At 36.5% G+C, this 72,089-nt stretch overlaps 2 protein-coding genes across 3 annotated transcripts; both read right to left on the reverse strand.

The window, feature by feature from the left end:
- Positions 1–21,012: 21,012 nt before the first annotated feature.
- Positions 21,013–44,428, reverse strand: LOC127871616 (interaptin-like). 2 transcript variants are annotated; one of them, XM_052414716.1, is made up of 5 exons: positions 44,308–44,428; positions 30,001–30,140; positions 24,344–24,449; positions 23,270–23,940; positions 21,013–22,681 (listed from the first exon to the last, which is right to left on the reverse strand). In XM_052414716.1, the coding sequence occupies exons 2-5, from the start codon at positions 30,126–30,128 to the stop codon at positions 21,376–21,378; spliced, it is 2,211 nt and encodes a 736-aa protein (XP_052270676.1). In that variant the 5' UTR covers positions 30,129–30,140; positions 44,308–44,428; the 3' UTR covers positions 21,013–21,375. The 2 variants fall into 2 exon arrangements, with proteins under 2 accessions (XP_052270676.1, XP_052270675.1); XM_052414715.1 differs by lacking the exon at positions 44,308–44,428 and adding an exon at positions 44,178–44,196.
- Positions 44,429–63,845: 19,417 nt separating this feature from the next.
- Positions 63,846–67,997, reverse strand: LOC127872624 (uncharacterized). Its single transcript, XM_052415954.1, has 5 exons — positions 67,980–67,997; positions 65,986–66,975; positions 64,900–65,209; positions 64,675–64,767; positions 63,846–63,862 (listed from the first exon to the last, which is right to left on the reverse strand). Exons 1-5 carry the CDS (start codon positions 67,995–67,997, stop codon positions 63,846–63,848), a joined length of 1,428 nt encoding a protein of 475 aa, XP_052271914.1.
- Positions 67,998–72,089: the final 4,092 nt, after the last annotated feature.

Genomic DNA, 72,089 nt, shown 5'->3' on the forward strand with positions numbered 1-72,089 from the left:
CTAAGAAATAAACGTTCACATGGCATTAGGAAAAATGGTAACTTAAGGCGTAAATTTAAACGTCTGCTTTCTTTAAATGATTGCTACACAGTATTACAAAATGGGGGTAAACATAAATTACTAAGTGCACTTTGCTCTCTTTCTGTTTCTTCGTTGGCGCATATTGATAAGGAATGTAAACTTATTTTACTTCAATCTGACCCTCTATATGAATGTGCTTGTATTATTGAATCTTTCACTGACTACTATCTTAAACCTTTTATTGAAAATGTACTTAACAAAACTAGAAATCGTATCAAAATTGAGTTTTGTAACAAAGGTCTTGATTTAATTGACCTTCCTAAAATATTCAATGATAAAAATGTACGTCGGTTGATTCCCCCTTATTTCCGCAATACTGAATCACCACTTATTTGCTACAAATATAGTAAACCTGTAAGAAGTATCGTTTTTAATTATAATTCTATTTCCACAGATTTAAATGTAATAAGAAATTGTCCTACATTATGTGACTGTACTAGTTCTAAATATATATATGGTCCAGTTGGACATGTTATTACTGGGGACCTTAATTTCATTCAAAATAAAAACCTTAGAAATTTGCTACGCAGAGGCCCTAAGTACAGACTGCCTATTCCTGTTGATTTTGATGACTGCATTAAAAATATCGTAACTTCCTTACATGATTATTGCACTAAATGGTGCAGGAAGGAAAATGCTGAAATTACTGCACTCAATGATTGGAAAACAAAAATATTTAGTATGGCCATGAATAAAATATGTTTTTATGATACACATCCTTTGGCCCTACCACATTCACCTAAATTTAATAAACAAAATCTCTGTAAATTGCTTGAAGACTTAAAATCTAAATTCGTCTTAGTTCCTGCTGATAAGGCTGCTAATAATGTTATCATAATATGACGAGTGTTTTATGTTCAAACTATTTCACAAGAACTTTCACAAACTACATCATATTGTGAGTACAATAAGCTACCTAATGAAATTATTACCGACCATATTGCCCAATGCATAAAGTTAAATGTAATAGTCAATATTACTGACAAGAAATTGCCATCACTTTACTGGATACCTAAATTACATAAGACGCCATATAAAAGTCGTTTTATCGCTAATTCAGTGTCTTGTACCACCAAACAATTATCAGTGTATCTTACATCTGCATTGAGTGCTATTAGATATCATATAGCTAAATTTTGTAATAAAGTTTATGAAAATAGTAATATTAACCTATTTTGGTCAATAAAAAACACCTTAGAAGTTATTGATAAAATTGAAAATAAAAAATATAAGGTGTCGCAGGTAAGTACTTATGATTTTTCGACACTATATACAACGCTTCCTCACGCTTTAATAAAATCCAAACTTGTTTCTTTGATTGAAAAAACTTTTGCTAGAGAGAAATGTTTGTATCTAGCTTTAAACACTAAAACAGCTTTTTTACTAATCAGATATTAGATAATTACATCATTTGGACTGGTCTTGACTTTTGTGCAGCACTTACTTTTCTTTTGGATAACTTGTTTGTTGAATTTAATGGTAAAATATTTAAACAAATTATTGGCGTTCCTATGGGTACTAATTGTGCGCCACTAATAGCTGACCTTTTTTTATATTGTTATGAAAGCGAATTTATGTTAGAATTATCTAAAACTAAGCAAGTAGATTTGATTAATTGTTTTAACCTTACTAGTAGGTACATTGATGACATACTTAATTTAGATAATCCATTATTTGAACAATATATTCACAAAATCTACCCAAAAGAACTAGTCTTAAATAGATCGTGTATATCCAATACAGACGCTGCGTATTTAGACTTACATTTAACTATTAATAATAATTTGATCAAAACTAGTTTATACGACAAACGGGACGATTTTAACTTTGAAATTGTGAATTTTCCGTTTCTAGATGGCAACATCCCTAAAGGACCTTCCTATGGTATTTACATTTCGCAGTTGGTACGTTATGCCAGAGCATGTTCGTGTATTAAAGATTTTAATGATCGTAATCTAATATTAACTAAAAAATTGCTAAAACAAGGCTTTTTGTATCATAACTTAAGAAATAAATTTGCTAGATTTTACTCTAAGTATGGTGATTTAATTTCAAAATATAATGTTTCTTTAAAATGGCATTTAAATAATGGAATCTCCCATCCATCATTTTACGGAGATGTTTTGAAGCGTGTCCGCAAATTAAAATATGTTAAACCAAATGTTCATATTAAACTTTTCAATTTAATTAACTTGTTTTTATCAAAAGGATACGATGCTTATGTACTTAAAAACACGTGTTTGATGGTTTTCGATTCACTATATCTTTCTTCCCTTAAAATTTGGAATCATTAGTGATATTATAGGCATTTTTCACTGTTGAATAAAATTGTGTCATTGTGTCGTATGAACAAATCTGCATAAATACTACATTATAGGCATTTGTCACTGTTGAATAAAATTGTGTCATTGTGTCGTATGAACAAATCTGCATGTAAACTACATTTGGACTCAAATCGTACATCAAATCATTTCTGTCTTCAGTTGTCAAAACACCAATATACTGTTTGATTCCAATAATGTCGCTTTAATGGAATTACCATTTGTATTCATTTGCTTCTTAATATTAAATCACGTAAACTTGTTTTATTAGTAGCACAGCCCGATTAATATTTTTATTTAGTACTGCCCTTGGAATTTGTTCACGTCATTATGTCATTATGGATTTTTGTGACGTCATACGACCGACTTTCCCAGTTGTAATCTACATGCATAGGTCATTGGGTTTATAACGTTCCATTTTATTTATATTTTCTCTCTGATAGGCGTTTCTTGTTTGATTTAATTATTTTTAATTTGTTTAGCAGTCACATAAACAACCAAGCTATGTAATATGGAATTTTTACACCCATTATTGCTGCTTCTTCCTGTATTTGCGCGATGATTATCTGAGATATTAACTCTATGATTCTACATTCTCAAATCTTTTCTATAAAGAAGGAATGTAGTTGACAATTGTTAATAGTTTTATTTGATCGTTCGTCAAAAAGTTGTAATTCTGTTACTCTTGTATCTTCAATGCAATTGAGTAATTAAATAGTAATTAAATTGAATGCGTTTTAATTCCCTTTTATTATTGTTTAATTTGAGTTACAATGCTATGACGTTAAATTTTATTTACACTTGAATGTATTATGAATATTGCTGGGCCAAGTGTGAGGTTGAGCGCTCTATAACCAGGTTTAAACCCCCAATGCTTTGCATTGACCGTTCCAAGGCGGTGACCCCAGCTTTATTCATATTTTGTGTTTATGTTGGTTTGTATTGTTCTGTATTGTGCTGTTTTGTACTGTTTGGGCAATCGGTCACTTGCCTTAAATAAAGGACCAACTAATTGTTTTTAATGAAAATTCAATACTGCTCCAGCAGCTGGAGTTTCACTTCTTTATAATGTATATAAAATTGTATGGTGTGGTATATGTACAGAGAATTTGAGATAAAACCTCCTGCGCTCAATATTAAATATGAATGTTATCGACGATGAGCTTCAGATGCTTAAGTAAAAAATAAACTTTTATGTTCTGTTCTGTAAGTGACATTTTCAATGCGTGAATTGTGGTTAATGTTTAATGTAGAAATTTAAACATAAGGGCGATAGCCATGATTTTACCCTTTTTTTTTGGGGGGGTGGGGGGGTGGGGGGGGGAATATAGGACATTTACTCTGAAGAGCCATGTGCAAATTGGCAGGCTTTCGAACTTTGCCTCCATTGTATTTCACAATACTTTCCATAAAGTCTGATGAAGATTAAGGAAACTGTAAGAGAGTGGAAATATCGAATGTATTTAATTATGTTAAGGGAAATAAGGGAAATAATTCTGGGCGAATTGAGTGGCCATTTAGCTTGGCCTCCATTGGATGAAAACAAACAGTTTGGTGAGACTTCGTGAGCCGTAAGCTGCCCGCCAAACCACTGCCCATCCATCCGCCAAGGTTGCTTCCATAATATGTCCTGTCAAAACACAGGCGCATTAAACTGACAGTATCTCCATTTCGTCTCTGTTGTATACATTAATATTGTACAAACAAGATATAGAGAATACTAGGTTAGCGTTGAATACAGAGAAGTTTATGTTGCGAGGCTTAGAACGCCGGAAGCGCGAGCCTTGGCGAGCGCTTTCGGTGTTCGAGCCGAGCAACATAAACTTCTCTGTATTCAACGCTAATCCTAGTATTCTATTTATCCCATTTGATTTTGTCAACGTGACATTTAACATAAATAGATCTAATAACCTTAACAATAATTTTAATTCAGTCATAAAAGCGCTTAAAATCTAACAAATGTAACCATGCGTAGTGATATACATGTATTTGTTCTGGTACGCAAAATAGTCTTTAAAAAATTCACACACAAACTGTTAAACAAGTAAAAATATCACCATATGCCTACATTCAATTTTACGCAGTATGCGAATTTTAACACATTACGACCGCGAAAAGAAGATTTTACTTTACTATAATTCATTTTATTTTCGAAAGAAAATGATCAAAATCCAATATGGCGGCGATTGCTCCTGACAACATGCTTTCGATGTCAACATACATGTACACCATCGACGACCTAGTTCTGGCTACCATAACTTTAAATGTCGTTTTTTATGATTTTTGACTGGCGCGACTTTGTACAGGTCTGTCAATACTAGATAAACTGTACGCTGAAGTTTCTTTAGCTATCGAAGACCTTGACAATTTTGACGAGTAAACAGACAATTGCAGCGACTGACACTTTATTTGACAAAATATACAGGGCAATACGTTTTCCGACATCGGACGACGAATTTAAGTACGCGCAGAACGTGTTTATTATATAATGTTATGGGTATGCCGTGTGTGATCCGATGCATCAATGGCGCCCCTGTTAAAATCATTTCCCCGAGAACAGGGAACGACAAAAGTACAAACAAAAATCAAAACACGTAAGAACTAGTATCTTACCTTTAATTATCCTTTAAAATCCATCTAATAATCCATTTAACTCAATAACTGACGATTTTGCATCTAGGGTCTTTAATAATTATTTTAGCATAGTTAAATAAAGACCCTTAGGCCTATGCCATTCTATCACTTTATTCAAATGAGTTTATGAACGCGATAAACTTTCTTCTTCGTCACACGCTACGTCATGTACTCTACCGGGGCAGTTTATCTAATAATAGCCGTTGGTAAACTCGGTTGCATTTGCAGATTTCTGCATACAAACATAATTATGTTTAAACTTGCACAATGTTTTATTTATCTATGGTAAATGCCCTTATTGTACGAGAAAATAATTTAATATATAAATACACAAAGAATGGAAAACATTCCAGTACACAACAGATAAATGAGTAGAAAATACCCGTGTACAAAATGGGACGTTCCCAATTCCAGTGTGGTGCTATTTTTACCATCTTAATACTTTACACAGCTCTATGCCTAACGTGAATTAAATAGGAAAGCAAACATAGCAGATTATTCATGAACTGTGCGATATGTGTATGGCTTGTTGTACATTCTTAATATTTAAGTTAAATGTCAAAAGTATATGCTTTGGTTATAAACAATGCACATTACACGAAATAAGGAAAATGTGATCAGTTGACAATTCAGATATGTCGACATACAGTACATGTAGAAAACATGTGAAATAAGTCGCGTTTATAATAAATCGTCAACAAAAATGGGGAAAATGACGCAATAAGTATGTCATTTTATGACGCCATCAATCAGCTGATTCATTATACGGATGGCGAAAAATTATGTCATATGATTAGATTTAAAGGTTGAAGGTCGTATAATTTTGAAGCTTAAGTTTTGTCGACTTTGTTATAAATAAAAAAATAACAAAACAAAAATCGTGTAATTTCATATTTTATTTCAACATTTCTTTTGGTGAATATGTCATATATATGTTTTTCTGCAAAATATGCACATTTTCTTCTAATGGGTGACCTTAAAATTCGATCAATGAACCACACAATATCGACCTAATTTTAGCGCATATCGCATGACGTCATTTAAAAAGTAGTCCGTGCACGCGACAGATATATTCCACAGTGTTGAATACAAGCAAGTATATTCCACAACGTGTTATACCGTCAATGTCGCGGTGAAAATGGGATAAAATATATTTAAAACAATTTAAAACAAACTAGAACTTTGTCACAGACGTGACGTATACCCCCACGTGCCGCAATGACACAGACTATTATGCATGCTGTCTTCACAAAACAAGAGAATCTAATTTATGGCGATTTTTAAGAATTATTATGCCATTATTATTTATGGGCATTTTGACCTTTGAACCCTTGAATTCTTTCACATGACACGCCGTCCAATAACTGTGAAATACTTAATGTACACAGTCATTTTAAAATCTCACAATGAATGACATAGGTATGGCCCGGACAAGCTCATTTATGTCCATTTTTCACTTTTGAACTTCAAGTGTGACCTTGACCTTGGAGATATCGACGTATTCTTTTGCATGATACATTGTCCAATAATTGTGAACAAAATGTTCCGAGTAATTTTAAAATATCTCCATGAATGACATAGTTATGGCCCGGACAAGATCATTTATGACCATTTTTTTATCTTTGAACTCACAATGTGACCTTGACCTTGGAGATATCCATATAATTCTTTCGCGCGGCACACCGTCCAATGATGGTGAACAAATGTGCCAAATGATTTTTAAATCACACAATGAATGACATAGCTATGGCCCGGACAAGCTTATTTATGGCCATTTTTTACCTTTGAACTTAACGTGTGACCTTGACCTTGGATATATCGACGTAATTCTTTCGCGCGACACACCGGCCAATGATGGTGAACAAATGTGCCATATGATTTTAAAACCTCACAATCAACAATGTAGTTATGGCCCGGACAAGCTCATTTATGGCAAGTTTTGACCTTTGATCTTAAAGTGTGACCTTGACCTTGGAGATATCAACGTAATTCTTTCGTGTGACACACCGTCCTATGATGGTGAACAAATGTGCCAAATGATTTTAAAATCTCACAATGAACGACATAGTTATTGCATTGACATGCTCATTTATGGCCATATTTAATCTTTGAACTCAAAGTGTGACCTTGACCTTGGAGATATCAACATAATTCTTTCGCGCGGCACACCGTCCAATGATGGTGAACAAATTTGTAAAATGATTTTAAATCCCACAATATATGATAAAGTTATTGCCCGGACAAGCATTTTACCTTTGAACTTCAAGTAAGACCTTGACCTTGGATATATCGACGTACTTTTTAGCTCGACTAGTATATATAAAATATATATAGTGGAGCTATCCTACTCACCCCGGCGTCGGCGTCTGCGTTAGCGTGCAAATGTTAAAAGTTTTCGTACTACCCCAACTATTTTCAATGTCCTTTGACATATTGCTTTCATATTTTGCATACTTGTTAACCATCATGACCCCAACCTATAAACAAGAGCAGACAACTCTATCAAGCATTTTGTCATAATTATGGCCCCTTTTATACTTAAAATATGCATATTATTGATAAATCTATGTAAAAGTTTGCGTACTACCCCAAATATTTCCTATATCCTTTGACATATTGCTTTAATATTTTGCATACTTCTTTACAAACATGACCTTAACCTATAAACAAGAGCAGACCACTGTATCAAGAATTTTACATAATTATGGTCCCTTTTACACGTAGATAATTGAACATTTTGCTTAAATTGCCATAACTTCTTTATTTATGATCACATTTTATTATTACTTTGACAAAACAACACTTACTTGAATACCACAATGGATTCCACCCAAACAATACCCCACGCCCCTACCCAGAATCCCCTTAACCTCTACCTCCCCAATTTTTTTAACGTCTTCTAATAAATTACCCCACCCCACATTAAACCCCCCTTTCACCTCCCACCCCCCTACTCCCCCCCTATTTTTTTAAACATCATCTAATAAATTACCCCACCCCACATTATGCCCCCTCTCATCCCCCCTACCTCCCCCCCCCCAATTTTTTTAACATATAAATGACCAAACCCCACATTTTAACCCCTCCCACCCCCCCCCAACATTTTTTTTTCCTTTTTTATGCCCCCCTTCGAAGAAAAGGGGGTATATTGCTTTGCACATGTCGGTCGGTCTGTCGGTCCGTCCAACAGGTGGTTTGTGGATAACTCAAGAACGCTTGGGCCTAGGATCATGAAACTTCATAGGTACATTGATCATGACTCGCAAATGACCCCTATTGATTTTTAAGTCACTAGGTTAAAGGTCAAGGTCACGGTGACTCGAAATGGTAAAATGGTTTTTGGATGATAACTCAAGAACCAATACGCCGCCAACAGGGTGAACTCTGAACAATATAACTGAAGCAACTGGTCTGTAATCCTAAATCTATAATTATCAGTTCAATGAAACATCATCATTTGAGTAAAATAAAGTGGATCAGCAAAAAATATAATCAGAATAAGAGATTGTTGTGTATATTTTGTATATAAATATTGTGTTAATGTACATTATTTACAAATAAAACACACACACGCGAAAATAATCCATATTTAACAAAATTAAATGTTCATCATTGGCAAGTCGTTTCGCCTCACACAGACATTATGGCGGGAATTCATCCATCTTGCCTACCCACTCATGGTCAACAATGTGGCCTGACCATGGTGGACCCTCCGGGGGCAACTTACCCGCGACTGCCTCGTCTGGGGCGGCAGAGGCGGACCTGATAAACAGGCGAAATTGCTTCATTTTTTTTACAGTTTCCAGGGTGGTTTCTGCGATGTTAATAAGAAAGTTTTTTTAAGGTTTCGTCTTCTTTCTTTACGTTTAGATATGTGTTGAAAAGTTCTTGTTGATATTGTAGTGTTTTTGTCATGGCATCATCATTTTTGTCCTTATGCATTGCTTCTAATTTATCGGTAGTTTCCGTAATTGTCTTTTCTAATTTTTGGATTTTTGCACATTTGACTTTATCGCAAATAATAAGTCCCCAACTTTTCTAGTAATCACATTCCTTTCATATTATTGGCTCTAATTTTTTTCTAAGTTTTATCCAAATAGTGTTCCAGAGCTTCCACGTTATAAGAAATTAGTATTTCATCTTAATCACAATCTCAATTCCGTCTTTTTATTGATCGTAAATTGTCGTGTTAAATAATAGCTGCTTGCAAGGTAAGATGTTAAATTTCAACTGTCATTCTTTTACTCTCACGTCCCTACATGGGAGTTTATGGAACATAAATTAATACACCATTCCTTAAGTATATGTAATATGTCCCATTTTAGCCACAATACGAATTGCTGGTGATTTACCAGCAATCACAGTTCTAGTTGGTTTATAGGGCTTTTTCCCCAACCAGGTGATGTGACCCATGTACGGCTTAGTCATTCTTTTGGAACTTTGCTCATGATCCATGTACATCTGGATCATTCCATTGCAGTTGTTGCAATACTTCCTGTAGAAAAGTAAAACACAGAGCGAGGGCTTGAACGATACGTGGACAGTGAGGGTAGTGTCAAAGTCGCGAGATTCAATCCAAGTATTCCCTCTCCCACACTTTTCGGAGATACTCATCCAAGATATCATTGAGACCAATCTTCTGACCAAATTTCATGAAGATTGGGCAATTAATGTGGCCACTAGAGTGTTAACAAGGTTTTAGTATAGCCATACAGAGCCATATAAGGAAAAATGCCCCACCCCTGGTAGCCATGTTTTTAAAGCAACCAAAACCATTTTCAATCCATCGAATATATCATTGGCACAAATCATCTGACCAAGTTTCATATTGATCGAAAAATAAAAGTGACCTCTAAAGTATTAACAAGGTTTTACTATAGCCATATAAGGAAAATAGCCCCGCCCTTGTGGTGGCCATGTTTTTCAACCAACCGGCATCATTTTTGAACTCGTATTTTGAAGATATTATTGGGATGAATCTTCTGACCGAGTTTCATGAAGATCGGACTATAAATGTGGCCTCTAGAGTGTTAACAAGATTTTACTATAGCCTTAAATAGCCATATAAGGAAAAATGCTCCGCCCTTTGGCGGCCATGTTATTCAAGCAAACGTAACCATTTTCGAATTCATTTAAGATATCATTAAGACAAATCTTCTGACCATATTTCATCAAGATTGGACAATAAATGTGGCCTCTAGAGTGTTAACAAGGTTTTACTAAAGCCATATAAGGAAAAATGCCCCGACCCCTGGCTGCCATGTTTTTCAACCAACCGGCATCATTTTCGAACTCGTCCAATATATTATTGGGATAAATCTTCTGACCAAGTTCCATTAAGATTGGACAATAAATGTGGCCTCTAAAGTGTTAACAAGATTTAAAAATAGCCATATAAGGAAAAATTCCCCGCCCCTTGGCAGCCATGTTTTTCAAGCAAAGGTTACCATTTTTGAACTCATTAAAGATATCAGTGGGACAAATCTTCTGACCAAGTTTCACGAAGATCGAAAAATAAAAGTGGCCTTTAGAGTGTAGAGGTTTTACTATAGCCATATAAGGAAAATAGCCCCGCCCTTGTGGTGGCCATGTTTTTCAACCATCCGGCATCATTTTCGTACTCGTCCAAGATATTATTGGGATGAATCTTCTGACCAAGTTTCATGAAGATCAGACAATAAATGTGGCCTCTAGAGTGTTAACAAGATTTTACAATAGCCATATAAGGAAAATGCCCCGCCCCTTGGCAGCCATATTTTTCAAGCAAACGTAACCATTTTCGAAATCATCCAAGATATCATTGAAACCAATCTTCTGACCAAATTTCATGAAGATTGGACCGTTAATGTGGCCTCTAGAGAGTGAACAAGGCAAATGTTAACGTCGCATAACGGACAACGCACGACGGACAAAATGCGATCACAAAAGCTCACCATGAGCACGTTGTGCTCAGGTGAGCTAAAAATAAACGCAAACAAAAGTACATTAATAAATAGTACGCTAATAAAAAGAATTCCATCACATATACAATCTAGTATATACACAAACAACACGCAATGTTTCGAAGCGCTAATATCTAATTATACCAAACTCTTTTATGTATCAATTAACTGGCCTTTTAATCAATTGCTATTAAACTTTGATCTGGCCAACTGAGGAAAAATACATCACACATACTTGAATTGGCAACTCGATTTGTGTATATACTTTGCAAACTGATTGAACATCAATTAAATATGTTATCATATACTAGTGCCGAAGTGACTACCTGTTAATGCCGAACTGGTCAAACCCGGTAGCCGAAGTGGCACTTTTTTACGTTGCCGAAGTATCCAGATACCGAAGTTGCTAGATACCGTTACCATAACCCAAACCCGACCCCTAACTCTAACCCTCTAACCACCCATGCGCATTACAATACAATGCCTCGCTCGTTGTCGTTGTCCGCTTCCCTCTTTTTACAGATTTTGGCATGTATTAAAGTTTGCCATTAAATGCTTTATATTGATAAATGTAAATATTGGATATAAAAAGCTCTAGTAAAAACACTAAAATACAATTTAAGAAATAAAAAAAGTAAACCTCAACAGGGCTCGAACCACTGCACCCATGGAACCCTGGTGTTACAAGAACTGTCAGAAGACAGCGAACACGACTTTGCGAGTGCTTGACAGTATAACGTAAGCCATCATAGGGAAATTGTTCATGTTCAATAAGATCAAGGCAATATAGTCATATTCTAACTTTGTACTGGAAGAGGACCATAATTGACACATATTGATCGCTTTTGTTTTAAAGAAGTGGTACATTAGATCTATATACGATTCTGAGTTCAGGTATATTTTCCACAATCTATTGAACTTTTGTAAAGACATAAAACAAACTCATAAGATTATATTACAAGTTTGATAGCAATAGCTTGGGTGGGATGGTTGGACGGTCTTTCAAAAATAAAATAATAAAAATAAATATTTTTGTTTTATTACCATGTTTAAAAAACAACAAGAAATGTGTTTGTCAGAAACTAAATGCCTCCTATTGCGACGCTTTGAATCCATATATGTGACCTTGGACCTTTCACCACTCAAAATGTGCAGCTTCATGAGATACACGTGCATGCCAAATATCCATTAAAAGTTGCTATATTCAATATTGCAAAAGTTATGACCAAGGTTAAAATTTGGACGCCGCTTTGAAGCCATATATTTTACCTTTGACCTTGAAGGATGACCTTGACCTCGACATTTCACCATTCAAAATGTGCAGCTCAATAAGATACAAATGCATGCCAAATATCAAGATGCTATCTTCAATATTGCAAAAGTTATTTATTATTACAAAAGTTTAACCAAGGTTAAAGTTTTGAGACAGAATGACGGACAGACAGGCAAAAAACAATATTCCCCCGATCATTTGATCCGGGGGCATAAATTATTTTTGCGTGAGGGGTAGAGGGGTAATTATGTGGGCGTGTGGTCATTAGATGTGGTTTTTAGATATTTAAACAAGACTATTGCCAAGCAATATAGTCCCCTACCGGCTCCACCATTGTCAGAAATTCCACCATTGTCAGATTTTTTCTTTTATTTATTGCCATAGCAACCAGAATTTGCTATGACGTGCAAAATGTCCATATTGCCATCTATCCATGTTTCAAGTTTCATGAAAAAATATTAAGAACTTTAAAAGTTATTGCAGGATCCAGAAAACCACCATTTTCAGCAGTATTTCTAGTCTATTTGTTGCCATAGCAACCAGAATGTTTGATGTAGGAACAAAATGAAATGACGTGCATAATGTCCATATTGCCATCTATCCATGTTTCAAGTTTCATGAAAAATTATTAAGAACTTTTAAAGTGATCGCAGGATCCAGAAAAGTCTGACAGACAGACAGACAGACAGACAGACATGGTGCAAACCATAAGTTTCACCGGTAGGGGACAAACATAAGAAAAAAAGGAAGGGAGTTGTGGTATGTCCGGTAGGAGTTGTTTTGTCAAAGTATGAATTAAATCTGATCCTAATAAAGAAGTTATGGCAATTTAAGCAACATTTATTTAATTGACATTGAGATTCAAGGTCATTCAAAGGTCAAAGTCAAATTCAACTTGCCAGGTACAGTACCCTCATGAAAGTTAGAAAGTTTTTGAAGTTTTAAAACAATAGTCTTGATACTTCAGTAGTAAAGTGCACCTATAATCTATACATAATGCTGACATAGTTATGCACCTTGATCTACACAATTGTCTTTTTGCCATAAAGAAGTGTATCCAGGTTTGAGTTAATTATCTTTGAATGTGTTTAAGTTATTTGACTTTATAAAAAAACTTTAACCAACGCCGATGCCGGGGCGAGTAGAATAGCTCTAATGTTTTTTTCGAAAAGTCGAGCTAAAAATCTACCGTTTAGACCACTCGTCCATCTGTGCTCACGCCATAACGGATGTATTGTATATTTTATGTAAGCAATCCTCGTAATATCACAAAATATAAAGACAACAACATAACTCTCGAAATTATTCATTTGTTTCGCGTTGCAACGCTTTATAATTTTCAGGTTTTAAAATCGTCAAAAGATGCATATAATGGATATTTTAGAGCATGGCAAATGTTTAGTATTACTGTTTCCTCACAAATATCACAACTACAAGGAAAATTTGCGAATCTGAAACATGTTTTTTAATTTTGTCAATTTACCAAAACGTGAAAAGGCCCCTTTAACATCTACCTTGTGTGGAGAAAGGGGTGCTTGCGTGGGTGCGTTTGTGTGTGTGCCAGTGTTGAAAGCTGTGACGCCTCTTCACGACGTCATTCTAAGGAGACTTTCATCACTGGCTCTTCATACGAGTAATTTATATGACGAAAGATAACGGAGGCACGATATAGTGCATCATAAACAAGAAATATCTTTAAAAAGGATATACGGCGTTGATTGTGGTTGCAGTTATTGAAAGGTAAAGACTTCAATGAATGAGATCAAAGATAGCGAATGTCTTTTTCTGTGCAGTTCTTAGCTGCAGCAAACGCAGTACGGGATGATACGCGGAGTTTTCGCGGCTTATTTTACGTTATGACATATTGCTGGTCATAAACGTATAAATACAAAACAGAAAACCAAAAGGAGAATGGAAGTGAAATTAAAACATATGAGTCAACCGGCCACACGCGAAGTATCCGTACATATTTTAAATGTTTATACGCGCGTTCTTCGAACAAACCTGTTTTAGTGGTTTGTCTGGCGTTGCTATTTGATTCGATTATTAACAGTATCGAGAATCATTGCGCTCATGCTTAATTCGTTAGTCAATATGATGGCATAATTCTTGTTAAATTAATTAAAAATAATATTTATACTGGTATTGTTGTAAAACACATTAAGAATCTATTATTGACATACCGTATGATATCGCTGGATATCTTCATTTAACATCTGTCTGGTCTAAAGAAAATTCCAGTTCACCTAGTTCACGCTATAGCGTCTTTATTATGTAACGATTATTTTCCTGGCCGCGAACTCCGATCAGCACATAGGGTAGAGACGCAGCGATGACCTGTATGTAAACTCTGACATACACACACAGTGGCCGCAAATTGACCCGATATACCTCGCGAGTTGAAATGCAATGCATTAAAGTGAGTCTTTGCTTCCACTGCTCTCTATACTTTAACATGTTAACATGTTGACAGGAATATGGAAGTTAGTACTAAATATGAGAATATAGCCTTTAAGTGCAAACGTTCTCGCGCTGAAAATCTTCTGAAAATAAAAGGTGGACGCACAAACTGTATTGATGTCGAGATTGAGTGTAAAACTGTTCTATCTATTAAGCCTTTTCATTAGATATAAAATTGTTTCATGCTGAACACGCAGTAAAACAGTGTTACAAAGACGCTGACATGTTTCCAATGTTCTGGTCGTATTCTCAAATCAGCCAATGCAGTCAATGAAGTGTATTCATCTGTACTTGGCCGCGGGAAGTTTTATTTGAATTCTATTGGACGCTAACAAAGGTCAGGCTAAGGTGAAAAGCTGGCGTATACAGCTAACGCCGAAAAATACCCTTGATTTTTAGTCTGCTGGCAGTATGGCTCGATTGGTCATTGTCGGCACGGGTGCTACGTAAATGAACATTTAAGTACCCGAGCCGACAAAGACCAATCGAGCGGCTGTATAACAACATACTATTGAATCGAAAATCGGAAACATGTCTCGGAGTCAGGTGGTCCGAAAAATGCCCGGTATTTGCAAACTTGTTACTTTTTTCTGATTGGCTGCAAGTTTATGTAAGCGTCTGTTTTCATTTGTAGGAGATAGTTCAGCACCGATCCGTCGTAGTTTATTTATTGAAAACATGGAGTTAATATTTTTCATAACTGTTTTAAACCCTGATTGAAATTAAAAGATTATCTATTAAAATATTCAGTAAAATTTTGACAATTACTGAAATGAACAATTAATGGAAGCCGTCATCGACGTACACTATAACACGCGGTGTTACATTTCGCGCCTTAACAGCGCGTCAGCCTACGCTGCTAGAGGACATGGTTTCGGCGACGGCAGTTTTTTTTCCAACTGTAGTTCGATATATTAGAATTATTTAAGACTATTAAGAACATTATAGACAGTGCCCCAGATAATTATTTCGAAAATAGGGTTTTCACCCATTGATTTTGAAAAATAGGGTGATTTCATTCTCGAAATAGGGTGAAATGAGTTATAAAAATGCAAACCTTAAAATCATCGCTGCTTTACTTCAGTTGAAGCTGCACCCTTGTATTGATTCAATAAAACTGTAAACTAATATAATTAACTTAAATAAACTGATGTTTCATATAGTATTTAATCCTTGAAACATTCCATATATAAATATAAACTTTCAAATTTAAAAAAACCTGTTGTTAACTGACATCTTTTAGCGAATATCGCGGACGTCTTTCAACCTCTCTTAGACATTTTTATTTCGCATCATAAAGAGAAAATACCGAAAATGAGCAAAGCATTTTCGATCGAAGCTATTGTATTGTACGCATTTAATTTGACGAATTTGCGTTAAAGTCAAATTGGTTGCGTTTTCAATACGCATGATATTGTATTTCTTTGCGTTTTCAAACATTTTAATAGGGTGAAAGACGCAGATACGCTGCTTATCTGGGGCACTGTATAGATTAGTTAGCAATCATATTTAATGACATTTGAAATAATACAAAATTACGTAAACAATTCTCCACGAAACGTGGACGGGGAACGAGATTTTGATAAAATTATCGTAGCTCAACAACTTGTTTCACCGATGCTATCTTTCCAATAATCTGTTCCTAACATTTAAGCTTATTTTTGCATACTTAGTTTAGTGTTTTTAACAAGCTGAATCTCGTTGTATTTGATGTTGCGATATTACTTTTTTTTTCAATGTATTTATTAATGGGATACGTAACTTTAAATCGTTTTACTGATAAATGTTCTTGCTTCTTGCAGAAGACCTGCGTGTTTTTTAGGGCTGTACTATCGTTAATTTTGTGACGGCTAACAATTTTCTTACGATTTGGACGGCAAGAGTGTGGGGTAAAAATATGTTTTTTTATTATACATCAGCAAAATATGTTGCATATTATTTGAATAATTTGAAGAAGGATGAAAATCTTCTGAACGTGTCCTTAAAAATACGGCGTGCATTTTATATTTTGCGTAAGTTACGTGGTCGGTCAATATAACAACAAAACAACGAAATGTTCCTTCCTGTTTAAATAAAATCAAACAAGGGCTGTTTGTAAAACATGCATGCCCCCCATATGGGCTCTCCGTTGTAGTGACAACCATTGAGTGAATATGTTTTTTGTCACTGTGACCTTGACTATTGACCTAGTGACCTGAAAATCAATAGGGGTCATCTGCCAGTCATGATCAATGTACAATTATGTTCGGGTCACTGTGACCTTGACCTTTGACCTAGTGACCTGAAAATCAATAGGTGTCATCTGTGAGTCATGATCAATCTACCTATCAAGTTTCATGATCCTAGGCCTAAGAGTTCTTGAGTTATCATCCGGAAACCATTTTACTATTTCGGGTCACTGTGACCTTGATCTTTGACCTAGTGACCAAAAAATCAACAGGGGTCATCTGCGAGTCATGATCAATCTACCTATGAAGTTTCATGATCCTAGGCGTATGCGTTCTTGAGTTATCATCCGGAAACCACCTGGTGGACGGACCGACATACCGACCGACCGACACGAGCAAAGCAATATACCCCCTCTTCTTCGAAGGGGGGCATAATAAGGAAAACTGCCCCGTCCACCTGGCAGCCATGTTTTTCAACAGACTGGAACCATTTTAGAACTTAACTCACGTATCTAGGAAACAAATGTTCTGACAAAATTTCATGAGATAGGACCAAAAATGTGGCTTCTAGAGAGTTCACATATTTTCATTTTTTAGAGATAAAGAAAACTAACCCGCCCCGTGGTGGCCATGTTTTTTCACCGATCTGGACCATTTTCGAACTCGTTCGAGATATCAATAAAACCAATGTTTTGACCAAGTTTCATGATGATTGGGAAAAAATTGTCACTTCTAGATTGTTTACAAGGTTTCTCTATAGCCAAATAAGGAAAACTGCCCCACCCTCTGGCGGCCATGCTTTTCAACGGACCGGAACCACTTTTAAACTCAACCTACATAATCATTTAGAACAACATTTTGACAAAGTTACATGAAGATTGGGCATGAAATGTGACTTCTACAGTGTTTACAAGGTTTTCATTTTTTTTTTACCTAGTGACCTAGTTTTTGACCCAGCATGACTCAGTTTCAAACGAGATCGAGGTATCATTGCGACAAATCCTCTGAACAAGTTTCATGAAGATCGGACAAGAAATGTGGCCTCTAGAATGTTAAAAAAATTTGTGTATAGCCATATAAAAATACTGCCAATTAAGCCGATTGGCAGCCATGTTTTTCAACAGACCCGAACCACTTTTGAACTCAACCAACATATTATTAAGACAAACATTTTGACAAAGTTACATGAAGATTGGGCATGAAATGTGACTTCAACAATGTTTACAAGGTTTTTTACCTAGTGACCTAGTTTTTGGCCCAGCATGACCCAGTTTCAAACTCAATTGAGGCATCATTGTGTCAAATCTTCTGACCAAGTTTCATAAAGATCGGAAAAGAAATGTGGCCTCTAGATTGTTTACAATGTTTCTCTAAAGCAAAATAAGGAAAACTGCCCCACCCATTGGCGGCCATGTTTTTCAATGGATCGAAACCACTTTTGAACTCAACCAACATATCATATTGAAAAACATTTTGACAAAGTTACATGAAGTTTGGGCGTAAATGTGACTTCTACAGTGTTTACAATTTTTTTCTTTTTTTTGACCTAGTTTTTGACCAAGCATGACCCAGTAACGAACTCATTCGAGGTTTCATTCGGACAAATCTTCTGACCTAGTTCCATGAAGATCGGACAAGAAAAGTGGCCTGTAGAGTGTTTACAAACAAAATGTGGACAGACAAAGACCGATCACAAAGGCTCACCTGAGCAATCAGGTGAGCTAAAAACGTAAGTACCGTAAACGGTAATCTTTTACAATTTAAAACCTAAATGTTTTAACCTTAGAGTATTGTTAAGGAGACAATATTAAAAACCAAACAATAAACGCCCCAAAATACATAGACATCATCTAAAAAACAAATAAAGAGAACCCAAACAGTGACATACAATAAAATATTTAAAGTTAACTTCTTTCTTGCGCACAAGTTGTGTAACATGAAAATATCTGTATGAACCTTAAAACTATTGCCATTTGTGCGTAAAAACAAAGCAAAAATAAAAAATGGGCATCATTTCTCGAAAGTGTGATGATTCAGTGAAGAGTGAATCAGTAAATATAGCTTAAATTCGTTCTCATTTTTATGAGAAAAAAGCAATGTTTATTAATATGAATTTGCTTTTGGTTGATTATTAAACTAGACACCACTTTTATTACAACAAACATTTGTAAACACTTAGGTGACGATTCCATTAAAACTGGCCCGGCTAGGAAGCGGAAACAATAAATTGCTTACTTTTAAATAAAGGGCAATACACCTGACGTGTATACTAATTGTCTGGTCATCGAATCTTTTTCTATTTTATGTCTAAAATATTTCCATCATCCATCCATCCATCCACCTGACCAATCATCCCCAATTCATCAATCCAACCATTTGACCAACCATCCTCAGTTCATCCATCCAACTGACCAACCATAGTCCATAATTCCACTTGATCAACGATCACCCATTCACCCGACAAACCAAAGTCAATAATTCCACTTGATCAACCATCACCCATTCACCTGACCAACCATAGTCCATAATTCCACTTGATCTACCATCATCCATTCACCTGACCAACCAGTCCATAATTCTACTTGATCAACCATTGCCCATTCACCTGACCAACCATAACCCATCCACCCGACCAACCATAGTCCATCCATCCACTTGATCAACCATTTCCCATTCACTTGACCAACCATCACCCATTCTCCTGACCAACCGTCACCCATCAATTTGACCAACCATCGCCCATCCACCTGACCAACTATAGTCCATCACCCACTTGACCAACCATTGCCCCATTTACCTGACCAGCAATCGCCCGTTCATCTGACAAACCATCGCCCATTCATCTGACCAACCATCGCCTATTCATCTGACCAACCGTCATCCATCCATTTGACCAATCATTGCCCAGTCATCCACCAATCTGACCAACCATCGCCCATTCACCTGACCAACCGTCACCCATCTACTTGATCAACCATAGCCCATTCATCCATCCACCTGACAAACTATAGTCCATCAATCCACTTGATCAACCATTGACCATTCACTTGACCAACCGTCCCCCATCCACTTGATCAACCATCACCCATTCACCCATTCACCTGACCAACTATAGTCCATCCACTAACTTGACCAACCATTGCCCATTTACCTGACCACCCATCGCCCATTCATCTGACCAATCCGTCACCCAGCCAATTGACCCATCATTGCCCAGTCATCAATCCATCCTACCTACTATCGCCCAGTCATTCATCCACCTAGCCAACCATCGCCCAGTCATCCATCCACCTGACCAACAATCGCTCATTCATCAATCCACCTGACCAACCATCGCCCATCCATCCAGCCATCAGACCAAACATCACAGTCATCAATCCACTTAACCAACCATCGCCCAGTCATCCATCCATCTGACCAACCATCGCCCATTCAACAATGCACCAGACCAACCATCGCCCATCCCTCCACCTGACCAACCATCTATCTTATCAACCATCGCCTATTCATACATCCACTTAACCAATTCATCGCCCAGTCATCCATCCACTTGACCAATCATCCCCATTTAACAATCCACCTGACCAACCATCACCCATTCATCCATCAATGAGACCAAAAATCGCCCATCAATCCACGTGACCAACCATCAACCTTCAATCCACGTGACCAACCATCGCCAATCGATCCATCTGACCAACCATCGCCCATTCATCAATCCACTTAACCAGCCATCGCCCAGTCATCCATCCACTTGACCAACCATCGCCCATTCATCCATCCACTTTACCATTGCCCATTCATCCATCCACTTAACCAACCATTGCCCAGTCTTGCCCACTTGACCAACCATTGCCATTTAACAATCCATCTGACCAACCATTGCCCATCAATCCACCTGACCAACCATAGCCCATCAATCCATCTGACCAACTATCGCCCATCAATCCATCTGACCATTCAGCCATCCATCAGACCAAACACCGCCCATCCATCCATCTGACCAAACACCGCCCATCCATCCATCAGACCAACCATCCATCTACATGACAAACCATCGCCCATCCATCTATCTGACCAACCATCGCCCATCCATCTATCCCTCTGCAAAGATTTCACTCAAAAGACGGGCATATATAATGCATTTTTTTATTTGTTTATCATAAACATGCTCTCATTAAATACAACAAGATAACTTCGAATTTGTTTGCTTTTATAAAACCACTGTATGAAAACTTTGTGACAACCTTTCTATACAGCTGAAACATTAAGCAGGACTTCAAACGGTTTCTTTATTATTTTAGTTAAGTTTTAAGTTAAATAAAGCCACACATTTTATCAAGTTTTCTTTTCTAGCAAAGTGTTACCTATCTTTCGTCAATTTAAAACTTTTCATTCCTAAAATTGTACCTTATCTGTGAGTTGTCAAGTCATGTACAATTACATTTTATGGTTATACACTAACACTGCTACAACATTGTAGGGACATCATGTTTTCACCACTTCAAGTTCTTCATCTCTTCCATCCACTCTTGCTTGCTTTGTTTCCTATCATTTTCTTGCAATTGTTGGAACTTTCCGGAATTCTTGGCTCTTGCCCTTTTTAGAAACTGTTCACTCAATTTCATCTTTCCATCATACTCATCGCTCCCAAATGATTGACCTGAACCAAGACTGTCGCCGATATCTTCTGATTTGCTAACTGAGTCTTTTTCCATTTGGTTCTCAAACTTCTTTCTACTTTCAGACAATCCCTCAAACTCGTCAGAATGGAATTCCCCTTTTTGTTGTTCACCTGACGCATTTCCAAAGCTAGATAATAGACTCGAATCAAAGCTGTCATCTGATTTTCTATTATTACGTGCAGAATATTTCAAATCTGCAGTCATTAGACCTTCTCTTGAAATTTCTTTGAGCCCTTTCTGACCAAGAAACTCGTTCATATCAAATCCTCTCTCCTCAATAGCCTGATTTAACTTGTTGGACAATTTATTTGAATCGTTGTCATCAGACATGTCTGAATGATTTGCTGAATTTTGTTCATCTTCACTGACATACACGTTTCTCACACTTTCACTGCCAATATTCTTACCAATACTCTCTTCAAGATCAAATTCTCTCACGTGACCATACAGTTTCCTGGCATGATCACTGTCATTTGACTTATAAGATTTACTAGAAGAATCTTTTGCATCTACACTAACCACCTCATCTCTGGTAATTTCTTTTTGGTAATTACCTAGAGACTCATGGAACTGAAGTCTTTTCTTTTTACTGAACTCATTTCGAGTCATTTGATCTAATCCATTGCTTGCATTTTCAATGCCACAAAACTCATCAAAATGCCTCCTGTCACCAAACTTTTGACCATTTCTAACAAACTTTCCTGAACTTAACCTGTTATCAGACTTATCAGAAAAACTTGCAGATTCGTTTTCTCTCTTGTATCCAAATGTATGATCAGCTGATCTACCAGAAAGACGCACATCATTGGACCAATCAGATTTACCTTTGGAATATTTAGTGTCCACACTTGGAGCCATAGACTTGCCACGCACACTTTTGCGAACTGTCAACTCCATCAGTTCCCGCTCGTACTCGCGTACAGACCTGCCCTGCTGATACTTCGAGGATTTCATCATCTCAATCTTTTTTCTAAGCCCCTCTTCATTCTTTGGCAGGAATTTGTTTGGTGATAGATATTTGCTGAAGGCAAGTTCCCAATCGTGGTTAAGGCAGTAATCCTGCATGATGCCAAAGATGTGTGGAAGTGGAAGACGGAGCTTTGGAGAGTTTACCAGCCTGGAATACAAAGTAGCTAGTGATAGATACAGCTTGAAATAGAAAAATATTAATTCCATTCAGACGCCTGAATTATATTGCACAATATGAAGTCGTTTTAAACTCAACCAACCTGAAATAAATAGCAGATTATGAGATTATTTAACACTAAACCAGCCTCACATACATAGCTAAGTAGTGGTAATGAAAGCAGGGCACATACATCTGACCCTTGTGACCGATTTACATGTCTTATGATTCCTGCAAGCACGCTTGATTAACATGAAAGAAGACCCCTGTGAAAATACTGAAGATAAGTTTACAAAATACTGTAAAAGTTCTTACGGCAATTAAGATTGCACAACAACTATGTAATTGTTTTTACCTCATCTAAATTTAGCAGAATTATTTGTTTTAGATGATTTGTGTTTAATAGTATTTTTTATTCTTGATGTGAAATGTTTCGAATGACTTATAAAACTGGAAAGTATGGTGTTTCATTTTTTCAATCAAATTAATTTTTTTGCTTGCCCTAGTAAGAAGACTGTGGCCTGAAATGAAACAATAGTTAATGTTTATAGTTTAACTTATTAAGGAAAAAGAGCTTACAAACGGTAATCGTGGATTGGAATGGAACCCATTCTAATTCCCAGCTCCTTGGCTCGTATGAAAGTTCTTGGGTAAGTATCATGCAGGTCTACAATACCACCAATCACAAATATATCATTCCTATTAACACCTTGTAATTTCGGACCATCAGGTGTCAAGTACACCAAATCTTCCTTTGGAAAGATTTCCCAAAATGGCTTTTCATGAAAATTGACCATTGTACCTTGACAATCGATCGAATCCAAAATCTCTGAAAATACTCTGTTGTCTCTAACGCTTGTGACATGTAAATGAAATGGCTGCGGGTGACTTTTATTTTCAGCAATAACTTCATTAAATTGGACAAATGCCTCTCTCATTTCACGAATCTTCAAGTCTGGAAAGCCCATATCCATGATGATTGGGTCCCCATACCGCATGCCACGTAGACGGGCCCACATTTCTGTATTCGCATCACGTTTCCAGTATGGAATACTAAACTTGTGATAGCTACCAACAAGTTCCTGCAGCTTCTCCTCCCTTTCTTTTTGTAATTTCTCCCTTTTCACTTCATCATTTTCTTTGGAGCACTCTCGGAGGAACAAGTATTTGCAGAATTTCTCAAGGTGTGATCGAGAATCTGCCTGTATGAGAATCATCTTCCAGTCATATTCACTGATAACCTTTGGTACCTAAAGAAACAAAGAACACAAAGTTTGTATAGTTACTTTAGGAACAGACTTTCTTTAATTTCACAATAATTGTAGTCTTATTACAAAATACCATGTGTACTGCTAAAACTTTTGTCTCAAGCTCAAAGAAAGTTTAAATGTCCAAGACAATCCATAAAAAATTAGCATAGAACAGAATAATTATGTTTTTTTAAGACAAGTTTCAATTTACAAACCTGTTTACATGAGTTATTGCTTTACAGTTATTTAAATTACCAATACAAAAAACAGGTCTGATCTTTTTTTAAATTACATATTATGACCAAGGAAATGTTTAAAACCAGCCTATATAAACATAAGAAGTCAAATAATTATGCAAGTTTCAAAATTAAAAAGTGAAGGGCTTGCATGAGTCGCACAATACATTATAGTTAAGATGCCTCATTTCTTCAATCCATCTCTCCATCCGTGCTTTTTTTTCAACCATCGCTGTGTCCATGTTGTCCAGGAACTCTCTCGCCTTCTCCTGTCTGAAATATATAGAGGATATTTGGTGGAATATCGATTTTAATTCTCAAGTGATCATAGAAAATTATATTGCGCCACAAGTGAAAATATACTTTTTCTGTGATCACAAGTGAATTTAAAAATCAATATTCCACCAAATTAAATCCAACAAATTTTATTTTTATTTTAAGCTTACAAATTATTATTTTTGTATTTTTGCCATACCGGACAAAGAAACTAAAGATAACTAAAAATAGATTTGGTCAAACAATGAAAATTACCAGTATGGATAATTTTCACTGTTATTTGTCACTGTTTGAAACAGTAAAATATCAGTTTGAATCACTGATATTTCTCTATAAACTATCTGAAAGCATAAATTAAAAAAATGATATATGCAAAATACAAAAATGATATGAACAAACTCAATAAAGGACCACAAGACATGTTACAAGACATTATACAAATGTGGCTTCTAAAGCAGTTACAAAGATTGTCTCAGATTTGCCCTATTGACCTAATTTTTGGACAGTGAGATTGCCCAGATTCGAAATCAGTAGATATTATCAAGATAAAAATTCTGATTAAGATTCAGCCACATTGAGCAAAAAATTTGGCCTCTACAGTGTTAACAGCACAACACACAAAAGCTGTCAGAAGACAGCGCGCTCGACTTTTTGAGTGCTTGACAGTATAATGGGGCAATTGTTCATATTCCAAAAGGTCTAGGTAATATAGTCATATTCTAACTGGAAGAGGACCATAATTGAAGCATATGATATCTATAGCTTATGTTTTTAAGAAGTGGTACATAATAGACGATTCTGAGTTAAGGTATATTTTCCACAATCTATTTAACATTTGTAAAGACATAAAACAAACCAAAAGATTATATTTCAAGTTTGATAGCAATAGCTTGGGTGTGATGGTTGGACAGTCTTTCAAAAATATAATAATAAAATTAAATATTTGTGTGTTTTTTTTAACCATGTTTAAAAAAAATTATCTTTGTGTGAGGGGAGGGTGGAGAGGGGGAATAATGTGGTTATGTGGTCATTTATAAGATGGCATTTCAAAAATAAGAAGACAAAAAAAAGGAAAAAAAATCGGTGGGGGGGAAACTGGGGTGGGGCCTGGGGAATTGGTTGGGTGGAGTCCATTGTGGTATGTCGAGTAAGTGTTGTAAGAGCTGTGTTTGTAAAACACAATGCCCCCTACTACGCCGCTTTGAAGCCAACTATATTTCACCTTTGACCTTGAAGGATGACCTTGACCTTTCACCACTCAAAATGTGCAGCTCCATGAGATACGCATGCATGCCAAATATTGAGTTGCTGTCTTCAATATTGCAAAATTTGATCTTTGACCTTTTACCTTGAAGGATGACCTTGACCTTTCACCACTAAAAATGTGCAGCTACATGAGATACGCATGCATGCCAAATATCGAGCAGCTATTTTCAAAATTGCAAAATTTGACCTTTGACCTTGAAAGATGACCTAGACCTTTGCACCACTCCAAATAAGCAGCTCCATGAGATACGCCTGCATAACAAATATTGAGTTGCTATCTTCAATATTGCAAAATTTGATCTTTGACCTTTCACCACTCAAAATGTGCAGCTCCATGAGATACACATGCATGCCAAATATCAAGTTGCTATCTTCAATATTGCAAAAGTTATGGCCAATGTTAAAGTTTTCGGACGGACGCACAGATTGATGGACAGTTCAACAACTACCAGGGGCATAAAAAAAAGAGAAAACAAGAGCTTGTCAGAGTAGTGCCAAATCCCTGCCGAAATGTGTTTGTTTGTATGAGAACATTTGTTTTAGAAAGAAGAACAATATTTGTAAAACATGGCACCTGTGTCAACCATTTATATTTGAAGGATAAATTAGTTGTATATAGTGTTGGAGTTATGCTGTAGAGAATAAAATATATGGAAATGAAAAAAAAGGAGGTAATTAAAAAACTACGGCCCACAGAGTTATGGTTCATGTTCACTGCACTTCTCCTAGTTGCCATCTGTTTATATTTCAAGTTTCAAGTAAATCCCTTCAGTAGTTTTAGAGTTATGCGCCGATCAAAGTTTTGGACGGACGGACAGACGGACACATAGATGGACGGAGACTATTACTATATCCCCTCCGAAAATTTTTCGGCGGTGTAATCAAAATTTTTTGGATGGAGGGATGCTGGGATGGAGCCTGGGGGATAGTTTGGGTGGAGTCCATTGTGATATGTCAGGTAAGCGTTGTTTTGTCAAAGTATGAATCAAATCTGATCCTAAATTAAGAAGTTATGGCAATTTAAGTTAAATTGATTTAATTGACCTTGAGATTCAAGGTCATTCAAAGGTCAAGGTTAAATTCAACTTGCCAGGTACAGTACCCTCATGATAGTAAGAAAGTATTTGAAGTTTGAAAGCAGCCTTGATACTTTAGAAGTGAAGTGCATCTAAACACAAAATTAAACAAAATATTCAAAGTAACTTAGTCAAACAAGAAACCGTCGGAGACGGGTGATGCTTCCCCAAAGGTTTTTTTGTCACAATATTGCACTTGCCACTATATATATTCATAAAAAAGGAAACGTCTTGAGGGCACAGGAGTTGGGGGGGGGACAAGAATTTTTTTATAGAAAATTTCAAAGGGCCGTTATTCTGTGAAAAATCATCCGACCAAAACCCGCTGATAATATGCACATCTCCTCTTGGTAGTGAAGCTTCCCATAAAGTTTCATTGAATTCCAGTCATTAGTTGCTGAAAAATAGCCGGGACAAAAATTGTGCACGGACGGACAGACAAAGCGGCGAATATATGCTTCCCCCAAAATAAATTTGGGGGAGCATAAAAAGGGCCATAATTCCATCAAAATACCAACCAGAGTTATGCAACTTGTACTGTACCGTCCACTTATGATAGTTAGTGAGTGTTCCAAGTCTGAAAGCAATAGCTATGATACTTAAGGAGCCAAATGGACCAAAACACAAAACTTAAACCAAATTTTCAATTTTCTTGGTATAAAAGGAGCCATAATTATGTCAAAATGCCAGTCAGAGTTATATTACTTTGCCTGCACAGTCTCCTTATGATAGTTAGTAAATGTTGAAAGCATGAAAGCAATAGCTTTGATACTTTAGGAATAAAGTGGACTTAAACACAAAACTTAACCAAATTTTCAATTTCCTTATTATAAAAAGGGGCATAACTCTAAAATTAATGCTGACAGAGTTATGCAACTTGACATACACAATTGTCTTGTTGCCATTAAGAAGTATGCCAAGTTTGAGTTAATTATCTTTGATAGTGTTTAAGTTATTTCACTTAATAAAAAACTTTCATCAACGGCAACGCTGGGGCGAATAGTATTGCTCTCTATTCTCATCGAAAAGTCGAGCTAAAAATGGATGCCAGACATTGAGCGATCACAAACGCTCACCTTAAGCACTTCTCGCTCAAGTGAGCTCATAAACATTTATGTCTATATTACCCACATATTTACCTTGGACTTGCAAGACCATGACCATTGATGGCCAGTAACACTGTTATCATTTGCATAATTTATATACTGCTATCTGTGTGAATATTTTGTCATTTAAAGTCTATTTTATGATTTATAAAGGTTAAGCGTGTGAGCGTTCCATAATTGGTCACGGCAGTTATTGTGACCCGTTTTTGGTCACACAGTGACCAATATTTGGTCACAGTCACCAATTTCTGGTCACAAGTGGAACGCCGCGGCTATATACATGTAAAGTGACCAAGTTTTGGTCACAGGATTCATTCTAGTTCAACATCTTAAAGAGGCAACATCTATCACTTTTTTTTAATGTAATATTTAAGTTTTACAATAGTTACAATTGTTCTGAGAAATATAAATAGCTGTACATTTAGTAATTCCAGTTTTGACGTTATTAATAATTTCAACGAGAAGCGTCATTGAATCTTAGCCATAAAGTACTATTTCTATTTTAATGGTGTACAGTCTTATATTTGTCAGACTGAGCTACCATATTTTAGTAAATTGAAAACAAACTGTTTAGATACAGGTTGTTTAGGTCTAAGAATTGTACATTTCGTAAATATATTTGAAGTCGCTATTTGCATGTCCATGCGAATTTGTGAATGCTACGGCTTAATAAAATTTGAAACAAGACTTGCGTTAGTCAATCGTCAAGTTGTGACCACGGAACGCAACAATACTCCTTGTCACATGTGAAACAGTTAAACAGTTTCTCACGTGACAAGGAGTATTCACAAGAGCCGTCAGAGGACAGCATGCTTGACTATTCGAGTGCTTGACAGTATAACTTAAGCCATCATGGGGAAATTTTTCATATTCAATAACTTGTTAGACGATCTTTCAAAAATAAAAAAGGAAACAAAACATTAAAAAAAATTTTGGGGGGGGGGGTGAGAGGGGGGATAATGTGCGGTGTGGTCATTTATTAGACGTTCTTTCAAAAATAAAAAAAGGAAAAAAAAAAAAAAATGGGGGGGGGGGGGTAAGGGGGTAAGGGGGGGTGATAGGGGGTATAATGTGGGGTGTGGTAATTTATTAGATGATGTTTTAAAAAAAATGGGAGGGGGGGGGGGGGTTGGTGGGGGGAAGGGATTCTGGGTAGGGGCGTGGGGTAATGTTTGGGTGGAATCCATTGTGGTATTCAGGTAATTGTTGTTTTGTGAAAGTAATAATAAAATGAGATCATAAATAAAGAAGTTATGGCAATTTAAGCAAAATGTTCAATTATCTAAGTGTAAAAGGGGCCATAATTATGTCAAAATGCTTGACACAGTGGTCTGCTCTTGTTTATAGAATGGGGTCATGTTGGTTAACAAGTATGTAACATATAAAAGCAATATGTCAAAGGATAGAGGAAATATTTGGGGAAGTATGCAAACTTTAACATAGCTTTATCAATAATATGCATATTCTAAGTATAAAAGGGGCAATAATTATGACAAAATGCTTGATAGAGTTGTCTGCTCTTGTTTATAGGTTGGGGTGATGTTGGTAAACAAGTATGCCAAATATGAAAGCAATATGTCAAGGGACAATGATAATAAATGGGGTAGTAAGAAAACTTTAACATTTGCTGCACATTGTAGTGGAAAAGGGGCCATAATTATGACAAAATGCTTGCCAGAGTTGTATGCTCTTGTTTATAGGCTGGGGGTCATGTTGGTAAACAAGTATGCAAAATATGAAAACAATATGTCAAGGGACAAAGAAAATATTTGGGGTAGTACTAAAACTTAAACATTTGCACGCTTACGCTAACGCAGACGCCGGGGTGAGTAGGATAGCTCCACTATATATATTTTATATATAATAGTCGAGCTAACAAGGATATAAGTTGTGGCCAGTTAATTAAAACACCACATATATAATAGTTACAGTCCAGATATTAATTCAGAATTTACCTCTGTATTGTTATTGCGAAATATAGGGAGGTCTATTGCTTAATACAAAATTCCACCCACTTTATGGTCCCATTTAAAATAAACAAAAGAGGCAAGAGCTGAATCTTGTAAAACAGAATAAAGAGGAATATAAATACATTCTTACCTTAATTGACCAATTTTTTTCTTTTGACTCAAATTTCGTTTCTGGAGGCAACATGGTATTATTCGCACCAGTGAAGTATCACCTTGCCTTTCCAAGACACAGTTCAGAATCCGACCAATCCGCAACATGACTTTCTTAGCCTGAACAAAATGAAATTGAAAAACATGATAGTCAAGTCAAAAACAATGATTTTTTGTTCTTTCTGCACTTTCCAAATGAATTAGGAAAAAACAAAAACAATTCTCAATAACTCTTTAAAACTAGGAATAAGCATTCTTCAGTTATCATCCGAAAACCATTTAACTATTTCGGGTCACTGTGACCTTGACCTTTGACCTAGTGACCTGAAAATCATAAGGGGTCATCTGCGAGTCATGATCAAGCTACCTACCTATCAAGTTTCATTATCCTAGGCCTAAGCGATCTTGAGTTATCATCCGGAAACCATTTTACTATTTCGGGTCACTGTGACCTTGACCTTTGACCTAGTGACCTGAAAATCAATAGGGGCCATCTGCGAGTCATGATCAATCTACCTATAAAGTTTCATGATCCTAGGCCTAAGCGTTCTTGAGTTCTCATCCGGAAACCATTTTACTATTTCGGGTCACCGTGACCTTTGACCTAGTGACCTCAAAATCAAAAGGGGTCATCCGCGAGTCATGCTCAATGTACCTATGAAGTTTCATGATCCTAGGCCCAAGCGTTATTGGGTAATCATCCGGAAACCACCTGGTGGACGGACCGAACGACAGACTGACCGACATGTGCAAAGCAATATACCCCCTCTTCTTCGAAGGGGGGCATAAAAATTCCCAATTGAAGGTTTCCAACAAAAAAACATTAAAAAAAATAACATTAAGTTAGTTTCCCTATGTAGCTCTATAACTTGAACCTACGTAAATATAGTACATGTATTGCCAACTTGACAACAGTTAGTTATCAATTTTAAAGTATTTGGGAGCAAAAAACGAAAATACACAGATTTCCCAAAATGAAGATATCACAACACAAATTTTCCCAATTTCAGGGGTTTTCCCTCAATGGGTTGGTACTGGTACTTTACCCAATTGGGCAAAAAAAATTACTGTAAAAAGCTTACATGTTTTAAGGGTAAATACTGTAACATGACATCATCAAACTAAAAATGGCGCTGCAGATGCAGCGTATTCCCACACCGTTTGACCCATGGGCGCCCCAGGGTGGTAATGGGGCAATGCATTGTTGAGATTGACCACATTGTCTTATGAGATGTTCAGCATCAATTTGAAGTAAATGGGTGTAGAAATGAAGAAGTTAATGTAACTAAAAACAAGAGCTGTCAGAGGACAACGCGCTCGACTATTCGAGTGCTTGACAGTAAAACGTAAGGAAAAAAATATAAAAAATTGGGGAGGGTAGGGGGGGGGGAGGGGGGGGAGAGGGGGGTTTAATGTGGGGTGTGGTAATTTATAAGATGATTTTTAAAAAAAAATTGGGGGGGGGGGGGTAGGGGGGGTATAATGTGGGGTGGGGTAATTTATTAATGATTAAAAAAAAAATGGGGGGGGGAGGTTTGGGGGGGGAGGGATTCTGGGTAGGGGCGTGGGGTATTGTTTGGTTGGAATCCATTGTGGTATTCAGGTAATTGTTGTTTTGTGAAAGTAATAATAAAATGTGATCACAAATAAAGAAGTTATGGCAATTTAAGCAAAATGTTCAATTATATAAGTGTAAAAGGGGCCATAAGTATGTCAAAATGCTTGACACAGTGGTCTGCTCTTGTTTATAAGTTGGGGTCATGATGGTTAACAAGTATGCAAAATATGAAAGCAATATGTCAAGGGACATTGAAAATAGTTGGGGTAGTACGCAAACTTTAACATTTGCTGCAAATAAAATATTTGGGGTAGTACGAAAACTTTAACATTTGCAACGCAAACGCAGACGCTAACATAGACGCTCACGCTGACGCCTGGGTGAGTAGGATAGCTCCACTATATATATTTCATATATATTAGTCAAGCTAAAAATGAGTGAAAATCTCTGACCTGGCCCCACCCCAACCCCCATAACTTTGACCAAAGGGTCAGATCAAAATTCCAAATAGTGCACTGTGGCACATACGATATGCTCATAGCTACCATGTGTGTAAGTTTCAAGGTTCTAGTGCTAATAGTGTAGGAGGAGATAGTGGCCAGGACAGACGGACAGACAGCGGAGATAACAACAAAAGAGATTTCAAAATCTAAACGCAGACCCTAAGTTCAAGGTCAAGGTCACAGTGCCTGTGGTAAAAATTACTATGTTCATGGAAAGGCCTTGTCCAGATACACATACATACCAAATATGAAAGCTTAGCATAATCTGAAGGGACACAGCAGGTATGAGCCTTTTTCGAATCGCAGTCGCAGATTTTGAAATCTGAACGCTGACCTTAAATTCAAGGTCAAGGTCACAGGGGTCAAACATGCGCATGGAAAGGTCTTGTCCAGATACACATGCATACCAACCATGAAAGCAATATCTGAAGGGACACATAAGTTATGAGCCTTTTTCAAATCGCTGTCACAGATTTTAAACCAGAAAACTGGCCCCAAATTCAAGGTCACAGGGGCAAAAAAAATATTGTGCATGGAAAGGTGTTGTCCAGATACACATGCATACCAAACATAAAAGCAATATCTGAAGGGACACAGTAGTTATGAGCCTTTTTTCAATCCCGGTTGCAGATTTGGAAACCTGAAAACTGACCCTAAGTTCAAGGTCAAGTCCATAGGGATAGAAAATTGTGAGGGCATGAATAGGTGTTGTCTTAAGATACACATGCATACCAAATATGAAAGCAATATCTGAAGGGACACAGTAGTTATGAGCCCTTTTCGAATCGCAGTAGCAGATTTTGAAACCAGAAAACTGACCCAAAGTTCAAGGTCAAGGTCACAGGGGTCAAAAATTGTATGGGCATGGAAAGGTGTTGTCCAGATACACATTCATACCAAATATGAAAGCAATATCTGAAGGGACACAGTAGTTATGAGCCTTTTTCGAATCGCGGTCGCAGATTTCAAAACCTGAAAACTGGCCCCAAGTTCAAGGTCACAGGGGTTAAAAATTGAATGCTCATGGAAAGGTCTTGCCCAGATACACATGCATACCAAATATGAAAGCAATATCTGAAAGGACACAGTAGTTATGAGCCTTTTTCCAATCGTGTACGCAGATTTCAAAACCTCAAAACTGACCCCAAGTTCAAGGTCAAGGTCATAGGCATAAAAATGTGTGTGCGCATGGATAGGTGTTGTATAGATACACATGCATACCAAATATGAAAGCAATATCTGAAGGTACACTGTAGTTAAGAGCCTTTTTCGAATCGCAGTTGCAGATTTTGAAACCTTAAAACTGACCCCAAGTTCAAGGTCACGGTCACAGCCAGGGGTAAAAAATTGTATGTGCATGGATCGGTGTTGTCTAGATACACATGCATACCAAAAATGAAAGCAATATCTGAAGGGACACAGTAGTTATGAGCCTTTTTCGAATCGCGAACCGGCCCCACCCCAACTATACCCTCATAACTTTTGACCAGGGTTTTTTATCTGATTTTGAGGAAAGTGCCTGGCCTTTTTTTAGTGGAAAAAAATCGAGCGAAATGCTGGATTTTGGGAAAAAAAATCACACCAAATGCCAGATTTTGGGGGAAAATAATGAAAGTCTTAAATAATCAATAGAATATATTTTTTACGTTTTTTAAAACAAATTCAAGGCAACAGATAATTTCATTATGCAGTATTTTCTATTTTCTACACTGGATCAGGTTTACTTATGTTTTTAATGTTTAAAAAAAATGCAATCTGGGGGAAAATTTACCTGCTGAGGGGAAAAAAAATCCGAGGGGAAAGGGCCGATTTTTGGCGGGTAACAAAGAAGGAAAAAAAACTGCTTTTGACCCATGGGTCAGATCAAAATTCCAAATAGTGCAGGGTGGCACATATGCTAATAGCTGCCATGTGTGTAAGTTCCAAGGTTCTAGTGCTTATAGTGTAGGAGGAGATAGTGGCCAGGACGGACAGACGCCGGAGATAACCACAATATAGCGTGGGGATAATGATTTATCTTGTGTAGCTGAACCCTTGAAACCAAATCCATTAATGGTCTTAAGATATTTTAATTTATATAATTACTAGCTCAATTTCCAATCAAAGTATCAACATTTTTTTACTCATTTTTACAGGACCTTGTGAAGTTTTGCTGACTTTCATCTGAGGTTTGAAAACTTTTTCAGAGGCATAATTTCTGTGGAATATATACTAATTAATATAGTAGTTACCAATAAAGATTGCAACTCATTAGGACATTTGGCAACATTTGTTTGAAGCTTTAAATAACCTTTAAAACACTTCAAAAGTGGCCAATCAAGGCATTATTCCAACAAAAATCTTCAAACATAAAATCAGGCACTTAAATTTGCCCAAAAAATCAGGCTCTTTGCATCGAAACAATATCTTCTGATTTCTAAATTTGTACCTTGTCGGACCCATTTTCATCCACTAAAATAAAAGCTTTGTAACAAATAAGGTCAATAACCAATCATGAAGAGAATGGCTATTTTATATTTCACTAAATTTATCATTACAATTATTTTTTTGTTTAACAATGAGTTGTAAACATTGTCACCTTGACTTTTGACAGACACAGAAGTGCCAAACACATGCTGAATAATCAATCTTACTGACATTAAAACTGAGCAGCGCAATCGGAAAATTGGGCTAAATGGATGTAAGTCAAGAGTCGTCTGTGATTAGTGGGTGAATTCTGCACAGTCTCATCTGGGACAACATTTGCCGCCTATACATGCAAGAGACTTCCTTTAAACAAAAAGTACAATAAAAACAATTGTTGTCCCTGATTAGCATGTGCAGACTGCCCAGGTCTATATGGTTTGACACTTCACATACATGTACATGCTTTAAGCCCAGTTTACCCAGAACGAGGCCCTTATTATTTTGGGGAAACAAAATGTCATAACATACAAGAACAAGAGATGTGTTTGTCAGAAACGCAATGATCCCTTCTGCGCCGCTTTGAAGCCATATATCTGACCTTTGACCTTGATCTTGACCTTTCATCACTCAAAATGTGCAGCTCCATGAGATACACATGCATGCTAAATATCAAGTTGCTATCTTCAATATTGCAAAAGTTATGACAATGTTTTCAGACGGGCGGCTAGACGAACGGTGAGTTAAAAAACTATGAAAAAACATGAAGGTGAACAAACCAAAATGAATTTTTTTTTTTAATAGCGCAGCGTTTTTTTCCCCAAAGGGAAAAGGTACCTGTACCCCTAGAATTGGGAATTTTGCGAGTCGTGAAATCTTTAAATTTGGAAAAAAACGAGTCGCGAAATCAATGAATTGGGAAAAAATCGAGTCGCAAAATTGATGAATTGGGAATCTTTAAAATGCACATTATCTATCATAGGGGCTATATTCTGCATCACAAAGCCATTTAAGCTCTAGGTTTTAACAGAAAAACTACTAGTCATGATATTTTGACAATAATATCATGTCATTTGTGCTATAATTGCCACTTCAGAAGGAATGTGCCTGTCAATGGAGAAAAAAAACTATCTTCTAGTGATAGGCGTTATGACTGAGGTTGCTTAAAAAATAATATTAATAATTTTGTTTCAGCCCTTAAAAGTCTCATACGCCCTGCAATGTTTTATGTGAGCTATATTAAAAACTTAAAACACAAAACAAAAACAACAACAATGGAACTTGAACTGGTTTGAAATCTTTCAACAATAGATGGTGACTGAGGATAGCCACGCATAACCAAAATGAGTTCAGGGCCCTCACACTACTTTGGGGGAAGGGGTCCGCAGCCCTTAGGAGGGGGAATTTTCGCGGCGTTTCCCTTTCTGGGGGATTTTTTTACTTACTCTCTCATTATTTCATTTGTACATGTTTGCATTATATTCATTGCATTTTTCATAATTTAGTATGTTTGCAAAGATTAAATTGAAATAGAATTGAGATATAATAATCATGAGACACATCTTTCTATTAGAAAAAAAAAAAAAATGTTTTTTTTAAGGGGGGTTTTTTCCCCCCAAAAGGGGAAAAAAGTATACTTTTCAGGTGGGGGACTGCCGCCGAAATTCAGCGGCAGATTTGATAGATTGAGGGCCCTGAAGTTTTATAGTGGAATGCTTTAACAACTATTTTCAAAGGTAAGTCTTATATTATTTTTTTTCAAATCATCAAATAAGATATTAAGATCATCTGCCATAAAATGCTGATGTATATGTTGTAAATAACTATAGTATTTTACACACATGTCTCATTATTTTTAATTTTATGTTAAACTTTTATTTGTTTACATCAGTAACCGAATAGTTTCCAGGGGTTTTTCAGCACTGTCTGCGCCTCCGGAAAACAGAGGCATTCCCAATGCCAACGGACCTGATCCCAAACCGAAATTATAACAAAAATTTCCAATTTAAAAAATGTTTTTTTAGAAAGAAGTGTCTTATGACTTATGTTTATAAGATTATTTAAGTTCCAACCGTCCAGCTGATGTGTATCATTCATACCAACAAGCACTGCTGTGGTTGAGCAAGGATTCAGCACCATGAACCTTCTCTGCTCCCCATTTCACAGCACATTCACACAAACTTACTCATCTGATGCTTACCTGCATTTAAGGTCAAAATAACAAATAAAAACTAATTTATTTGTTAAACCTCTGACTTATTTAAGCATGATAAACTCACAATGTTTTCCCAAAATGAGCCGTTTCATCGAAGCAAAAATTCCCAAATGGACAATTTTGTCATAAAAAATTTGGTCAGACTCCTTTTCCCAAAATAGGCAGAAAAAACCCTGGTTTCTGTCCGGATTTGCCATTTTAAAAACTATACATAGATCTTAAGCAATATGAGCATTTAACTCAATACGGTTACGTTTTGTTTAAATGTCAACAACAATTATTGTTTAGAAAGTTTATCGATGTAAGGAAGACTGGTCTTTACGATGAAATTCTTTCACGGGAAAAATCGATCACTCGTTGCGGTAATGTAATCCAGTCTCATTTTACACAACGGTGAGAGTTGCGCCCCTTTGAAAAGTTTTGTTTACTTTCTACGCAACGATGTCCCGCGAAAATAAATGGCTGGAAATGAAAGGCTCAACTATTTCAAAAGATATTTCCAGCGAAAATAAAAAGGCACTGGCGATTGGGAACGGCACCTATAATCATTGGGAACGGTAGATATATAGAATGGGAAAGGTCCGGTGCTAAAATTGGGAAGCCTCTGGTAGGCTTTGGGAAAGGTACCGTTCCCCGGTACAAGTTAAAGAAGGAAAGAAAAACACTGTAGCGGTGTTATAGGTATATTGGAAAGCAAATTTTGATTTTTTTTTTTTTTTTATACCACATTTATACCCTTTTTCATACTCGCGGGTGCGCTCAAAGGCGCTTTACATGTTTTTCCCTGACCACTGAGTCACAAGTCGTCCGTTAACATCTTGGCGCAGTATGCAGCCACAGCACATTGGCTTATTTCCCTCACAGGTACCCATTTATACACCTGGGTGGAGAGGAGCAGATGTGGGATAAATTTCTTGCTCAAGGAAATTCCAGTGGTCAGGGCGGGATTCGAACCCGGGACCTCTCGATCCCTAAGCCAGCGTCCTACCATTAGACCACTGCTCCCACAAAATCTTGCATTATCCGTCATATATTACATTATATTTTAAGCTATAAATAAATAACACGGGTGGCTATAGACCAGTTGACGAGTGACGACACGCAAACCTTCAAAGTTTAGACTCCGCCCACTGGTTGGCAAAAAGAGGTAGAATTCATATAAGCGCATACACTGTAACTCCAATATAGCGCGGTCAATGGGGTCCAAGCCGCGAAACAGCGTTATAACGGATCCGGGTTATAGGTTTTGAGCTCATTTACTGCAGGGCGCTATAAAAAAAACAACAGGTATAGAATAGCCTATAATATAGGCCATGTATATTGCCATGCTGTGCTGACGCAAATACATGCATATAAACCGAATCGTATTGATAACAGTATACATACCGCTTTTCTTATGTGCACATATATCCGATAATCCAATAAAATTGCAACATCATTTAAAAATAATAATCTTGAACATTAATGACGATATATGTTTAAGAAATTCGTAAACACAACCGTACGCATATATGCCATATTCAGAAGTGTTAAGAGTACAGTGCATTATGGGGCAGAGCTTTCATTGGACGTGCGACTTTAAATTTAGATTGAATGCAATATGACTCATGTACAAAAAATTGTTTTATTGCGTCATAGGCATGCAAAAAACGTGTTTCCCGGGGACTTTCTGATACCGCGCGAAAATGAAAGTGAAACTCTGTTAACAATAACAGGTACACTGCGTCCGCATGTAAATAAATCGTCTGCATTATTTAATTTCTTATACACGAACTGAAAGATTAAATGACATAATGCTAGAATGATAATGAAATGACAGAAAAAGTTGTTTTATGCAGTAGGCAGTATATTTCACAGCCGCTCATTTAATATAGTCAAACTGCAACCATATCAAAGTAACAATGTTTCAATCGTTTTGAATAACTTTAATTGCATAACTATCCCGCTTGCACTTAACTTATGGAAATTATCGGACTGAACCGCTCTGATGAGGAATACATGTTATAAACACTGACACGCGAGTTTTTCACTTTATTGACATTACACAACAGATTAACACCAATTAGCTGTCGGTGTTGTTTAACCTCGAAGCAATTATAATCGGTTCAACGGACGGTTGAATAAAGCAATCAACATATGATCGCCGCCATCTTTGAATTGTCTGAAAATACATGAAGTTGCATATTACGGATTTGAATCAGAAATCAAATGGAAGGTTGGAGAAAAAATGGGATCCAAGCACCCTCCGCGTTATATTGGATTCAGCGTTATAACGGAGCGCGTTATATTGGAGTTACAGTGTATAGAGATTGTTGACAAAATCATTGTTTTTAAGGATTATCATGCACAATATCAAATATAATTTTACTAATTATGTCTGAATAAAACATTAGCATGCAAGGAAATGCATCATTTGAACTATTATATTGTTGTTATTATTTGTTTTTGCTAACAACGAACTCGGGCGTGGAACACAATATAAGAGCTTGATATGTGGTAACCACACAAATCTCTCTGTATACTTGGCACTTCGCAACCATTTTTAGTTCAAACATTCTCAGAAATTGAAATTCTTTCAGAATAAATTTTATTTAATGAACGAAAACAAATAAGGATGATAACAGGGCTTCCCCTGGATCAAAAATTTCCTTAGCCAAATTCACTTTGTTTTGGCAAAATTCTTCTATTTTTGGCTATTTTTAAGTTTTAATGAAGAAAAAGTTGTAGCCAAATAGAATTTTCTTTAGCCAAATAGTTAAATTTGTAGCCATTGGCTAATTTGGCGAATGGCAGAGTAAGCCCTGGATAACAAACAACCAATAGGTCAATTTTATGTACGCAACATAGGCAGGGCATTCCACAGGCCATTTAACGATCCCTCGCAGGGGCGCTTGAATTTGGAAATCAGTCCCCGGGGCGCTTGAAATTTTCCGATCATTGTATTTTTCAGTAAAAGAAAGTGGAGATTGTTAAAAAAAAAATCAAGGTTTCTCTATCAGTGAATCAATATTCCCTGTTTTAAATAAGCACTCGGTACCTACTTTCACAAGTAATCGCCATAAACACCACATTGGGTAATGGATAATCCACTGATAAGACGCGCATATCGATTATTCTAGCCACATAACACAGTCATTTAAATGCTGACAAGGATGTATCAGGTAATTTTCCAGTCGTCAAACTGTGATGTTCATTGTCCAATCGGTTACGCGAATGCTTATGAGGGCAGGGTTAACTATCGACCATTATTTTTTATTGACGTTGGGCACGAAAAAGAGTTTATTGCAGCTTGATTAGCAAGAAGTTGTACCATTTACGTAATATAAAACTGGTAACTAGTACAGTACAGTACATTACAGACGGTTTCGGGCATCATCATCACACCTTTGTACTGTAAACAAGCGTTACCTATGACTCATATTTAATACGAGAAATTAATTGCAAGAGGTAAACAATTAATTACTTATAATGAGTAAGTTGTGCAAATAACTCCCGGTTACATAACAATTTAATTCCAGTACATGTATATTTTAGCATGTCCATTTATAAAACTGATTCACCTGGTTTATTTGACATTTATTCGACACGTAATGCGCTTTTACAAATTTTTGTTGCATTAATTACGCACACTTCTAAATGTTTCCGCCGTAATCCTCGTGGACAACGTGAATTTCATGCATAATTCCGTCAAAACATGTATTCGACTTGTAAAGTGTTTAAACAAATCATTGTTGAATTCATAACGCAACTGTTAATATTTGTTGAAATCTAAAATGGGAATAATTAAATGTGTAATCCGAAACCCATTCCCATAAGTCGATGTTAACGCATTTTTAATCAGAAACACACTTCCGAATGTAAATGTTACCACAACTTCCGAATGTAAATGTAACCGCAACGTTAAAATATTCTTGCTTCAAATTAGCAGTGCAAATTTATTTTGTGTCAATTCTTTTTCTCAAGTTAAAAGAGCGCAAACATTATGCAGCATGTACAACGTCGCGTGCGTGTATTGAACGTTTTAACAAGCACACAACACGTCAGGGGACTGACGCATGTTAAGAGGCAAAATTTCATCAAATCTATAAATAGGCACTTAAAATTTATTTGATACTATAGAAAAATGGCAAGTTTAGTTAAAGAAATAATTGAGAGCTTTTATCATAAATATTTACCAGACAGTGATTTATAAAAACGGAATAAACAGGATTATCGGGTAATAAATAGAAACTTGAAAAGAAGTAAGTATACAGTATTAGAGTCGGCTTGAAACGGATGGATTGGGGAATCGTTCGAGTCGGGATTTTACTATCTGTGCGGGAAAGTTTTAAAACAATTAAACAATATAAAAAATTATATATTTTTTTAAATGACTGGGGGATTTTTCATTAAGAGTCATAGCGCACTAAATGACGCCTTTTGATGCTGTTTTTCTTTGAGTTATCAAGCACCACAGAACGTGAATTGACACCTTAAATTAAAAAAAAATCAACGTTAGAAGGGGACACCCCTCCTGAACCACCCCTATCAGCCGCGGGGCGCCTGACAAAAATCCTGTGGGAAGCACTGATAGGGTAACTGATTTGAACCTTTATATGTGTGAAATAAAACACAAAGACCCATAAAATATATTTTATAAGTCTTTGGAAAAAACTTACCTTGTAACACATTAATTAAATTCTCTTGATTAATGTAATTGTTTTATTTAATTGTTCACACTAATTTTGACAATCTTTGTTGCAGCATTTATATCCCTGTGTTTAATTGCACCTTTGTTCATCACAAACCGATTATCTCGTTATGATCGGATACTGTCCAAACAATTACAAAGAAAACATGGTGTCATAAACCCAGGGACCTATACGTGAATGCATAAACAACATGTGGCAGATCAGTGTCTGGTCATTTAACCCAAGTTACGATACCTCCACGTCATCTCTTGGCATATTGAGCAGTCTTTTAAGCAAAATTTAAAAGCTAAAATACTGAACAGTTGCTTCAATAAAATATTTTAAGATTAAAAAAAGAAGACATTTGTCGGAAATGGATTAACAGGAACTAGTGTATATATATATTAGCCAGTTTAATCATAATAATACATTGTTGAATAGCTATACATTTAAAATATTGTGCAATTGTACAGCTACGCAATTAAGGTATTTAACGGGTACCGGCAAAAGTAAACTTTGCTATTATGTGTAAAGATTGTAAATTACTGCAGTGTACGAAACACCATCATGAACACAAGCAATCACAATAGGGTAAAAAATAATTGCGTTAAATAATTTGCATATATGCATTTGTCATAAAACGCTAATTTTTATCACTCCTTATTACTAGTATAGAGATTTCACATGCAGACAGTTCAATTTGCATAATATGCAGGGGTTTTCCGTTTGTATGCCAAATTGTGTAAATATTGTCATTCAATGTAAACGAAATGAAAATTCATTCAATGTAAAATAACATTACCACATTATTTAGAAATTGTAATGTATTCTGCTTTTTAGGGCTTTGTTTTATAACAGATTAAATGCATCTCTGACACTATCGATTGCTGATGAAAAATAACACTATCCACACCACTTTTAATTATAATACAATTAATATATGTTTTATTATTGTTGAAATATAATTTATTTAAGATTTACTATCAGAAAGAACACTGCTTATTTATTTTTTTGTGGAATTGTCAGTATTTAGTCTTCGATCACGATTATTCTATGCTTATACAGTCCAACCTGCCCGAGCGACCGCCTGTTAATAGCGACCAACAGTCAATAACGACCACACCGATTTCCTCCCGAACGATTTCACTATATATTGAACCTGCGAATAAAGCCCAACTGTGAACAAAGACCAACGACCACCCTTTTACATTCCCAAATCTCCATTTTGATAACTTACAACGACCACTGCAATCATAAAAATCAACGATTTCGCAACTTTCAAAAAACAAAATGGCCGCCAGGACGCTGCATAGTCACGTGATACACATCTTATCAGTGGACTCGTCGGTCGCTATGGAGATATTGGCAAGTGACAGTTTATCGCACTCGATAGCAGTTGTTTGTTTATTTAACATGCATTGCTAATTGGTAGTCGCCTGCTTCTTTTATGCATTTGACAGTTTGTCAAAAGTGTAAAAAATTGCCTTTGTATTTAAGTGACTCGCGATTAATGTACAAATTGCCGAAATATCAAAGACAAATTTGGGGCTTTCATAAACTCATTAAGGAAATTAACGGTTTCATATCATTTACGATGCCTATTAAAGACAAACATTTTGATAGTCATTCTCTTCTTAAATTTCTCCGTAATAAGACGTTCATAGATTAAAGAAAAGTAAATTGTCAGTTCAAGTTAACCATCATGGCTTCCAAGCATAAGTTCTTGACGTTGGAAGAACGCGTTAAGGTCATTAGTTTGTTAGGTAAAGGACACAGTTGTAGACGAGTAGCTAGTGATCTTGGTGTAGGAAAAACTCAAGTTAAGAGCATTTTAAAGCGAAAACATGAGATTATGGACGAATTCGAGGAGAACGTAAACTGTGAAAGTAAACGCCCTAAGTGTGAGTCGGAATTCGCGTCAGTGAATGACTTAGTGCATAAGTGGTTTGTTGACGCAAGTGCAAGGCTCTTGCCTGTGTCTGGACCTATGATCCAGGAGAAAGCCTTGAAGTTTGCGTGTGAGTTAGGATATTTGGACTTTAAGGCTAGCAATGGCTGGCTCGAGTCTTTTGTAAAAAGAAACAGCATTGTATTTAATATTCAGAGTGGTGAGCGGGGTGAAGTCAAGGGTGAGATTGTAAGATGTACATGTACGTATACATGTATGTCAATAGTTATTTATACAGTATATGATAAATTAAATAAATAATAAAACATAAGGGAATACAACATGTAATAAATATACAAATGTAAAACAAAACTGTGTATTAAATCCTTTATTTCATTATACATGCATAAGTATTCAAACATTTAAACAATAGAGCACATACATAGATAAGGTACCTGTTAAAAAACTACTAGCATATTTTGCAAAGTTTAGATCAACCCTGCGAATAAAGACCATCTGTGAACAAAGACCACAACGACCAAATCCCTTGAGTGGTCTTTATTGACAAGTTGGACTGTAACTACTTTGTATTTTTATGAAGATAAAATTTTATTTGTGAATATACATTTATTTAGTACTAAATATGATATTTTTGCACTATTTTTTAAAAGTTTTAATGTTTATTTCGGTTTTATTACCAATTAATTGACTAAACAAAAGCCCTTTATACATGTTTTACGTTACGGAAACCAGCGTTTTTGCCAACCAGTCAGTGCGCGGAAAATCCCGAATGTAAACAATAACATCCAAATGGGTGTGTATCAGAGTTTATTTACAGGTCCTACCGGCCTCTTCATGAGGTCTTTGAGGTCCGACCTGTTTTGCAGTGTGTGGACATTCAACTGGTCTATACGGCATACCATTTAAAGTGAGGACATCCGAACAAGTTTCCATCCGAATAATATTCACCTCAGAAATATATCAAACGTTCGACTAATGCAATTTATTGACATAATTGTAGAGAATCTGATTTCAAGCATACATCTGTACCTTGAGATGTAGGTTTAAAACGACAGCAGTTATAGCGAAACTTGTTTATAGTTCATTCTCAAACACAAACATGTGCAACCCTGAACTTTACAAGGGGAGAGCATTCCATTAAAGGTTGATGGACGTTTCGGTCCACTACCAGTTCGTGCCACTGATATATTGTGCATTGAACGTTTCGTCACAGTGATAATAAAGGCGGAGAGCTGTGAATAATAACGTATAGTTGTGATTCATAAATATATGGACACTATTGTGTTCAAAACTTTATAATTGTTTCAACAGTAAAGTAATGCATCCTAAAAATTCAATCTTCAAACGAGTAACATGTTCTCTAAGATCTAGCATCTTATAATTGTGTGTGTTTTCTAGCCGCAGATTTTAAAGATAGTTCAGTGGCTGCGGTATAGTGGATATGGTGTCTGCTTACTGGCTTAGTCACTGGGAGGTATCTGTATTGATCCCTTAAGTGGGAGCATCCTTTAGATCGCCATAAAGACACAAAGTACTGGTCCTACATAGGAAACAGTTTGTGTCATCAAATGTCTCAATTCAACTTAACATCTTGCTAAAGCAGTTTATTTTAGCATACACTGATTAAACATAATCAAAATAATGTGATGTGTCAAATCAATTTTGATTGACTGGATTTTTTGTTCAATCCAATAAGTTTTAGACAAATTACACACACTGACTAAGCCATACCTGGAGCTTTCGTCCGTGTACTATGGACCTCATCAGTAGAATGATTTCGGCTGTTGAGAACTGTTAATATCGCCAATTGTCTCCTTTTTTAATTATCAATGTAAGATAAGATACGATAGTTTATTAAAGTCTCATCATCATATGTACCTAGTAAAACACATATAAATTAACTTTAAAACATAGCACATAAATGCCACTCACTATTGAGTTATAAGAGACTGTACACATTATATAAATACAGTTTAACATCAATAGCTAAAACTTTATGAACATATTTTACTTCAACAAATTAGAATGTTGCTCAAGTTTTCAACTCCAAACATCGGTTTTAGTTTATACAAAATGTATAAGAGTTAGATAAATGTTAGATCTAACTGCAATGGGTGTTATAAAGATCATTTTGCAAATCTAGTGCCAATATAACGTCTAATTGGAGCAGAAAATTGAATAAAATTAAAGTTGTCAAAGATGTATTATTATGTGGAACAGAATGACAGCATACTTGCTTTGCAATTAAAATATTTCATAAATACAGGGTTCTAATTTTCTTTTGTAAACTATTGTCGACTAGTTTAAATTGTGTCGCCACTAACAAACTAGCAATTTTGTAGCAATTCATAGATCACAGTCTAAACTGCATACACTTAGTTTGTGACTGTATAGTTACAATTTGAATGCAAATAAACATAATGTTATATCATCCATATTTTTTTATTTTAACATTCAAATAACACACATATATATATATATATATATATATATATATATAATAAAAGTAAAAACACGTGTCTGGGATTTTAAATATATATTGATTTAGCCAACGCGTTTCGAATAGCTCATCAGGGCATAATACAATATTGTATTATGCCCTGATGAGCTATTCGAAACGCGTTGGCTAAATCAATATATATTTAAAATCCCAGACACGTGTTTTTACTTTTATTATATAATATTCACAATCTGGATTATTACATTTTACTTATATAACTAGATATAGATAGATAGATAGAGAGATAGAGATATAGAGAGAGATATAGAGATAGAGAGAGAGATAGAGAGATAGATAGAGATATAGAGATATATATATATATAGATATATATATATATATATATATATATATATATATATATATATATATATATATATATATATATATATATATATATATATATATATATATATATATATATATATATTCAGTACATATATAAAAAGGTATGCGGTACTGTGGGGAGATACAAAACACTTCACATCATTTATTTGCATATTAAATAATAGTTACACAATAAGTAATATTAAAACACTGTCATCAACTTACACGAATATTTACATACATTTTGTATATGAAATTAAAAAGTGGTGTTATCTTTTGAAAAACTGTGGAATCAATGAAGTAACATTGTATTACCTTTTACAAAATTAACAATGCTGGTTTTGTACTAGCGCATAAAACATTTATTATAGAACAACAAGTAAAAACCAATTTATTAATTACACAATAGATAAAGGAAATCATATTAATGGCATTATGCATTAACTAAACAAGCTACATGTTGTATTTGCTACTGTTAAGAAACACTATCTTACTAAAAAAGATCACAACAGGTACTTTGCGCTTTTACATACTTGTGGTAAGTTTTGAATTACTAGTTTGACATTTATTGGCAGACAATTGTCGATATACAGACTTAATTTGCATGGGATTGCCTTCAAATTGTTAATTTTACAACCCTTTGACAATATTTGCACATCTGATCTTATAAGCTATAGCTGTTTTTTTTATTATAGATAGACAGATACAGACTTTTCCTAGCAAACATCCGACGTTAAATAGACGTTGAATATTGGTTGATTTTCGATCGCGACGTCGGCAACCAAAATACAACGTTGATTCAACGTTAGAATGGCGACGTTTAAACAATGTCGGGTAAAGACGTCTATACGACGTTGTATTTTGGTAATACAATAACTAGGACGTATAAAAATCACACAATATAAACATGTACAATAAATATGTTTTCATAAAGAATTCGACGGTTTTTGTGTTTTTTACAAAATATGGTTAAAAGTTGATTTGCACTTTCGACCCGTTTGTATCTTCGAATGTTTGCAAGCGCGATTCTCTTGTTATCTAAACCAGAAGATCTCCCGCGTGCGCGCCACTAGATTCCTTTGTTCACTGACCTACTGGCTAATTGGATTTTCCAACTTGGCTGTTATTGAATGTAAACCTTGTTGTTCAATAATAAGAGAAGATGGAAAGTACTTGTAATCGACAATAAACTACAGTTTGCGAGGTAGTTTTTGATTGTTATTTCAAGTTGTAATATTAAAATTGATATTATTATGCACTTGCTTTAAATTCAAATTCGGAATTATGGGAAAACTCGTACCATGGAGACTTCGTACAAATTTTGAATATACTAACGTTCATTTTTTTGTAGCAATTTGTTGTTGAAAACATTCTTGAAAACACATGTAATTACGTGAAAAATAAATATGTACACCTCAACACCGTTATTTCGAACACCGATAATCCGAATTCAACGTTAATTAAAAAATAAATAAAATTCAAAATTTTATCTTAACTTAAATTATTAATTGTATTAAATTCTAAAATTGACATATACAATTATGTAAAATGTAGTTTAAAAAAATTGTTTGTTGGTCATGAGATGATTAAGTATTGATCTTGCAGTTTAATTTCAAGTTTAGTTGTGAACTGATACAGTCATAAAATACATAATTAAATTTAAAGATGTTGTAACGCTTGATTATTTTACCATGTATGATAGAAAATTCGGTTTCATATATGTGTATGTTCAAGATGACGCATAATTATGTGCGTTTTCTTGGTGTTATTCATGCGGTTCATGTATGTCTTGTCATTTTTTCTACGTTTTATTAAAAAAAGAACAGTTGGTCTTTCTGATATTTTTTGTACTTCCAGGACAACTGGGAAGACATCCAAACAGATGCGGATTCAAGTTGGTGTTAGATTAAATGATAACGTTATTACGCAACGTTTCGGGGACGTTAAACGAACCATACATTTAATAATAACGTTGCAAAGTGGTTGAATTTTAGTTGCAAGTGGTTGTAGAATGGTTGGATTCTGGATGAAACATGGTTGATTTTGGTTGTAACATGACGTTAAATCAACGTCATAAAATGATGTCTACAAAACTTTCATTTACAACCAAAATTCAACAGTCTTTCAACGTCATGGTACAACGTCTTTTCAACGTCTATTCAACGTCATATGTTTGCTGGGTTCAAAGTTCTATAAAGGTTCACACATGTTCCATCCAAGTAAACCAACAGAATCAATAAATAAGATCACCATAGATAATAACTTTGTGTAAAGCTTGGAATCTTTGATAGTTCAGGAATCCCTCCTTTGTTGATTTATGTAAACCAATACTGTCAGTTTTGCTCGATAGAATAGCTTGTGTGATGCCCAGCTCTTGCCTTGGCAGAAAAGCTTCTAAAAACGGAAAACCAACAAATATCTTAAAATTTGATAAATGATGCAGACAATTTATAAATGTCTTTTTTGTTGATTTCGAATCTGGAAGATTTGTTACGAAAGATTTTGGTACGAACATCCAATGGTATTAGATTTTGATGTTTTAGGCCTAAACTTTATATAGTGATATGTAACCTTTCGGAATATCGGCAAAGCGCGAGCAGATGAGGTGTAGATACGCTTAAAAAAGCTAAAAGACTAAAAAGTTAAATCGGAATATCGTTACATTTTGTGAATAAATGTGTTTCTGATGGATAACAACCATAACTTACCAGAATATTGCTCATGATCACACGTAAAAATGCTTTCTGAGAGCGAACGGAAAATACGTATAACGAATTCTGACAAGTAAACAGTAGGGTGTCGTTATTTAAATACTGCGAGAATACAGATGCCAACTATAATGTTTAAAACAAATTACAAAAATTAACAAGCGATTGTGATTTGTCATGTTAATAATAACAATAAGATATCGAAAAGATGAAAGCAAATAAATTCGAAAGAAATCGGAGATTCGGGCAATACATTTAAGACGGGTTATGTTTATCAAAATTGTGTTTGGTAACGACTGACACTATATGTAGTGAACCAGTATATGGCATATAGGTTACAATATACTAAAATATTTTGGAGTGCAATGCTATACTCTCTAAAAACATGAACATCATTTATAAGAAGACACAATTCTCTGTAGGGGCACTTGCCATGGCTTTATTTTAGAATGTTTCTTTGTGCATGTGGTAGGGAAAACATTGATGTTTAACAGAAATGCACTCTTTTGCTTGAAGGTTGGAGACTACATAAGACTTTGACAGATGGCGGGAAACCCTTCTCAACTGGTACGAAGCCGGCAAATAGATGGCCATAAAACAGTGACCGCTGATTCGCGTCGAGTTCTTTCTTGCATAACGTATGACCCCCCTTTTTTATTGTTTAAATCATTGCGGCTTGGAATGCTCTTTAAGAAAAGGTATGGTTATGGGGATGTCTATGCGCAAAAGTTTGACTTTATTTTTTGTTAAAGTTATTGCTTTCACATTGAATTTGTGTAGGAAATCTTTTAGTATATTGTGACCTAAACTAACTTTATGTAAAAATGAAATATCATCTGCAAGTGCAAAATATGACTGTGAAAGCTGATTTTTGGTCATTTCTTAGCAAAAGAGAAGAATATAAGTGCATTAAATGCATGAATTCAGATTATTTGACCTGGAATAGTTGTTTTTCAAGTTGACCCCCACCCTTATATAGCTGAATAAGGGCTAAATTGCTTTCCGACTTAAATTCAAAGGCATTTTGGTTGACCGTGTAGCGTTAATGTGCAACATGAAGTCAGAATTCAACGCCAGGGACTCCGTGATCCAGTAACGCAACAATAGCTTGTGCGTAAAGCATGAACATTCAAACAGAGCCCCATTTCACCGACATGAAATGGCGGACATTTTTACAGTTTGGACAGTGCAGCAGACGCTTAACTGAGCCAGCTTTCATATTTAGTTCAATCATGAACATAACAAGCTTTATCACTTGCTATGATTCATAGAAATACACATAAAATACATAAATGCATTTTCTTTTTTCATTTTATACCTATTTTTTGGGGGTATTTTGACCTTTTCAGGTAGAGAAATGTCTGGGACTTAGCCGAGGGCAACTGGAGAAGGGTTGTTGATGGCAAAACAGGCAATAATACTAAATTATTATCATGTACACAAGCAAATAAGCATAGTTATGATGTTTAAGGTGTGAAATACTGTCATAATATGGTTTGTGGTCACTCAAATCCTTGCCATCGTGCAATTCCCCGTGCAGTTTGTATTGATAGCTCCGCGTCCTGACACGTAAAGCTCGTGCTTTGTTGGCAGCAGAAGTTGGCACTTAACAGGTTTATCCTTGCTCCTAAGCATGTATGCAGTACATCTGAGTTGATATGCTACTTGTAACCCTACAATTAGCTTGTGTTTGGTATTGTTTCCTCACAATATGCTTACAGTCATGGTCCCGGCTTGAAAGGATGTGGCGTCCGACTTAAACATAGGATTGTTGTAGCAAGTGTCCCCTTCATCATTTACCTTAGAGGGATCTTTTTGCCAAAATTTGGCATTTCAGCAACCAGTTTTGTTTTTTATTTGGCACATGCTTCTCTCATTCAGTGATTTAAGGGAAGTATTGACCTTATTCGCTTGTCTTTGCATACAAAGGTGACATGGATCAATGATATTTGTTGTGTTGAGAATTCTGCGGGAAGCTGTGTCCCCAAAAGAAGTACCAGAAATCCTTCCAGGAAGCTTGCATTGATCTGAACTGCCTTTCTGCCCCTGTTACAACATGAAACCTCATTTCTAAGCTTATAATGCTTTCCTACATGTGTGTGTCTTGTTCATTTTAACCTTTCCTTCCATTCTAAACCCCAAAAATGAGCATTTTTGTCTTTGGCTCGGTTATGAAGCGCCATTTTGACCAGATTGCCACCATCAAAATAGTCAAAAGTACTTATTTTGTGCCCAAAATATGAAATTTTGTATTCTCTTCAACCTCTTAATGAGAGCTGGCAGTGAATATTGACCATCTTCTTCAGTTTAAAGGCACCCATGACATTATATGCTAGAATATATAATTGGCAGCTGGTAAACAAATTGGCTCCGAGCAACAAGGCGCTTTCAAGATTTTACACTTTTATTGGTGCGAAACAACAAGTTATTGGAAGCTTATGGATTTCTACACTTCAAAGTATCTTTGATCTTTCATTTTCACCAATTTGCTTATTGTCTGTGATGAAATTGGATTTTTTTTTGCTTTGAAATTGACATTTTTGGGGTGATTTAAAAAAAAAAGAACAAAAAAGGCATTATCAAAATTGCTTTGAGTGAAAATATCTAACAAATTCATTCTTTCCCCACCCGGCATAAGCCCCACGTGCCTGTCCATTTGGTTTGTTTTGGTATTTTGTTGCATATATTGAACACAACAACTTTAAATCTTAAAGGGACATTTAAGCTTTAACAGGCCTAAAATTGCCTTCTTCGGACCGAAAACACCCGCGCGTGAAAATATGATATAAAATGGCCAAATGGACAGATAATCCAGCCAAACCTAATATTTTGCTGCAATATGCATAGGAAGATAATAATATGCAAGAAAAACACATTTTAATCAGAATAAATTTCTCCTTTAGGTTACAATATACTAAAATATTTTGGAGTGCAATGCTATACTCTCTAAAAACATGAACATCATTTATAAGAAGACACAATTCTCTGTAGGGGCACTTGCCATGGCTTTATTTTAGAATGTTTCTTTGTGCATGTGGTAGGGAAAACATTGATGTTTAACAGAAATGCACTCTTTTGCTTGAAGGTTGGAGACTACATAAGACTTTGACAGATGGCGGGAAACCCTTCTCAACTGGTACGAAGCCGGCAAATAGATGGCCATAAAACAGTGACCGCTGATTCGCGTCGAGTTCTTTCTTGCATAACGTATGACCCCCCTTTTTTATTGTTTAAATCATTGCGGCTTGGAATGCTCTTTAAGAAAAGGTATGGTTATGGGGATGTCTATGCGCAAAAGTTTGACTTTATTTTTTGTTAAAGTTATTGCTTTCACATTGAATTTGTGTAGGAAATCTTTTAGTATATTGTGACCTATACCCTTTGAAGATGAGTATTCAGGGGAGATAATTTGGTAATGACTGAATTCCGGAACGGTCTATATGTAGCGGAGAAAAACAAATAATGCGAGAATATTTAGTGCGATTCGCTACACAATTATGATGTCATTTGTATACTTTTTCCTGAGGTATGTATTTACATGTGATTTAGCATATGTCAAAGTGTTTTTGATTTGTTCAATGTCATAAAGAGCATCGCGAAAATATATGTTGCGTGGCATTTTTTTAGATGCATCCCCTATGCCTATTGTTTGTCTAAATTTCCATATGTATGAACGGTCAACGCCCGCTACGCGGGCTTTTGCCCGTATAATACATGAACACAATGCAGTATAAGATTCAATTTACATGCTTCAAGTTCATATAATTTATTAACACTATCGAGAATCATTTTATTTATATATTCAAACATTTTCAATAAATTGACATTATATTTATTACAATATAAAGAAGTGAAACTCCAGCTGCTGGAGCAGTATTGAATTTTCATTAAAAACAATTAGTTGGTCCTTTATTTAAGGCAAGTGACCGATTGCCAAAACAGTACAAAACAGCACAATACAGCACAATACAAACCAACATAAACACAAAATATGAATAAAGCTGGGGTCACCGCCTTGGAACGGTCAATGCAAAGCAAACAAAACAAGAGCTGTCAGAGGCTAGCGCGCTCGACTATTCGAGTGCTTGACAGTATAACTTAAGCCATAATGGGAAAATTGTTAATATTCAATAATTTATTAGACGATCTTTCAAAAATAAAAAAAGGGAAAAAATTATATTGGGGGGGGGGGGTAGAGGGGGTATAATGTGGGGTATGGTAATGTATTAGATGATCTTTTAAAAATAAAAAAAGGAAAAAAAATGGGAGGGGGGAGGTGGGGGAGGGGGCTCAGGGATTCTGGGTTGGAGCGTGGGGTATTGTTTGGGTGGAATCCATTGTGGTAATCAGGTAAGTGTTGTTTTGTCAAAGTATTAATAAAATCTGATTATAAATAATGAAGTTATGGCAATTTAAGCAAAATGTTCAATTATCTAAGTATAAAAGGGGCCATAATTCTGTCAAAATGCTTGATACAGTGGTCTGCTCTTGTTTATAGGTTGGGGTCATGTTGGTAAACAAGTATGTACAATATAAAAGCAATATTTGAATTGACATTGTTAATATTTGGGGTAGTACGCAAACTTTAACAGTTGCTGCATATTCTAAGTGGAAAAGGGGCCATAGTTATTACAAAATGCTTCATATAGTTGTTTGCTCTTAATTATAGGTTGAGGTCATGTTGGTAAACAAGTATGCAAAATATGAAAGCAATATGTCAAAGGACATTGAAAATAAATGGGGTAGTACGCAAACTTTAAGATTTGCACACAAACGCCAACGCAGGGGTGAGTAGGATAGCTCCACTATATATAGTTCATATATAATAGTCGAGCTAAAAAGAAAAAGATGTATTTCATTACAAGATTTACTTTACCTTTTTTATATTATACATCAACAACATCAAAAGTGAATTCATACATATATTTTAAAATGTTTCAATACACATATAGAAAAGAACACAAATATATTATATAAATATATATGTATAAATACAACAGCATACTATAATAAACATACACAAATTAGATATATTGCATTGCAGAATATATACAAGAAAATGCAACAGCATACTATACTATACATACACAAATCAGATATATATTGGCAGAATATATACAAAACATACAACAGCATATTATACTATACATACACACATCAGATATATTGCATTGCAGAATTCTTCATCGTGGATGTTGTCATGGGTTGTGCCCGGTCCCAGCCCGGTGATATGACTGCATGCTCTCAGCATTTGAGTCGTTGTCACCTCGTCATCTTCATATTTTTTCCGAATACCGAAGAGTCACCCGTGCACTTCTTTACACTTTTTCCGGTGTAATCAAGTCAGGGCGTGTTCCGACACTAGGCGGATTATCAGGTCCACTGTATCTGCATCACGACGCAACAGGGGGACGAGCATGTAAAACCCTAGGTCGGGATGCTCTGCTCGAGTGTTGATTCTGCGATGCCACCCTGAAAAAAATATGTTGTGAACTATGATATAATTTTATATAGTGTTTTTATATAATAATATTTAAATCATAACTATCAATTGAAAATAATATATTACTATGTTATTCTATATATGTAAAAATAATACCTTCAACGTCGTTGTTCGTTCTTACTGTCTGCCGATATACGCTCCAATTGTCCGGTTGCCACATCGACCCTCGGATCCACGTCCGTTCCATGTACAGCACCACATTCAGTTTAGAACCTCAGACAGAAATGATGGTTTATTGTTATATTAACTGCTAACAACATTATGTACACCATTTGTTAATGTATATCGTAATAAGTTTAACGATATTTGTGTATAATAAATACATTTATAACAAGAGTGCCAAACTGTCACAAGATACGCCCGTTCGAAGGTTTTGGACACCATGCTCAATGCTTGAAAGTGTCCTCAAGACCTAGTTATTGACCCGGCATGACCCATATTTGAACTTGACCTAGATATCACTTAGATGTAACATCTGACTAAATTTGGTGAAGATCAGATGAAAACTACTTCAATTAAAGAGCGGACAACATGCTTAATGCTTGAAATGCACTATGTGACCTCGTTTTTGACCCGGCATGACCCATGTTCGAACTTGACCTACATATCATCTAGACACAACTTCTGACCAAATTAGGTGAAGATCAGATGAAAACTACTTCAATTAGAGAGCGGACACCATGCTAAATGCTTGAAATGCACTAAGTAACCTCGTGACCTAGTTTTTGACCCGGCATGACCCATATTTGAACTTGACCTACATATCATCTAGACACAACTTCTGACCAAATTTGGTGAAGATCGGATGAATACAATTTGAATTAGAGTCCGGACAAAGTGGCGCCGTTGAAAATGCACTTATTGACCCTATGACCTAGTTTTTGACCCGGCATGACCCATATTCGAACTTGGCCTTTATATCAACTAGATGCAACTGCTGACCAAGTTTGGTGAAGATCGGATGAATACAATTTGAAATAGAGTCCGGACAAAGTGGCCACTTTGAAAATGCACTTATTGACCCTATGACCTAGTTTTTGACCCGGCATGACCCATATTCGAACTTGGCCTAGATATCAACTAGATACAACTGCTGACCAAGTTTGGTGAAGATCGGATGAATACAATTTGAAATAGAGTCCGGACAAAGTGGCCCCTTTGAAAATGCACTTATTGACCCTATGACCTAGTTTTTGACCCGGCATGACCCATATTCGAACTTGGCCTAGATATCAACTAGATGCAACTGCTGACCAAGTTTGGTGAAGATCGGATGAATACAACTTGAATTAGAGTCCGGACAAAGTGATGCCTTCCGCCCGCCGCCCGCCGCCCGCCGCCCGCCCGCCCGCCCGCCGCCAAGGGGTTTCACATAATACGTCCCGTATTTTATACGGGCGTATAAAAAGCAATATACATACCTCTTCAGCCTGCAGCTTCAGTTGTTCGAAGGCGGGAACGATGTGCTCGCACGGCAAGTACGGCAAGGACATCAGTTTCCTCAAGAAGAGGAACTTGTCGCCCTTTGCCGCATATGCCGTGGCGAGGCCCTCGCACACCACCTTCCGGCACACGCGCTGGTTCCAATGAAACACACATCCTTTCAAAGTGACCCTTGGGTAGATCTGGGTACTAATTGGTAACTAATTGGCCATTAAAGGCCCGTGTCGGTACATTAAAGGCCTGTGTCGGTAATTAATTGTTTGCTATTTACATAACGGCACATACCGCTAATTGATAGTTTGTGAGTTGATAGTAAAGCATAAGCTTTTTCTAAAAGTAAAAGGTCAACTTCATTTTATTAGTTCTTTATTGAATAAATTGTATTATTGTGCATTCATGTTTTATTATTATTTATGTATACATGTATAGTACATACACATAAACATGATGCATAAAAGATAACAGCACTTCATGTTTATATTTATTAAACATAATGAACTATGCACAAATGTTTTAAAACTAACAATAAATCATTAGCGAGGCTGTTTTCGGAGAAAACCCGAGCTATTGTCATAGCCAGCTCGTCGTCCGACGTACAACGTCCGCCGTCCGACGTCCGCCGTCCGCCGTAGGCGTCGTGCCAAAACCTTAACATTGGCCATAACTCTTTAAATATTGAAGATAGCACCTTGATATTTGGCATGCATGTGTATCTCATGGAGCTGCACATTTTGAGTGGTAAAATTTCAAGGGGAACATCATCCTTCAAGGTCTAAGGTCGAAAAAACAAAGTCAAGGGAAGTAATAAGCTTTAAATCGACATAGTTATCTGACCTGCCCACGTATATATTTTTGTTAAATAAATCAAAGCGGTGCAGTAGGCGGCAAAACTACTTAGAAATAGTGCAAGAAATTGTTACATATTCCAGCATTTAGGGTAATCACTGTGCTTCAAAGACTGAAAGTTTGATAGTATTCAAAAAAATATAAACGAAGATATATCATGTTCTAGGTGGTATTCATGAAAATGAAGACACGTTGATTCAAGATAAAAGACACTTCGGATAACAGAGACTTTCAACAAATTGGGCGCTCTTATAACCGAGTTTTATCTTCTACCCGAAATGAATTTATGTATAGTATGGCTACTCTTATCAAACATTTTGAAGTACGAATCAAGGTGCATAGTCCAGCGCGACACATTGGGAATCTATTCACATCCTAATTAGAAACACACGTGAATTATAACCAATGACGTTTTTCGTTTTCAAAAATATCATTACTATTAATTTATACAGACAGACAGACAGACAGACAGACAGAACAGAACAGAACAGAACAGAACAGAACAGAACAGACAGACAGACAGACAGACAGACAGACAGACAGACAGACAGACAGACAGACAGACAGACAGACAGACAGACAGACAGACAGACAGACAGACAGACAGACAGACAGACAGACAGACAGACAGACACTTTATTCAGACTTATACAAAAGAACATCGTCTTAATACACAAATATACACATTATTCTCTGTCACGTGACTACGAATAACAATAAAGCATTATATAACATAAAACCCCAATTTTAAAATACCAATACAAATAAACACAATCGATGGTGAAATTTCTATCTAAGGTTATGAAATACATTTCTTATAACTAAAGCTTATTTTATATATTTACATACATTAGTTTGGATCCTCAATGGGTGTGCAGAAACTCTTAATCTTAAGAAATATAAACGCAGACGTCTAGGAGTAAGTCCGAGTATTCTTCATATTCCAAAGAGGTTTTTTACATAGTTTATACATATCTATTACAGGACTGTTATTTACTTTACCGAACCACTCCTGTTTAAAATTGTCGACAAGTCTACGTTTGAATTCACTTACAAAACTATTTATTTGCACAACGTTTGGATTTTCAAATACATAACCAAATCCATAATTATTTAACATATTCTTGACATTTGTGAGCCAATTGTTATAACCTTTATTACAATCGTTTAAGGCGTGTCTGTATACAGTTTACATAATAATTGTTTATAACTTTAAACGAATATTTTATAATTTTAACAAACATATTAATATACAATGGATATTTACCTAATTCTCCAATAACAGCAAAATTACATGTATTTATTTTAACCCGAAGCAATCGTTTGCAAAATTGTAAATGTATGCGTTCGATATCATCTGACGTCGTGAAACCCCATAATTCTGATGTGCTATTTAATATAGAACCCACAAACGAGTCAAACAACTAGAAGATTTTTTTTGTTTTATGTCAAAGTCGTGGCATTTTGTCAATAGTGTATTCATGGCTTTAAGGGCTTTACCAACCAAATGTTCTTGATTTAATTTAAAACTTCCAGTATAATTCAGCACTGTACTTAAATAGTTAAAATTATCAACAACTTCAACAACATTACCATTGTATGTCCATTTTTCATTTTCTTTTAATCCTCCTCTCTTCCTAAACACCGTTATTTTTTGTTTTTGCAGTGTTAACACTAAGACCCCAAGAGTTACAGGATAAATATAAATTATCTAGATGAGATTGGACTTCAGCAAGTGACATGCCTAAAATAGCCATGTCGTCAGCAAATAATAGTAAAATCAACACATAATCATCTATACTCAATCCAGAGTTAAAATTATCTTGTAAGAAAAGTTCAAGGTCTTCGACAAATAAAGAAAACAAAATCGGCGACATTATCGCCCCTTGCCTCAATCCAACCGCATATTACTCATATTATAACTGCAATTTATAAATAAGATTAAATTGCTTATTTCTTAAGAAATATAGTTCAAGTGAGGACCGGAAATAATTGTGTACATAATGAACTTGTTTTAGGGCTAAATTGAGATTCGGAGAGATGAAAATACAACGGATCATGTGGATCAACACGATCGTGTTTAATTTTACTTAAAGCAGGGTTCTAAATAACGAGAGCGAAGCACAGGTGGTTAGCGAGTGACTATGATATTTATTAGTGAAAACATCATTTTGAATGATAAATAATCCTATTTTAACTAACAAACCAACTTTTCTGAAGAAAAAAAATCACTATCAAATATATCTAACAAGGTATTCAACTCGAAATCACCCGAAAACAGGGTGCATCGCTTTGAACAGCTATTACTTCATCAATTTTGCAGCGATTTTCATGAACCCGGTCTTATTTAACGCAGAAATGAATTTCCTTTCTGGAAATGTATATTTATATACATATATATATTTATATATCTTCTCTATGTATTGGATCTCCAGAGGGAGGAAATTATAAAAACTTCATACATTTACTCTTTTATTAAATATTTCGGCCAAAGGCCTTCTTCAGTAAACGATTATTAAGACAACTTTACATAGCGTTTTCCAATCTCCATGCAGAGTTGTCGTTCCTTGCTCTCAATGCTGGTTCCCGTCAAATCACTGCGCGGTGGTTGAGCGTTTTCTTCTGTTGATCATAACGGAAGTAAATACAAATAAATGACGTAACGTTACCCGACGTGAACGTGACGTTACGCGCCAATACTCGGAAGTCGCTGCATATTATGAATTGTACGCTGTGTATATATTATTATATAGATATTATACCCACATACCCACATATACACACATATACATATATTTTTTATATATCTTCGAGCCGGACGTCTTCCGCACTGCTGGGATTGCTGTCTTCTCCAAGATGCAGCGGACTTGTCACCCGCTGTCTATCGTCGAGAGCTCGCTGACCCGGACCTGCCAGAGGTCCCGTCTGTAGAGGGACGGGGATAGTGGGACAGCAAGACCACCAGTGTAGAGGAAATACGGGGCGGACCAGAACAGGCTTCTTTCCTGGAGAGGTAATGAAGCGTGCCTGGAACTTCGAGGGGGGGGGGGGCCTTATAGAGGGACCCCGGGATAGCGGTACTCAGTACGCTCAACGCACTGGGGAAACTGTCTCGGGGATGAAGACGACGGCCGGTGACAGCGAGAGGGGCCATAAAGGCAGAGCTGCTTGCTTGCACTCCTTTGGTGGAGCTGCGTACAGACAAGAATTTGTCTTTGAATTGTCAACTACCAGTGCACATTAAGGTCTCATTGGCCACCGTGCACTGGTATATTTGGATCTAAATTATATCTTTGGCGAATACCCGGGAAGCCGGGGTAAATTTGACCTACTTTGGTTCAAAATTTATCTTTTTCCCCTGAAAGGTCACAGGGGCAGGTCGGACCATAAAGACTTCGTGAAGGGGCCGGTAGGACCTGAAAATAAACTCTGAAGGGAAAAAAGGAGAAGTGGTATTGAAAAGTATCACTGTTTACAGTTCATTTGTATACTATCCATTGTATTTTCCTATGTAGCCGGATCGAGCCCATAGCTCGACATGCCCCAGACCAGACCACGATGCTAACCTGGCATAATACAAAAACACGGGTATGACTAAAATACGAAAACAGTACTGTTTTCGCGAAAACAGTAACATGTACCGAAAACAGTTAGAATTCCCAACTTTACAGCGTGATAGTGGCGCTAAACTATGATTTTGATGAATGTTTACAACAGTACGCAAAATGATGCTTTATATTAATTATTTCTTTTTTACGACAAGCATGTTATTACTGTTTTAAATGAAAGCATTATATAATACGAGGACCGAAAACAGTTAGATTTCCCACCTTTACATCGTAATATTTCCGTTAAATCATGATTTTAATATATGATAACGTTAGAAAGCATTTGAGCGAAGATTCAAATATGTTCAAGACGTTACCTGTAATTAAGTCAATGGTTATATAAAAGAACACATCATCAAAATATATATTTTATTAATGAACACATGTTAAATATTGGTATTTTTGGTAGAGTAGACAAAATTAAATTAAATGTTTTACATAAAGACATTATGAGAATAACATTTCATAATAAGATGCATATTAATTAATTATGACGTTCGGTATCGGAACGTGTTTAAAAGTTTAAACATGTGCTGATCGCAACGACAATCAAGACAACAGCTTTAAAGTAACATGCCTATAAATAATCCCACCATAAGGGAATTTTAATCACAGCATAAAGAAATACATTTCATGCATAATGTGTCGACAATTAAGGCAACAGCTTGACATCAATTTTTAAAGCTTTCTTTTTGCGGATGGCGTTCTTGACCGCTCTGCTCGTTTTCTTTTTCGTTGGCAGGGTTTTTACCGGCTGAGGGTGTTTTGATCAGTATTCTTGATCCATCAGTGGAAACCACTACATTTCGGTGAGACTTCCCGTAGTCACATAAAAAAAAAAAATTCCGTTCTCTTTGTTTTTCTGTTAACATCTCCCAATGGTCGATGGATACTTGGTGGTGTTTAAATTGTTCCGTCAATCTGAAATTACCCGTACCTCGCACGGCCCTACATCTCTCCATTTTTTCTCCCTCAACGATCTGCTCTACCTTTGCTATGAATTTGCTGAGGTCCATCAACTTCCATTGCGTAGAAATTTTAATATGTGATTTGCGGATTCACAATTGTTGTTAGTCCACCCTGTGCTAACCTTTCCTATTAAAGACGGTTTTATAACAAAATCATGTAGTGTCGGTACCCATTTGTTGACAAAGTAAGGTAGAAACTGTTTCCCTCGGACATTTTCATCTTTTGATGTTATTAATCTCTTAATTCTTTCAAGTCATACAGTGTAAGTGTCCACATCAACTGCCTTAATCAATCCATTTTCGCCAAAAACAAGTTCATTAATTTCTTTCCGGTCTGAGATTGGGTACCCTACCTTGTCTTCCATGTACCTGTTGGTGTTTTCTTTGAGGTGACGGGTGCACAACACATGTGTAGATCCAGTGAGACACCTACTTATAGCATTTCTTTTTCAAAGTCGCTGGTTTGCAAATTGTTTTCCTCTCTTTCAACGTCTTTAACTGAGCGGTGCTTCACCTTACTTTCTAAATGCCTCAAAACTCGTCCTTATATATTTCACATTTTTGTCTATGTCTTTTACAGAGCCATGGCATTGCCTTTCCGGAAATGATCGTATGTACTGTACTATCGCAATGTTGTTTGAAATAGTCATCTCGGCCCAATCAAACAAGCGTAGTTCCTCTCTTCTATCATCAAATACATGATCTTTCAAAACCTAGCCTGCCCTTCGCAATACCATTCAAACTATATACCAAATAGCAACAGAGAGAGCCCACGTCACCGCAAGTTATGACACAAGACAGCAGAACTATATATAAGAACCAATACTAACACTATGTGCTAATATGTCCTCCGCGAGGGACGTTAAACGGGGGTGAAATGTATCGGTGCTATACACCGGGCACTTAAAAGAACCAGGGGTGCCTCTGGAATCGGGGCGTTTCCTGTATCCTGCTCGAACCCCCACTAACACCTCTCCTGGGGTTGAGAGCACAACAACCACACATGGGTAAATGAAAACTAAAATGAAGGCCATAAACTATAATACTATGAGTTTTACAAGATAATATCAAACATAAATAAATCATATGATATAACAACGGCATTCTTAGATCAATTATTTACTTTTCCTATCCTATTATAATAGCAAATATAACATAACTACAAAATAAATACATCCCAGCTTGATACATGAGCTGGATGTTTGACAGGCGGGTGGGAAAGAACGATGGTGACTCCGGGTGGGGCTTTGGGAGGCTCTATGGTCGGTTCTTGGCTGATCTGTTGTCGCGCGCAGCGAGAGGGTGGATGAGGGTGCTTGTCTCGAGGGACTTCGGCGGGTGGGGGCTCGGGCCGGGGCCGTTTGCGGGCGCGGGGGGGGGGGGGGGCTCGGGCTCGCTCGGCGTGGGTGCGCTTGTGCGGGGGCGGCGTGTTCTGCGATCTGGAAACTGCAACGATATACAGCCCTTCACGACTGACCGACGATCGTAAATAACCGACAGACACCTCCTCTTCCGCTCCAGACAAATGCACAACAATCACATACCACATACTATACACAACCATATACAGATCACCATCAAGGGACGCGGAACACACGGGCGTGGCACTCTCATACACATTACTCGCTATGTGTATTCCGGGTCTTACTTACCGGGTGGTGATGGGATGTGGGTCGCGTTGAGTGTCTTGTACATTAGTAGTGTGCGGGACACTTAGCGGGATCCGCACATCATCACCACCATACGGTAGAGAGCACATTAAGGTCTCATTGGCCAACGTGCACGGAACTCTCTTAAAAATAAAAATCATTTGGCGTACACCCGGCCAGACGAGGTAAATTTGACCTACTTTGGCTCAAAATTAACCTTTATCCCCTGATAGGTCACAGGGGCAGGTCGGGCTATAATAACCTCGTGAAGAGGCCAGTAGGACCTGTAAATAAACTCTGAAACAACAACAAAAAAAAAAAACTTGCACAAAAGTTACAAATAAACATTCTAGCGGTCACTATTACATGCGCGCGCATCTTTACAGGGAACTATTCATATAGCGCCCGCTGACTATGCGCGCGCATCTTTACAGGGCACTATTCAAAATAACGGACCTGTGAAGTTTATATACGCAAAGAAGAAACAAATGTATGTGAGGTATAATATATATATATATATATGGGCCGCGTCGTGAAAAAAAACCCGCCTTAATGACAAAAAATATCATTTTCAGTATTTAATCAAATTTAATAGTTCATTTTATGTGTAGAATATTGGTGCAAACAGATTTGAAATCGGAAAAAGATGCCGAAGATAACGCAATGACGTAACGTCACTAAAGCTCTCCATTTTTATGTTGACGTCAACATCACGTCAACATCATTTTAGACGCGCTCAGAAACGCGCCAACGTTAAATCAATATGGTACAGGCGGAAATAAATAGTTAACGTCGTATGCGATCATTACGTCTTTAAACATTTTTTAATCAATAGTAAATTTAAAAAATAAATAAAAGAACAATAATTCAATATCGTTGCCTAGCAACGGTCGAACAGCATGGATAGGAAGATTAACCTAGACAAAACTACAATGAAACACACAGGTTGTTATCATACACCGCTGTTAAACATAGTGTATGTCAAATATATTTTTCTTAAGCTAATCTTCTTGTGGCTCAGGACACAAACGGTCCTGAAACGCAGGACGAACGTAGGGTCGAACAGTTTTATGCTGGTAGTGTTGTCTGGCTTTGCTCAATCCGGCAGCGTGAACGATACCAGGTCTACCAGCATCCCGGAGCCGGAATGCAGGATCCTTCAAAATGCATACTGTCATGGCTGTCGCGTCTCCGGCGGCTCTTACAGTTACTACGCCAGGTTCATCGACGCAAAATTTGAAGTACTGGTACTTCCCGAAATTGTTTTATATATTCTAAACCCGATTAACGAAAAAGAATAGTATATACCTATAGCATTTTTATGAATTTAACAAATAAAACTAACTTTCATTATTTATTTTATGCTTGGTGTTCATTGCATCTAAACATTATAGTAACTATGATACCTTATTCCAGCTAGCGCCCTAAAATGATCTCCAAGAAACTCTTTCCAGTTCCGCCATGGCCATGCTGGGTATCGAACGGCGATGTTGGTTACCGACGACTTGTTTAACCGCCGCTAATTGTTCCATACTTTCGCAGTCAGACCTCCTGTAGAGTTTTTGTATATGTCCAAATCATCCGTCAACGTGGCATTTGGCGTGTTCTATATATAGATATGTGTAACTGATAAAACTTGTATGAAATGAAAAAGAAATATGCATGTTATTACTATATGGTCGTAAATATTACTTATTGTGTAAAGTTTTTTTTCTACTGTTCGTGTGTTTTGTTTTCGAAAATAAACCCGACGTCTTTTCATTATTCGCTTAAAAATTAACGATAAGATAGCCATACTGAAAGTGTAATCCATTACTAGTATACATCAGTAAGGTATTATACCAACCTGGGATCTGCATCATGTATTCGATTGTTTGTTGTTGTCCAGTCATTACTCGCCACATGAAGTAGCCGAGCAAGAAGTGATTTTTGTTTTGGCCTGTATAGAAAAATCAGAAATAATACATTCATACATAAGCAATGGTCAATTGTGTTTTCAAAAAGTCTTCATATACGTTAACTTAATCAGTATATGTGTGAAAGAAAAATACAATACAAAACGATTACACACCTGGGCAATTGTCAGCATGAATGGCAAAAGTTAAAGGATTTTGAGCATGGTTCTCGATCGCCCAATCGATCATGGAGATCACGGCATTCGGGCCTTGAGCGTCGCCGCCATCTTGCCCAATCGTCTCATTTTCGTCAATGATGAAGTTCAGCTGCCGTGGCTCACCGTCTAGTCGAAATCCAAAGATGTGTACTTCTCTAAGGGATAGAAAATACAGCGGGCCCATTTGGTTGCAATGATGTGGAAGACTCACACTCTGGCTGAAGTCAAACGTGAAATGGTGGAAACGTTCAGCATTCGATTCAGGGGTCTCTCGACTTCAACGCACACACTCATTATGCAGTTCTCGTCCCTGAAGTATAATAAGAAATGACTTATTTTTGATATAGAAAGCGAATATACTGTGTTATTTCATATGAACCGCTTAGACATACGTAATATAGCGAACGGTTAAGTGTCCCGTTGTCCTAAATATGACAACATGTAATCCGTTATAGCAAATGAATTTCTGTATTAATCAGCTCCACATATCTTAATACAAACAAGAAACCATCCGAGATGGGTGATGCTCCCCAAAGGTTTGTTTGTCACAATATTGCACTATATATTCAGATAAAAGGAAACGTCTTGAGGGCACAGTAGTTGGGTGACGATATTTTTTTTATAGAACATTTCAAAGGGCCATAACTCTGTGAAAAATCATCCGACCAGAACCCGCTGATAATATGCACATCTCCTCTTGGTAGTGAAGCTTCCCATAAAGTTTCATTGAATTCCGGTCATAAGTTGCTGAGAAATAGCCCGGACAAGAATTGCACTATATGTACAGTTAAAAAAATGGAAAATTTCAAAGGGTCATAACTATGTGAAAAATCATCCGACCAGAACCCGCTGATAATATGCACATCTCCTCTTGGTAGTGAAGCTTCCCCATAAAGTTTCATTGAATTCCGGTCATTAGTTGCTGAGAAATAGCCCGGACAAAAATTGTGCACGACGGAGAGACGATGCAGCGACTATATGCTCCCCTCAAAATAAATTTTGGGGAGCATAATAAAGGTATAAGTTATTTATCAATAGACAGACCCTTTTACCCTGTCTGATATGGTCACCGTATGCGTCTGTCGCCTCCAATTGTTCATCCTCTTCTATAGCGTCCACCACGCGTTTCCGTAAATTTTCGCAGATGGCACAGACATCATCCCGTGGAGAGGCGATACGTATATTTGGCACGCAGCTTGACCAAATGGATTTGAAAGCAGTGAGTTTGACAATCCTTATGTTCGACGCACAATTCTGCTGATAATCCTTGAACAGGTCGAGTTTTGTTGTGCTCGCCGGCAGGTATATTTGTGGAATATTATCCCGTCCTCGTGGTGCGGCTGGCAAAGGAATTCCCTCTCGCTCTGCACAATTCAGAAGGTACGCCACAACACGTTGAACGTCGTCGAAGCATAGCGCGTGCTTAGGACGTCTGCCCTTGTTTCCATGGTTTTTTGGCACAACCCCATGCTCTAACATGTGCGACATTATACCTTTCAGTGCACTTCTTCCGATATCATAGCACACATGAAATGTTCTTCGACACACTAGTTTGCCACTGAACTTAAACGTGTATCTATAACGCAGCCTTTTCATTCCTCTTTTGGTGACATCAGAACTTCTGTCGTCCTGCAATATGCCCATCAGGTAAAGGGCTTTAGCATTTTTCTCCATTTCTCTGACGGTCAGAATGTGTACAAACACCTTTTCAGCACTAAGTGCTTTAGCGCATTCACGGTTGCAACCACACCCTTCAGAGCAGAATTTCTGTATTTTCGAAAATTCTGCATCGTTAGAAGGTGCAAAATCCTCCGTATCATCAACATCATCACTCTCTTCATCTTCTTCAACAACGCTTTCTTGCTGAAAAAGGTTATCGCGAACGCGCCCTTGCACTATAACATTGATGTCATGAGGACCATCGTCTGTATCGACCTCATCATTTCCGTTTGGCGAATCACAGAGTTCTTGTGAAGCATATAGTGTCGAAACGGGTGTTTTTCCAAAATGTTGCGAGAGAACACTCTCCAACTCCTGTATTAAAATGAAATTCAATTACAGTTTGATTTATACTGCGTACATATTAGCTAACTTTAAATGGACATCGCACGGTTTTAAGTCACTTAAAAATCATTTAAACAATAATCATTTTAACATGTTGCACTTTGCTTATAGGTGATTGTGAAGCGCTTAAATTTTTATTAAATCGCATTAAATCTAAGTAAGGTAACGTGATTCAAATTCAATATAATTTAAGTAATAAATAATTTGCATGTAGCTATCTGCAAATAACAAATAACACGAGTTAATAAAAACGTTCCGGAGACGGGAATTGAATTTCAATCAATCAATTTCATAGCGTTTCAACGCTTCCATTACACCACAGACCCAACTGTCGTTAAAGGAAAAAAATAAGGGTGATATACAGACAATAGTTATTAAATGACAACAAAAAAGCGACCATTTTGAAATGTCAAAACTCTTGATGATCATATTTTCTTCATAACAACGTACACAGCCATTCGTTGCTCGTTTAAGCAATGTTAGTATTCATTTAACTTATACTAGTATTTATTTACCTTATCTATCTTAAATACATGCACTCTAATAATAATTACATTTTCCTATAACAATTAACGTACACATCCATTCGCTACTCGTTTAAGCAATGTCTATTTATTTAACTATCTATCATACATACATGCTTGCAAAGTATAAATTTACTGAAAGAATACAGTTGTATAACTCATTTCATAAATATCATGGCTTTCGAAAGAGCAAAGTTGACTAGATTTCTAAACGCTATTGAGCAAAACTGCAACATTTTTTTTTACTTTCACTTCAGACGATTCATGTAATTAAACCAATAGAAATTTACATATTTCAAACAAAAACGTTCATAACACTACAATCATGAACAACCAAATACTTGCTGAAATAATTCGCGTTCAGAATAAATCTGAACAAGAGTCTGCCAAAGCAAAAATCATCAAAAGACTCTTATGGCGGCAATTTATATTGACTAACCAATTACACACCTCTATTTCATCATCCATCATGTTATTCCGAAAATTGCAACAATGACGCACATAACTATTTTTACACCAAACACTAAAAGTAAAAAAAATTCTGGTAAAACAATGACGTCAGTTAAAGCGGGTTTTCCCAATAACGTCATCAATGTCATTAAGGCAGGTTTTGTCGCGTCGCGGCCCATATATATATATATATATATACACACATGAACATACATATACACATACATACACACATACATACATACATACACACACACATATACACATATATACATACATATCCATATACACATATAGATACACACATACATACACATATGCACACACACACACACACACACACACACACACACACACACACACACACACACACACACACACACACACACACACACACACACACACACACACACACACACACACACACACACACACACACACACACACACACACACACACACACACACACACACACACACACACACACACACACACACACACACACACACACACACACACACACACACACACACACACACACACACACACACACACACACACACACACACACATACACACACACACGCACGCGCACGCACGCACGCACGCACGCACGCACGCACGCACACACACACGCACACACAATTCTTAATGATATCATTTCAGCTGTTGTTATACATGTATTTACAATATCACATACCAAAGTCGAAAGCGAAAGTTGGTGTAATATTTGTAAACTTATAAACATATAAAGTATTCAATTACCACACTATTTCGCTATTATCAATAACTTAATTTACTTTACCTTAAATGAAAACGAAAATTCAAGCTAAAGTTAGGTTATCCATAATATACTGACAATATCATCCTGTAAGTTATTACAAAGAAACATTATAGTCGATTTAAGCGAATATAATATAAAGTTAAAACAGATCACATATGAGTTTGATTAAAACGAAATAGCTAAAAAGGCAAATCTTCAGTTACTGTTAATGCAAGACACACTAGATGTCTACTCATTGTCAATACGGGAGGAGTCATAAATTGCATAAATTTGCAGTGCCCAATCACTCTGTACAAGTCAACAATAAGCTTATTCCTTTTGGATTCTGTTTTTTCGAAAAACCAGAGAGTATGGTTCACAATACTGTCGGTGAACTTGTAACAGATTGCACATTTACTTGCAAATTGCCTCGACATCGCAATACTTAAGATCTTCGTTGACTTGTGATTCACGGAGAGTGACGGTGAAGTCTTAGAAATGACGATGGCGGTAAGCGGTCTATCAGCTTCAAATAGCTTTAAATCCTCGCGACATGTAATTTTATTTGCAATGTCTGAGCGTCTTTGTCTGTTTGTAATTCTAACACTGTTTTTGATTGTCCGTTTCCATGCCATCTTTCCGGGGAATACACCACTAAATCCAGATATGTTTCTAGGGTAGGCATCAAACTGTACTTTTGTAAAAGTCTGTAGATGTCAGGAATCAGCCCTTGCATATTACTGCACCCTAAGCAATATCGTGTTAGTCTTTGAATGAACACTTTCTTGGCCAAGAATCTAACTGGAAGCCGACACAGTTGCCCGAAAAACTCAAGCTTATCTAAGTCTATCAGTTCTTCCACGGATTCAATGTTTAAGCATGGCAATGCAACATCGGTGTTTGTGTACCTACCGACGCTAAGAATTTGTTTAACACATCTTCTATGGGATATTTCAAGTTGATTTATGTCACCATTAGAATAGTTGCACTACAGCGGCGAGCCATATAAAGCTTTGGGCAAGACCACATTAACCTATATTTTTCGAAGTATTATAGGATTAAGTTCAGCAGGATTCGACGTTCAGCAGGAACAACCAGAACTCGACGAAAACCAGAAGTATCATGTAAACAGCGCAAAGCCAATAAGTGTGTGTACTTATTAATACATCGAAACTCAAATTGAAATATTATTTGAAGTATTCTTTAATAAATCAAAATTATTTTGTACATAATTTGCATAATTTTGTGACACGCGTTTTTTAATAAATTTAACAGTTTGTTTAAACCATTGATATCGAAATTTATTTGTTCCTTTGTTGCTATTGTATATACAACAACGTGATTAAACATACAATTAAATAATAAATTATAAAATATGTAGAAGTTCGTGTTATGAATAAAAATATATAACATAAAACAGACCCGAGTTGAATTGAAAAAAAAAGATACCAATAGATTAAACAGTGGACCTCAAAACCTCGAATTTCGGTTTACATTGAGGAAGCATATCAGTGTGTTGGCTGACTATTATGCAAGTGTTTATACGAGTCGCGTTCTGAGAAAACTGGGCTTAATGCATGTGCGTAAAGTGTCGTTCCAGATTAGCCTGTGCAGTCCGCACAGGCTAATCGGGGACGACATTTTCCGCCTTAACTGGATTTTCGTGTGGAAGAGACTTCCTTTAAACAAAAAATACCATACAAGCGGAAAATGTCGTCCCTGATAAGCCTGTGCGGACTTTACAGGCTAATCTGGGATGACACTTTACGCACATGCATTATGCCCAGTTTTCTCAGAACGCGACTTATACATAAATGTATTGCCTTCACGGAGGATTTTTTTAAGTTGTGCCCTTATTTTTTCTTGTTTATCCTACGGACAATATCGACTGCTGTCCGCACATTGATGAGGGCCGGTTGAATCCTTTCGCATAATTACATTGACGAAGTTATGGGGTTTGTTCGGCTTCTATAAACGCCGTAAACGCTTTAACGATTTTGGCCCCGCAATGCAAAGTTTTGTCTAGGGCCTTTGAATCGCGATGAGTCGGGTTAAACAATACCCGGAGGTAATCTTTATACGTTTACCTAGTGTACGACGTTGCTACGAATACTCTCGATCCGTTTGTGACTCTCGAACGCTCTTCACGGTTTCACCAAAAACAATATTCACAATGATTCGTTCACGTCAGCTCGTGTTTTTGTCTGTAAAATATGAAAAATTGTAAAAAAAAACTGAAGTGTAAAGATACATTGTTTGAATACTCAGTTTATATTGACAAGCAAAGTGGTCAGTATAAATATATCGTTGCTTAGTAATAAAGTGGTTTTCATAGGGACCGGGATGTTGACGATTCGATCACCACAGGAAGCGACGTCTGACACGTGGCTTGTTCTCTAACGCCTGGCAACACGGAAAGGAATCGTGCGTTTAGGTGTTCATATGTAAGATGTATAATAGGTCCAACTGCATCGCCCTTTATTGCTAGGGATTACAATATAAAAACATACACACCCCTTTTACTTTTATAACAATTGAATTGTATTTAGTAAAGCGGTGTAGAATATACCATTTTAAATGTGTTGGTTTTACCCAGTGTGCATTGTGTCTGTTAACATAATAGTCCGATCAATACGAAAAGAAAGTTAGCATTTTAGTCGCGTTCTGAGAAAACTGGGCATATCTGGGCAAACAAGCTAATCAGGGACGACACTTTTCGCCTAAATTGGATTTTTGCTAGGAAGAGACTCCATTTAAACGAAAAATGTCATAAAAGCGGAAAGTATCGTCCCTGATTTGCCTGTGCGAACTGCACAGGCTAATCTGGGACGACACTTTACGCACAAGCATTAAGCCCAGTTTTCTCAGAACGCGACTCATTTATTCGTGATCTCAGCGGTCTAGCAGGCTTGTCAAATACGGTAGGGAATCATTATACATTCGCGTGCAATAAACAATTATGTATTGCCGGCTCTGGTAAGACATTTGCACTTTAACCCATTTATGCCTAGTGGACTCTCCCATCCTTCTAAATCGGATCAATTTATTTCCAAAAGTAGGGGTGTCTGGTATATTTATTTCTATATTTAGAATATTTCTTACAGAAATTTCTTTAAGCAAACAGCGCAGACCCAGATGAGACGCCTCATTATGCGGCGTCTCATCTGGGTCTACGCTGTTTGCAATGTCCTTTTTTTCAGGACGCTAGGCATGAATGGGTTAAAGGGGCCTTTTCACGTTTTGTTAAATTGACAAAATTGAAAAAAGTTGTTTCATATTCGCAAATTTTCGTTTTAGTTATGATATTTCTGAGGCGACCGTAATACTGAACATTTACCATTCTCTAA

This window comes from Dreissena polymorpha, chromosome 3, assembly GCF_020536995.1.
Source record: "Dreissena polymorpha isolate Duluth1 chromosome 3, UMN_Dpol_1.0, whole genome shotgun sequence".
Taxonomy (NCBI): domain Eukaryota; kingdom Metazoa; phylum Mollusca; class Bivalvia; order Myida; family Dreissenidae; genus Dreissena; species Dreissena polymorpha.

Excerpts from the sequence above, each read along its gene's own strand:
- LOC127871616 (XM_052414715.1), bottom strand. Across the intron at positions 24,450-30,000 it reads AAAAAAATTGGTCAATTAAG|ACAGGAGAAGGCGAGAGAGT; the intron begins GTAAGAATGTAT and ends TATATATTTCAG. Across the intron at positions 22,682-23,269 it reads CCAATCCACGATTACCGTTT|GCTGGTAAACTCTCCAAAGC; the intron begins GTAAGCTCTTTT and ends TTTGTATTCCAG.
- LOC127872624 (XM_052415954.1), bottom strand. Across the intron at positions 65,210-65,985 it reads ATATCAGACAGGGTAAAAGG|ACCCCTGAATCGAATGCTGA; the intron begins GTCTGTCTATTG and ends TGAAGTCGAGAG. Across the intron at positions 64,768-64,899 it reads TCATGCTGACAATTGCCCAG|GCCAAAACAAAAATCACTTC; the intron begins GTGTGTAATCGT and ends TTTTCTATACAG.